The sequence below is a fragment of the Aythya fuligula genome, chromosome 1, assembly GCF_009819795.1.
Source record: "Aythya fuligula isolate bAytFul2 chromosome 1, bAytFul2.pri, whole genome shotgun sequence".
Lineage (NCBI taxonomy): Eukaryota > Metazoa > Chordata > Aves > Anseriformes > Anatidae > Aythya > Aythya fuligula.
In genome coordinates this window covers 197,577,289-197,639,366 of record NC_045559.1, presented here as the reverse complement: position 1 = coordinate 197,639,366, position 62,078 = coordinate 197,577,289, and the positions used below count along the sequence as shown (strand labels likewise).

Genomic DNA, 62,078 nt, shown 5'->3' with positions numbered 1-62,078 from the left:
TAATGTTCATGTATACAATATTACTTGATTACAAGGCACTCCTTAAAAAATTTATAAAGTCCCTCGGGGTCTGGAAGTGCACAGTATCAAGTGCCTCTAATACACAAGTCTGATTTTCAATGAGGAAGAACAAATTAGGTTAAGCATATTAAGCTAGAAGCACAGTTCAACTCTAAGCACTGATTTCCGTAATACTACTGCAGAATCAATATTTATGCTTAATTTAAAATAAACATTCCAGAGAACAAGGTTCTGGGACTAACCACATTTTATAGATGGCTATAAGGTACAGTTCTGCCTCCAGCTAGCTTTGAATGACTTAGTTGCAAATGCAGTTGTTATTAATATTTAACCAGAAACTAATTTTTCAAATAGCTGCTCTTAGTAGGTAACAAAAATTAAATATTCTATTCAAAAGGATGCTCCCTGCCACAAAGCAGCACTGGCTGAAAAACAAAACAAACAAAAAAACAACACACACGTGCAAAAACAAACAAAAAAACAAAACACGTGCTTTCTGGATAACCACAATCAGTCATCATAGAGCTGATCAATTAATTTGAAGAAAATCACATTCATGCATTTCATGTACAGGTATAGATGGCAAGTATCTGTTTCTACATCCCCTTTCCCTTTGAACTCGCAAGACTGATGACAAATGCATACTTGACGGTGCTCATGTGCAGCAGGTTCCTTCATTCCTGTTCACACTAACATGAAAATAAAACATTCAACAATTCAACAGAAGAATGTTGGTTTTATGAACATGGTTCGAACTTTGTGCCCCTTGGACAGTTTCCCTTGTATACCGACTGACCTGTGGAAAATGCCCACATTTTCATAACTGTGTTACAAATGCAAAGGGAAGACCTCTTCCATAAAGTCAAAAAGTCCAAGCATAACCAGCATGTAATAAGAATTTTATTGAATAAATTTAGAAAAAAATGGAACATGAAGACATGAGATTAATTTCTGCTTTTAAGTTTTATGAATGTGCAGAATCAAACAACCATGCAAAAAGACATCTCTCCCCCCCAACCGTAATTCAAGACTCTCATTTATAATGGCAAAATTATTAGCGCCGTAAAACAGTGTTCCAGACACGTAACTCATTACTTTAAATAGGATCTCTTTCCTGAATGAAGACAAAAAAATAGTAGCAAGAGGGAAAGACAACTGATTAACAGGTACAGTACTTAACCAGTAATCATGCCATTTGTAAAGAATGCAAGCAAAAAATGCATCATTACATAGAATAAGTAGATGTTTTTTCAAGGCAAAATTCCTAATATAACTAGTCCCTAAACTACTGAAATGGTGACTTGATAATGCAAGTGTTCCAGAAGATCGTCTTAGAGATGGAAGATTTTTTTTGTGAAGTTACATCAGTGCCATGTAAAATATAACAGAGTATCTGAACAGCCCAGTGCTAACAGCATGTGAACATTAAAAATGAACTCCAACTCCTCCAGGAAACGTTCTGTTTTAGACATACAACAGTAGGTAGGAAAATGGGCTTAAGCATGAGGAAAAAGATTAAGATTTCTGTTACAAATTCGTGCACCCACATAGTTTTTGTCTCATTAAAAATGTATTGTGAAGTTTTACACGCCCCTGGTACAGTCATATCTGAGACATATAATGTACTGTCTACATGTAATATGCAAACCCATTCTGAAACACAGTATAGCTTTTTAAAGTCTTATAATTATAAAAATATAGCTAGACCACAACTTAAACAACTTGTTAAACACAGGACAACTCTCAAAACCATGAAGGGCAAACTGAACTGCACATATCCCAGTACACAACCTTTTGCACTTCCCGATTTAATTTCACTATTATTAAATAGGTGACAGCCTACATGAGCAAGACTGTTTAGCTTAGTTCTCAAAACTTGCTTTTGAGAAGCATTATGATTATTCTCATACACCATAGTTATCTTCTTTCCCCCCTGCATTTACTAATAAAAGCCAGTCAAACCCAATTCTATTGAAAATAGATACCACTAGCCATATCAAGATGTCATTTTGTAAAACACCAGCATGTTTTGATTAAGACTGTTCTGAGCAACCACTATGATCTGCTCAAAGTACTCAAATTCAGCAATACAGCTTTTGCAGCTTGATGATGGATGCACACAAATAGTTATAAAAAGCTGCCAAGAATGCAGTTAAACAAGACTCATGACACAAGCCATCTGAAAGCTTAATTTTTTGAAAATCATCATAAGCCATAGAGAAGCAGGCTGCTTTTTGTAAAATCTACACATTTTTGCCTTATATAAACTGGGGTTTTGTTTGCTCATGTCCTTAAATATCTTAAATAGGTGCATTTTAAAAGTGTTTATATTGTCGTTGAGGTGGAAAAGTTATTATGCAATTCCTGAGGCATCTGTTGTTCCCTGCTGAGAGTATGAACAGGAATAGAAGGAATGAATAACAAACACTTAAAAAAAAAAAAAAAAAAAAAAGCAAAACTGAGGGCATTGTCTACAGGAGCTTTCTTCCACTCACTGCTACAATGTTGATCCTGCTTCTAGCAGAATCTAGTTTCAAGGAGTATAAAAAACAGTTACAAGGTCCCAAAGTCTACAACATTAAAGCAAAAGTCCATTCATCCAGATTTTGCTCAATTAAGTGCTTAGTATACTCAAGAGTCACAAGGATTGCTTTAAAAATAAATTTTGTTTTTGAAGAAATTCTGTTTCCCTTGCAGTTATTTAAATGTTAAAAACCAAACCAAACCAAACCAAAAAAACAGATGGCATGCCAATAGTTACAGGTATCTAGAATTTTTAATCCGCTGAAGTAATTGTTCTTAATATTACACTAATATAAGCTCCCGTTGTTGGCTCAGAATTCAGTGGGGAACACCTGAACAATTTTTAGAGGAGCAACTGCAGGCATACATTTTTGTAAGCTTGCACTTCACTGCATGCGGTGTTTTCAAATGTATTTATTTTTGTTTAAAAGGAATTATTAAAATTTGATGGAATTTTTCAAGCAGAACTTGGCACTTGAATTTTTAATAGGGGCCCAAAGGAGTAAGCAACCACACTTCCTCCAAATCAATAAGGAAAAAGGTAAAGAAGCTCTAAAACAGATTTCAACATCAGTGTTACTTTTTGGTGCTTGGGGCTGGTTTCTTCAGTAATGCATATGTTACTACTTCAAGAATTTCAAGTACTGCTGAAGACAGAACTCTGAACTCAACACAAATTATACCTGTTGGAAACACTATCTGAGAAATCCATATTGACTTCAGAATGCCTTTACTACTTTCACTGTTTCTCTTGGACTCATTTCAGGTCTGCCAAGGTAGATATTCCACCATATTCCACAGCCCACAAGACTACTTGTTTGCATATTTACATTTTGGCACAATAAATAATAATATATATTTTGGTTGACTTACACATTAAAGCATTTTTCTTTCAGCTACAATCTAAAATTAAGGAACGATTTCAAGCAGAAATAGAAACCAATATCACTGCATGAATTATTCCTTAGACAGAAGTCTAAGACAGAAGTCTTTAAAACTATCCTGTTTTCAGCTACAAATCATTATTGCTGCAGAACTGAAAACAAATTTAAGGTCCTGATTTCAAATTACAATTTTGCCTATGCTCTTCAAAAAGATATTTTAAAAATATTTTAGCTTAACAGTACGATTATGATTTGAGACGGGCATTTGAAAGCTTGTTTGTTTCTCCTAAGATTTCAGTTATTCCGTAAATTTTGTTCCTAGATTACTATCCTTGGGAAAAAGAGCTCTGCATATCTACATAGAAAGGATTTTCCCAAGATACCTACAGTGCATACTGTCTTCTCCTCCTAAAAATATCCACTCTGAGAAAATTCATAGTTTTGAATGTTGCAGAACAGGACCGAATACATATTGTAAAGACTGTCAAATATATACAGTAGCTGGGTAACTTTACAATATTCTGCAGTTTGTGTATTTTCTACAGCTGAGATGCTGTTATTCAGCCATATTCACTGTCCACTCATGTTTACATTTAAAAATTCAAGTATCAAAGTTAGGAGAATAGGAAAAATCCCCTCTTGCCATCTTTGTTCTTATTTTAATCTGATCTGCTTTTATACCTGAAAGACAGCAGGAATCGGGAAATACTGAAACACTTACTAAAATACCTTTTATTTTACAGCCAGCAGATATTGAAACAAACATTAGTTTCAGCAGACAAAAATGGAAGTCTACAAGTGTTCTTTCACGTTTGTTTTTATGTGCCTTTTTATTTTAGATGTGAAATTGCATGTTTACCACTTCAAAAACTCACATCTGTAATACTGTATGCTTCATAATGAAGAGTGCTGAATTGAACATACTACCAAGCAGATCCAGTCTAAACAGAAGACTTGAAAAATTAACACACACTGTGGACTGAAAGCTTATCTGTTTGGGTAGTCAGTGCATAGTAGGTAAGGTTGTAAACACAGGGCAATAGCTCTTATTTTAAATTCCCATTGAGACGCTCCAGCTAGAATAAATACACTCACGGAAGCAAGAGCAGAAGAACCAGCTATTACTCTTCTATTACTCTTCAAGTTGACACCCTCATTTACTGTGCATCTTTTTTTTTTTTTTTTTTTTTTTTTTAAAGTGGAACATAAGGTCTAGCATAAAAAAAAAGTTATCTATATAAACGTTAAATACTTGATTACAGTAGCAAGTCACCACTTCAGGATGGGATATATCTTGTCTCTTGGAATTATTATTGATCTGAATTCTCTTTCTTTTGTTCTGTGTTGGATACTGGTAATTCAAGACTTGCCCATAATAGAGGCTCTGCTTTTCTCATAGTAACTTCAATCTTTGTAGCTGTCATGTTCACATAACTCCTCTTTACATCAATTACCTGAAAGAGAAAACACGTCACACTTCACTTTACAAAAACTGAATTAAGTTCAGAAGAGTACCTTATCACTAGACTTCAGCAGATGTTTAGGTAGATGGAGTTCCCTCTTATCTGGAAAAGCCAGCCCTTTTCCGCTCCCAAGCTATGAACATGTATGTACAATATAAATATAGGTCTAATACATATATAAAACAGTAATTACATAACATTAAGAGTTTTTATCTAACACCACTATCTTATTTAGAATAGAATCTTAGGACAAATTAGGTTGGCGGGAATCTCAAGAGGTCATCTTGTCTAACCTTCCACTCAAATAAGAGTTGATGTCAGGCCCAGTCACTTGGGGCACTAGATTTCGATTTACATTTAATTACTGAATGACATGCAATTTATTTTTTTTTTTTCAATAAGTAACAAGGAAAAAAAACTGCTTTTATAGAGAAGCAGCTGAGGGTTTGTGGTATTGTTAGTTTTGTGGTGTGTTTTTTATTTAAAAATAGAAACAATGTTTTATACTTACTCCCCATAATTTCACATTGCGATGAAATTCCTTTTCTCCTTCAAATACAATATGAATATTTAACTTAAAAAGGAAAAACAACAGAAAATTTTATCAGGCTAGTAAGACATGAGACACCTCAAGTATGTTTAAGTAAAATATATCATATTAGGACTCAGATCCTACAACGAACAAAGTGATCAAACTGTCCCTCATACACAGAAGTGGAAAATACATTCTAATAGATTGTGTTAAAGTATCTTAGTCTGTGTACCATAGTGGCCATATAGACCTACTGCAAGTTTTTTCATTTTTTCCAAATGAATGATTAAGAAATCACAGAAGTATCATTTTAACACTTGTTTAATATGACTACCCATGAAAGTGCACACTATCAAGAACAATATTCAATTACTTTAAGCCAAATACAATGAAATTACAAATCTATAATTATTTACACATGTGATGATGGAATTCCATCACATTCAGGTTTTAACTGCAGAAGTCTAAAGATTTTTCTGTAATGCTATATTGCAGCCTGTAATGCCTTTTTTTTTTTTTTTAGGTAAGGATGTCCAAATAAGAAGGGAAAAAAAAGCTGTGTGTATTTGAACAAACGCAAAAGTCAAGAAAAAGCTGTTTCTCAGAAAAGATTCTTACGCTGTTCTACCTCTGCCTTAATAAATAAAGCAGAAACTGTATTTTTCTAACTTCAGGCTTCTGTACAAATTAGAAAGGAATCACATATTAAGGTAGGAACTCACCATTGTACTATTTGCTTCTACATAGCTCAGATCAGGAACAGAATTTTTAGCATATATAGAAATAGTCACTTCTCCTCCAGTCTGGTGCCAATCATGCCTGCATGGAACTACCTTCTTTCCCTATATAAATAAAAGGTTACAGGGAAAAATGTAACATTCAGGAGTATTAATCAGAATTAAATCCTAGGACTATTTTAACAGCCATTAAACATAGCTAGCATACCCTGTGTTCAGATGAGAGTGCAAACCTCTATTTATATTTATTATAAAACAACAACAAAAAGAAAACCAACTATATTCTTTATTTCAGATACTGGACCCTGACATACAATAGCAGTGAGGAAAACAGTGTTCATGAAAGAGACTATGGTAAGAAGCAGGAACACTCTGATGGAATGAAAGTAACATGTTCTCCTTTACAAAACCAGAGTTATCCAGCAGGCAGCGGGAAGGTGGGAAGGAATGAAAGAAAGCAGGGACTCCAATTGGCTAGAAGCCCATTATCTCAATATGTACACATTTAATAAATAGTTTCTTAATGTGAGTGAATTCTTTACAAGAATGCCTTTTTTTTTTTTTTTTTTTAAAAAAAGAAAGCACTCAAGCACTCAGTTCCATTATTAAATTCTGAGATTTTCTCTGAGAATCTTTTAAACCTTGAATGGAAATATTTTGTGCTTTTTAATTCTGCAGGTTTTTTTCCAACATCTCAATGCTATAAACTAAGAAGCTCTCTATTTGCTCTACTAGTAGTCAAACCAAGACGTCCAGTATGCTTCAAACCAGAAAACCAGACATGTAAACAGAACCCAAATTCTGTTGAGAGTCTGAAAGAGACCCTTCCATACACACCCCTCCCCCAAACCAGGTAACATCACGGACTTTATCTGCCCTGCTATAGCACAAACGTTAATGCTACTCACTGCATCCTTTTTAGTCCATACGTGTGTTCCTGTTGTGCAGCCTTCTTGAGCTAAAAATGTGTTGAAGTCAGACGTTTTCCTTTTACAGCAGCTCCAATACTTCATCCTTTAAAGTTTGCAAAGAAGGTAATTAACAAACAATATTTAGGACACTATTGTAAATACTTAAGATCTTTCCTTTATGCAATATTACCATTAATTTAGGAGACCCTTTTCAATCACTACCATTTTCGACTGTGAGAAATAGAGAATGAAAACAAGGTAACATCTACAAAGAAAGCAGTAACAGACTAATTAAAAAAAGTAAAAAATCAAGCTAACTGAATACTAACCCTTCATGGAATATAGGTACACCAGAATGGTATATACACACATCTTCAGTGCTGTGCGGTCCTTGGTACGTCTGGTAAAAAAAATAAATAAGAAAATAAAAGCACTTAGTTTACTATTATAGGAAGTGGACCAAAGGGTTAAAAAAAAAAAAAAAAAAAAAAAGTGTTCATAAAGATCACTTTATCTCAGAGACATCGACCTTTAAAAATGCTCTGAAAATTCAGAGAAATAAAGTACTTCAAAGGAAATACATTAAAGCTGCATGGTCCAGCACAAATCGAATTTCCATTCCTTTACTCAGTTTTCAGGAGAAGGAACTGAAAATATGGCCTCAAGTTGTGCCAGGAGTGGTTAGATTGGATACCAGAAACAATTTCTTCATGAAAAGGGTGGTCAAACATGGGAACGGGCTGTCCAGGCAAGTGGTGGAGTCCCTGTCCCCGGAACTATTTAAGAGATGTATGGATGTGGCACCAAGGGACATGGTTTGGTGATGGGACTTGGTAGGTCAGGCTGATGATTGGACTAGATTTTGAAGGTCTATTCCAACCTACGTGGTCCCATGATCTATGATTCTTAAACAGAAGCAAATCAAACAATATGCATCCCTGACAATGAGTATCATGTCAGTTCTTCCTAACACAAACAAGTGAATGCTCTAAATCCTTTTCCAACCAGAGTTTCACTAGAAACTTTCAGAAAGTTGCAGATGTCCAGTAAAATACCTATTTCAATTTGACTCTCCTGTTCTGTACAAAACAAGTGTCAAAAAAAAAAATGCAACAAAACACACCACAAGCAAACAAAACAACAGTGTCAGTTTAAAAGACCATGTAACATGAAGACTAACTTCAATGCTAGAAGTGTTATAACAATTTTCTTTGGCAAAGAAAATTGTTATATATTCTTCTGGCAGGAAGCATTAAGTGATGCTGATGAACATCTTTGCAGATGTTTCTGAAGTACATTCAGGTCATCAAGAGCAATTCAAATGCTATCAGTAAGCTACATCTCACCAATATATTATTTAACATTTTAAGTTGAAACACTTCAGTATTGCATGTTTGGTAAGCTTAATGATTAGAAGTTCGAGTACTGTACTCAGATCTGGGGCCTCCAGCACAAGAAAGTCATGGAAGTATTAGAGTCCAGAGGAGGACGACAAGGATGATCAAAGGGCTGGAGCACCTCTCCTATGAAGACAGGCTGAGGGAGTTGGGGTTGTTCAGCGTGGAGAAGAGAAGGCTCCAGGAAGACCTTACGGCAGCCTGCCAGGGCCTGAAGGGGGCTACAGGAAAGCTGGGGAGGGACTCTTTGTCAGGGGGTGCAGTGATAGGACAAGGGGGAATGGCTTTAAACTAAAAGAGGGTAGGTTTAGATTAGATATTTGGAAGAAATTCTTCACTCAGAGGGTGGTGAGGCACTGGCACAGGTTGCCCAGAGAAGCTGTGGATGCCCCATTCCCGGAGGTGTTCAAGACCAGGCTGGATGGGGCTTTGGGCAACCTGGGCTGGTGGGAGGTATCCCTACCTATAGCAGGGGAGTGGAATTAGATGATCTTTAAGGTCTCTTCCAACCCAAACCATTCTATGATTCTGAGTTCGTGATGGACCTCAAAAAAACAAAACATCTGATACCTATTACATCCACCATACAAAACAGCCCACATTTGTCAATAGTAAAGTATGTTACTGAATGTATATTTGTTAAGCCTGATGGAATTTATCCTATTTCCAATCAATTTGTACTGGGGGATGGGGAACAAACAAAACAAGACAAAACTGAACACGTAATAGTTTAGCAAGCAAGTGTAACAGTGAAACCAAACCACTTACTTTTGAACAGCCTGCATTTTTACATGCTGTCCCAATCTTGATTTCATCACTCTCCTCCTCTGCAAAAAGAATCATATTAAAGAAAAAAGCAACTGAAGTATACAACGTACAAAATATTTGGCTTTTATTGAGAACTGCAAAGAATCGAAAAGATTAGAAAAAACAAGTCATCTATCTTCTGCTTGTCACTGAAATCTGCAAGAAAGGTACAAAGAAACAGAAATTATGCAAATATTTCAATAACTGTAAGTGAAACAATTACAAAACTACAATCACTTTTTTTTTTTTTTTTAATCTTTTTGGTAAAACTGAGACTGTAAAAGGCTCCTGCTATTAATTGATCAAGGAGAAATAATAGCAAAATGACAGTTTTAGCAAAAGCACAAAAGGGTATAAAATAACCACAAATGGACATAGGTTGAAGTTAGAAAGTGTTTCTAAAAGAACCAAACTTGAAATGCACTCTGGGAGAAAAAAAAAAAAAAAAAAGATGGAAAGTAGACAAGGGAGAACCAGCTAGTGTTCAGCAGAATTTCACTGGTTTATGAAAGGCATCATATGGTATTATGTTTGCAAAGGAGTACAGTTCATTTCTCGGAAATTCTTTGAGCCATTTGTTTAGAAATGAATGTTCCCATCATGTTCATTATTGCAGGATATCTTACATAATAGGCAGTTCAAGTAACTGCCATGGGAACATACCGCTCCTAATACCCAAGCCCCCACACTGTTCACATTTAACTTTGATTATCGTTTTACAGAAAAGTGCTTTCCAGAATATTGTCTTTGTCAAATAATCACCTCAGAAACAACAAAAAATAGCATCTTTATTTATTTGTCAAGAAGTGTCATATACCTACTTAACCTGCCTATATCCTTACCTTTTTTCTCTTCGTTTTCTGATGACAGTTTCAGCTTATCTAGTGCTTGCTTCAAGGAAGCTGATACTTTCAGCTGCAAATTTGTCATTGGCTCATCTGGGCTAAAAAAATGTCCATGTATTCATGTCAACTTCATGAAAAAAAAATTTACAAAAAATGACAGAGTAGTAACTTTCAATCTTGCAATAAGACTCTTCCTTTCCAATCTCCCTTACAACAACAAACTAGACTGCTAAGTGCCCATTCGTATTCTGTATGAGAAACCAGTCTAGAAATTTAGAAGGTCTTAGTTTTCAACAGGAAATCTTAAGTACTCTACAACAATAAAATCAAACCAGAGAGATTAAGGAATCTACATGCACGCACCCTACTGTTTTTATGTGTGTTAGACACGGTAAACAGTACTGCTAGTGGCTTTCTAAACTATGAGGCTTTACACCACTGTTTATTTTCCCAAGAAGTTAAGTGTTGAGAGATCCAGTAATACCTTGTCCTAACCCCAACTCTTTTATCTCATTGTAAAGACAAAGATAACATCATCACTGCTACCAAACACAAGCTCTTTTAACGATAATTTGGGAATTTTTACACTGTACAGGCTGTGTAACACTAATCAAATAAGGTTTAACTCAGTCAACCAACCACAAATTTTGAAAAAAAAAAAATAAAATTATTATATACAATACCTCGGTCTTTTAATTGTTTCCAGTGGTTTTGGTGCCTTAATTATGTGTTCTTGAAATTTGGGTTTCAGTTCAGCTAGTTCCTTTCGCTCAGAGGTAGTTTTGACTTCTGGTTTAACAGGCTCAGGAGGTTTCTCACTATTATGGTGACCCTTTGTACAGCCCTATTATGGAAAGGATATGTTTGTTTATATACAGACACACACACAGATATACAATGTATTTTGTGTGCACAATTTCAAGCTATCAAAAGCCACATGTTTTTTTTATATTTTTAGACCATCTTCCACTTTAGCCCAACTCATAACATTGGCCACGAATGTAATCCTATAACTATGATGAAAAATATCTTCATTTGCAAGTACTTTAAATAAAAATGCATACTTTTCAAAATCAAGTGAAGGAACAAGAAACAACGCATTGACCCTTCATTATTAACAAGACTGCAAACAGACTTTTATGGAATTAATTATATTCATTACAACTTGAAAAATGAGACAACTTCAACATTACCACAGGAAAAGTAGCGTACTCAAGATTTAAGACAATTGTAACAAAATTAAGCAATTTTTAAACATGCAAGCTGTGATTTGATAAGTGTAAAAATTGTAATAATCATGAGTACATACCACAATGCTTAAGAAGTCAGAAAAGTCTGTTGTTCTTCTCTTACAACACGACCAACCCTATGAACATTTTTGAACAAAAAACAAAACAAGCGTGATTACCTTATTTTGCAGCAACAGACAATAAAAAGCAACAGACCAGTTTTATTGCTTTATAAGATGTGGCATTTCATTATCACCAATTATTTTATCCCCTTCTTTGGACAATACTGTAATCATCTGCATTTTTAAAAGACAGAGAAACCTGTTAGAGCTGCCTTAATCAGTAAATGCAGTAAACATGAGGCAACATCCATGACAAGCACCAACTCTGTATGAGGAAAAAAAAACAACAGATATCTAACTTTATCCTATAAAGTAACATCTTTATAGATGTTATAGGATGAACAAATATTATACTTGAGACTAACCTGTGGCATAATGTACAGCCCCCTTTATAAAATGATGAGGATACTTTCCTTCCTTGAGCACTAGGCAAGTCTTTAAACTGCTCATTTCCCTCCATAAACTGGAGGTCTGCACTGCATAGCCATCTATTCAAGTGCAGAAACTGAGAACTTTTTTATTTTACATCGGAAACCCAATTACAGAGAAAATTATCCTGATACTGTGAATAATATATCTCAAAACTCAAAAGAACCTTATTGAAACCAGTAGTTTGTACAACAAATATGCTTTTCTAGCATGTTGAGTGCTTAAGCAATGAGCCACTGGGTTTTAAGTAGGTAGTTTTAAAATATCCTCAAAATGCTCATTATTTCTACAGTCACAGAAGTAAGACGTCCACCCATGCCCACTTTCAATCATCTACAATTCACATCAGGAAGAAAATTACTCATAGAAAATTATGATAAATTTAATTAGACCAAGAGTTAGGAAGAAGAGGGGAAGCAGTACCTGTTTTAAGAACAGTGCTTCTGTAAGAGAAATTAAACACAAGCTTTTGAAGAAATTTTTTAACTTCTGTCCTTGTAATTAGGCAGAAGTCTTATATACTGTGTTGTTAGTACAGTTATATTTTTTTTTAGAAAACAAATTGCCATCGTCTATCACATTTGTCCCAACAGCTCCTGTTGTAATTTGCCAGTGGCACACTGTGGCCACTTCTACACTCATGCCCTGCAATATGACCACTGGCTCACAGAAAACGTGCTACCCAGCACACACAAGCACCCCAAACACCCACATTATGGGACAGGGTTGAGATGGATTGCTAGAAGCAGTTCCTAAACATCAGAAAAAAAAATAAAAAAATAAAGCCTGCCCCCTAGCTCAGTCAAACAGCAGTTCCTATCCCTAAGAAAGGACACTAAGGCTACATCTATGTCAGTACACTGAACAGTGCCAGACTCCATGGCTGGACCCCAGATTTCTGACCATATACTATTAAATTGTTAGAAGGATTTCCAGTACTGTTTTGGACAACCTAATCAGCTCTCTGTCAAATCATTCCCATAAGGCATTCTGGATGTATCCAGTAGATCCTGAAGCAGAACAGTTTAATATAACAAACATGGGCTATGCAGTTGGCCTGATCACTACAGACAGTCCCAGGTATATGTACTCCACTACTGAAGATGTAGCCCCAAGACAGCTCCATCAGGGGCAAAGGTAAGCAGTCCCATCTTAGCCCACACATAAATTTATCAGATTAACAGAACACAATTTCCACAGTAGGCAAATGTCACATTTATATTAGTGCTCTAGTCATGTAAATGCAGGCAGCTGGTCTAAATTCCAATCAAGTGAATTAACTGAAAGGAGTATGACTCCTCTCAACATATCCAGAGACCTATTCTAAGATCCTAATTAAACTGTAGAGACATCTAAAGTCATTTAACAGAAACATGAGTCAAACAGACTTGCATAACATTTAAATCGTGTGAATAGTTTTCAGTTCCTATTGCACCTTTAAGTAAGTGTGGTTTTCTAATTTCATGGGGCTGCTACAATGCTATAGACTGGACATTACTGTACAGAACTGACAGACTTGGGAAAAGAGAAAAAGGAAAACAAGCAACCATTTTACGTATACGGAAAGATAAGACTTAAAAAGATATTTGCGTACTTACTTTGAGAGCATCATGAAAGACTGGTACACCTGGATGATATGTGCATGAATCTAGAAGAAAATGACTATTATTAATATTTAGGCATACCAAGAATTCTTATTCATCTGATCACAAACCTAGCAAAAATTTCATGCTTGCAATTCAGGTATGTCATGAGCTGTTCCACCACTTACCCAAGTGCACATGATTATTAAGGAAAATGCAGACTTCACAGAACAAGCTTTCTGAGTACATACATTAAACCGAAACAATCGAGTTCTTCCCCCCCATATTATACAATGTAAATCACAAAACAGACACCTGAAAGTAACTTCTATTCTTTACTTCTATAAAAGTAACTGGAGGAAGTAAACTTTCTACAGATCATCCCTTGCTTTCAACAGTAGTCCTCATTAGTAATTCAGTGATGTGATAAAGGTGGCCCTGCGGCCACACGATGGACATAAAACACTCATTTACATGATCACATACATCTGCTTGCACCTGATCAAGGCCTTCTATCTAGAAACACTCAGAGTTCATTAAATTATCCATGATAATTACCTTGTTCTTTTATCACTGGTGGATTCCTAGATGTTTAAGGTCATGAAGTCAAAGGTCAATCTTCAACATACACAATTCAGCCATGTGAATACCACTAATTATTACTAGGTTCTGTACAAACACCACGCTGAAATACCTCTTCTGTTAACCGAACTGTTAATATTCACAGATGTTTATCAACATTACAGCTATTTATGCAGTAACTGCTCATTTTTTACTTAATGTATGTATTTTTGAAGTGTAATATAATTGCTTTGATTATGTAACATCCCTGACACATACTCATGGATAATGTTTTAATGATCTGATTAAGAACATAACAGGAAACACTAGCTATCTTCTAGTCTTTAAAGCATTTTTTGGTGGAAACAGAAAATGTAAAGTAACACAAACAGTAACAATTTTTATAATACTCCTCCATAAAACACCAGTAAGAAATATCACATTTCAAATAATGAGGCAAATAAGACAAGTAATAAATAACTTTACTGACAATCTGCCTACAGACATTAAATGGGCTAAAGACAAATCACTATTTTACTTTTAAAAAAAATGTAGATTTTGAACAACTTTTTCTTCCTTAGTTATATATTCAGAGTTATATATATATAAATTCAGTTATATATATGCACTAATGCAGTCAGACAGACTGTAGTGGGTTTACGTGGCAAGGTTTTGGTAGCAGGGAGCCATAGGGGTGGTTTCTGTGAGAAAGATCTAGAAACTGCCCAATGTTTGGGAAGGGCCCCATTGTTTTCCAGAGCTGAGCCAATAAGCGATGTTGTTTTGCGCCTCTGTGAGAGCATATTTAAGACAGGGAAAAAACGCTGCTCCACACAGCAGCCGGGAGTGAGAGAACAGCCTTGCAGGTGCCAAGGTCAGTGTAGAAGGAGGGGGAGAGGTGCTCCAGGCGCCGGAGCAGAAGTCCCCTGTGGCCTGTGGTGAGGACCATGGTGAAGCAGGATGTCCCCCTGCAGCCCATGGAGTACCACGGTGGAGCAGGGTTCCATGCTGCAGCCTGTGGAGGAGACCACAGTGGAGCAGGTGGCCCTGCACCGACGGAGGCTGCCGCCTGTGGAAGACCCCTGCTGGAGCAGATTCCAGGCCGGACCTGTAGCCCGTGGAGAGGAGACCACGCAGGAGCAGGTGACCTGGCAGGAGCTGCTGCCCGTAGGGGAGCCAGGTTGGAGCAGTTTTCTCCTGAGGGATGGACCCCGTGGTACGGACCCATATCTGGAGCAGTTCTGGAAGAGCTGCTGCCTGTGGGAAGCCCATGCCGGATCAGTTCATCAAGGACTGCATCCCGTGGGTGGGGCCCCACAGCACAGGGGACGAGAGTGATTGAGAAGGAGCGGCAGAGAAGAAGTGCTGTAGACTGACCATAACCCCCATTCCCCCGTTCCCCTGAGCCGCTCGGGGGGAGGAGGTGGAGGAGGGTGGATGGGGGGGAAGGTGCTTTTGGTTTGCTTTTTCCTTTGTTTTCTCACTTCTCTCGCTTGTTAGTAATAGGCAATAAATCTTACTATCTCCTTATGCCGAGTCTGTTTTGCCCGTTACAATAATTATTGCGTGATTTTCTCGTCCTTATCTCAACCCTTGAGCCCCTTTTCACATATTTTCTCCCCATTCCTCTTTGAGGAGGGGGAGCGAGAGAGCGGCTGTGGTGGAGCTCGGCTGCCCACTCGAGCGGAACCACGACACAGACACACTGCCTTAAGATGATAGCTCCCACCTCAAGCTGGAAGAGGAATATTTCAGAACATTCGTCCCTCAGCAGGACTTACATACATGTCCACAAACTTCTACCAATTCTTTCAGCTTCAGGATGAAAAGCTAATGCTGGTAACCCTCACAAGAATATAAGAAAATTTTGTACAAAGAGACAAACTGCTTTGTACCAAGGACTTCACTGCTTAGTTTTTTATTTTTAAGAAATAGCAACTATTCTTTTCCAGAAGTATCAAAGCATGCTATCGCAAGCACCATCATAGAAGAACTAAGCAGCAACGAATACTTCTGAATGAGCAGATTTTAATTACTATTTTTGACCCCCTGACAGTTACGTGGTTTCAAATGAGAGAGGTGTTGTTAATCAGTGCACCATTTCTCAAGACCACGACCTATCTTACAATCAAGTAATTCAGAGGCAGCTATCCAGCGCACAGGTCAGATACACAGGCATCCGTTTGTCCAACTGGCCCAGTCCGATCCTTTCTCCTTGCTTCCTTAAGCCCTCTCAGCAGGAGGTACATCATGGAGCAGCTGACAACCCACTCCTTGCTGCTACCTGAGAAGCGCCATGCGTGCTTCACAGGAGAAGATGCTGTGGCAGTGCCTCAAAAGGAGGCAGCAGGACTTACCCACTAAGCAGTCTGCCATTCTGCTTTCAGAGAACAGCAGAACGTCACTCACTTCCACTCACAGTGAGCCCAACAACTCTTGTCCCTGTAAACGTTACATTTGTAACAGTATCTCAGATTAGGTAGGGGAAAAGGGGCATTCAGTGCACAGCAACAGTTGCTTGAGCAGTTAGAAACGTGTTGTGTTTCAGATTTGTTTGAGCTCAGCTTGCAGGCTTTGGTTGATATTCTATGTTTTTACTGCATATATACATACATATATACATATATATATATATATATATATATACACACACACACACAGTATATATACTTTATGTATCACCCCTCCACTGCTGTTAATACCTTTCTTTAATAGGGACAAAAAAGTTTTTTCAAAGCAAGTAATTTTTCCTCTCATATTCAGATCATTTTGGAGGTGGCAGTACCACAAATTTTCACTTGTTTAAATGCTAACTTCTTACCTAAACCAATCCTAGTTTCACAGTGCACACACTGCTGGACTGCTATTACCTGACTTCTACATCCTTGTTGATTTGTTGAAGCACTTTATTAGACATTTTGTTACATGCCAAAGTAGAAAATTGTACAGGTCAGGCAAAGTCAGAGGTATTTAAGATGGAATCCTGTTGAATTCTTGAGGATGAAATGAGCTATGTCTACCTACGACCTACAGACCCGCTATCCTGTGGAAACACTCCAATGTTTTGCAAGGTATGCTTTACAGCCTGGCAGCAATGAAAGTTCATTAAATCTGATGCATTTTGTTTGGTTCCCTGGGAAAGTTGATGTCTTCAAGAGTTTGCTAAAGGTAGGAAACTATCATGGAATTCCACTGAATTTCTCATGGTGTTGGAATAAAATGCAGAAAACAGGACAAATGTGGCATAGAGCTTATACAGAGTTCATAAAGAAAGACTCAGGCTGAAAAACAGAATGCTGCAAGGAAGACAAAGGATCAGAGGGTGCACTTTATAGGAACAGAGTTTGAATTACAGGGACCAAAGTTAAAAAAAAAAAAGCTGAACGGGCACGTGAATTCCAAACATCCAGGCTACCATTTCTTCCAATTCCACCTCAGAAATTTGTAGTTTTCATCACCTCTGCAATTATCTTTCTCTTACAGGTACAACATCATGAAGTTTGATCAAGGTAAGAGGGTATGAACAATCATGAAAGAGTAAGTCTTGCTGTTCTGGCAAAGGACCAAATCAAACCACATTAACAAAGTTCTAAATTATGGCCTAAACCAAGAACTGTTGCAGTACGGTGAGGAAATTGTGACAAATACACAACACATACACTTTTAGTCTGTTCTGTTTGCGCACACCACCTTTTCAGCTCTAGTTTTAAGGACTAGAAAAAACTTTTATAGTTTTAAGCAGGACTGTTTTCAAAACTACATGAAAGTATTACCTCAAAGCTTTGTTTTAGCATCAAACTTTGACCTGGCCTTGAAATGGATTAGAAATGTTCATTGGTCGTTCATTTTTAAAGAAATAAAATAATTAACTTTAAAAGGGGCAGAAGGGCTTTAAGTTCTAACTTCCACATCAGATGCTGCACAAGTTTTTAACAGCGTGAATGTAACAAGCAGCTAATGTACCTAGAATGCATGTTAAATTTGTACCTTGGTAGGCACGCCACAAGTTATTTCATAACTGTGCATTCAGTCACAATTGTGTAGACATACCTTTAATGTTTTCCCTCAGGCTGTTTTTTCTGCCTCTCTTTAAGAGGCACTGAGTCCTTCATGTCAGCCAGTTGCCACTTGCTCATTTTTTGGAAACAATGAGTTTCTACAGAAAATATATGCATATATTATTTCAGCCATCTGATTCTACTGAGAAGATTAATGGCCTCTTACACCAGTCATAACTATGGCAATATCTACAACTGTAGGCTGAATTTAGACAAACACCCTAAAACAACCAGAGGCCAGCAGGACTTACTTTCTATTTTCATTGAAAGAAAAAGCTTTCTAATAACTATTGATACTATGCTTAAATATTAAATTGTGTCAATATAAAACTTATCAAAGGAATATATATTTGTGTTTAACACACATTAACCCCCATCGTATGTTGGGCTGAAACATTCTCCCAGCTCTGAAATATTTGAACTTGACAGCTAAGCACAGCTAAATAGGGATTTGGATGTTTAAGCAGTAATCATCCCATTGATCTTGGTGAAGTTTAGTGATGCTGAAAGTTGTAATCATTCTACTTCAGCAAAAAAAACGTCAAACTTGATTTTCTGAAGTGGCCTGTGAAGAACTGTGTTTATCTTTAGAACTACTTAGTCTAGAACACAGGAACTCCATTAAATGTTCCAGTCACTTACTGACACAACTTAATCTCGAGAAAATGTCTTTCTCAATCCAAGCACCACGTGGTTAGCACAGGGCCATGCCAATTACATTGGGCCTACTACAATTTGTATCATACATATACTTTCGAACAAGAGGAATTGTAAAGAATTGTTTTTTGAATAGCAAAAACAGGTCATGAAATCCTAATGAAAAATTTTAATCTAAGAAACCCTATCCACTTTGTGAGGGATTACTGAGTGGAAGCATTCCAAAACTGCCTGCTTTTGCTGTTACTAACATTAGCAAGTCTTACACACAATTCTGCCCTTCTCTTTGAAAAGACTTAGATCAGAAAATTAAAGACAGTTTAAGTGATTCTTAATCACAGAACATACACATGCTAGATCATGTTATATTTATGGTATTATGCGTCACTAAAAATTAAGCTAATGCAAAAAAGCCATTCTAGAAATTCAGCCCAGAGAGCTACTTTACAAACCAGTTGAGGACAAGCCTGTTGAGAGCTCAGATCACCCTTGTGCAGCCTCTGAGGAATGATGAGGGTGTTTCACCAGGTACAGGACACCCAGCATGCACAGGGGAAGCTCAGCAAGAGCTCAGAGCACATGGCAAAGCATGGATCATAAGACACATTTAATTACCTGCTATGAGTATGTGTACTGTAAGTTAATGAAATAATAGTTGATAATGTAACTGCTATGTATGCAACACCCACAGAAATATTCAGAAGCACTCTTAAGAAAAACTTCTGTTACTTAAGGCCTCTAGTGTCTACCTTTACAGTGTCACAGTAATAAAAACTGCTTTTTTTCTGCCTCTTTTCCTTTCTGTTACTGCAAACAGCATTCTGACGAGAGCAAACTTAAGCCTACAAAGAGATGCAGAATCTTTGAATGTTACCAGCTGCTCCTTTTGACAGGAGAGCAGTTTGTTACCTGTCACTAGCCAGGCGGGCTCCCCGTTGCCCTTCAGGTTTTGCTATCCAGCTGCCCCCAGCCCTCTTGGAACTCACCCCTAAATTTAGTGAGGCGAAGCACCACATACAAATATCAGTTCCCCGTGAGAGGAGCAGGCCAGGAGGAGCAGTTTGCGGTAGCAGACAGGCGGTGGGGGATGCAGAGGTAGCCTGGGTGCTGCCCTGTCACTGCTTGCTGCTGGCTGTGCCCGGGGCTCCGGGACAGCTCCACACCGGGACCGAGCACCGGGGATCCCTCAGATCTCCCCTGCAGACCCCCCCCCTCACCCTTCCCAATTGCATCAGGGCACGATGAGGGACCCCCCCCGCCATCTCTCACCCTCCGTGTTAGTCTCGGGGTCGAAACGCTGGCCGCAGCCCCGGTTGTAGCACAGCAAGGACATGGCGGCGGCGGCGCTGGGTGGCAGGGGACAAGAGCTGGAGCCTGGCGGAGCGGTGGCGGCTCGGGTGCCTCAGAGAAAAGAACCGGCCGGAGCCTTCCGGAATCTTCACGAAGCTTCGTCGGGGGAAGGAAGGAAGCGGGGAGAGAGGGGAAGAGGGCGGCAGCGAATACGCAGGCGCTAGAGGAGGGGGAAGAGGAGGAGGAGGAAGAAGAAGCCGAGGGGGAGGGAGAAAATGGCGGCACCGGCGACGCGCCGCGGGTTTGAGGAGTCGGCGAGTAGGCGGGCTGCGGCGGGTGCCCGGTCTTTGGCGGTTCTTGTAATTTTTTTTTTTTTTTTTTTTTTGAGATGTCCCCTCAACAGGGACTGGGTGACAGGGAAAGATGTAATTAGGAAGTTTGCTTGTTGCGTGACTGGAACACGTGAGCTTAATTTACAAACAATATTTACGCATATGTATTAAAACCACCGGGCTTGTGTAGAAATAAGTATGATTACACCTGAAGTTTAAAGTTCTTGGCTAAGAAAAAGATTATTTTTGTGTTTGAGTTCCTGGAAGTTCCCCGGAGTGCTCCGGTCAGCCGACTGAGTGACGTGTCCTCTGCTGCCCAGGCTCCTTTGATGTGTATAACAATAGACGCATACATAACAATTGGCTCATGTTAAACAATTATAACAAGCTACATTCCTGTGAGCAAATACAAACTGGTTTCTTCAAACCTTCTGTAAATATCTACTGCGCAGTTCTTAAAATAGAAGTGCATAGGTGTTCATAAGGCATATGACATCCTGAAATAGATACTTAGAATGAGCAGAATAAGTTTTTGCTAAAAATGCTTTTTTTAAGGGGGCTAAGTGATGCGAAAATGATCACCAGGGGTTGCTTCCAGTGTAGCTACCAACTACTGACTGGAAGATCATGTGAGCTGTTCTCCGCTCTGTTATCTATATATCTTAAGTAATGATCGACATATTCTGGGCCAAGAAACTCATATTTAATAGAACTGTTGAGTACCAAAGCCATCGAGTACTTCAGCTCTTACTAAAGAAAAATAAAGGTCCTACTGAGGCCTGTCGTAAGATAAGCTTTGATCAAAGCAGAAAAAATATTATTTTCCCCTTTAGCAGGAGCTTTATAAGATGTGGTAATAACAATTTGAAAACAAAGAGGTATAAGAATATCATTGTTTTTTGCCCTCTTACTCACATATAATGCATTTAAATTGTTTCTGTTTGTTGCATAGCTTATTTTATAAAGAGAAAATTGATGGTAACATATTACAAAATTAAAGTAGGAGTGTTTGCATTGTTGTCTTAGGGCCAAGAACTGCTGTTAAAAGATGAAATTCACCTTATATGCTGTCAACAAGAGTACCACATAAGCATAAATTTACAGGTGTAAAATAAGTTTTATGCTCTTCCTGTGGCTCTGGTTTCATTTTATCCGTAGTGAGCACCATGGTTCTGTTTGAGAAAGAAACAGCTTCCCCCCCTGCCCTTTTTTTTTTTTTTTTTTTTTTTTTTTTAAGATTTCTGCCCTGATTATATTCATGGAGCAATTCAAAAAATGCTTTGTTTTAATAACATTATGCATACTCAATTAAACAGCATTCTTACTACTGCCTTATTGATAGAGTTTGGTTCAAACATTGACAAATAAAACTTCTAGGGACAAAAATAAAGTTAGAAATCCATACAGTTCCTAAGAAGTATCTATCATGTGGTGCACACCCAATTACTACATCAGCGACGTAGAATTCCACCCTTAGATTTTTCAGAAGGGAATTCATTAAAAATGTATTTGTTTCATAGCTCAAAATTCTGTAGTGTGCTACATTAAAAACAAACAACTAATTTGAAAATTCATTTTCTTATTAATTTTCACACACGCATAATCTGTTCTCTGAAGGTTACTGAGCTGTATCTGTCTTGTCTGTACATGTTAAACAGAATGAGTGTTTTTTTGTTTGTTTATTTCCCAGAACAGCATACAAGCAAATAGTGTTTTGTGATTGAGTGGGTCTTTTGAAGTTGCATATATTCTTTCTGTACAAGGATTCACATCACGCAATATCATCCAACAGAATTGAGTACAACTTCAAAAAGACAGTTTCTGTGCTTAGAAGAAAGCATAAGAAATTTTTCAACCCACTTGTGAACATTTGTGGAGTAAATTATTCAAATAATATTTGGGTAGTTATCTTGTGTAGATAACAATAGGCTTTTAAATTTTGTTTATGAATGTTTATGAATACTTCTTGTGTGTAAATCTCTGTTTTTTGGAAATCTGTTAAAAAATCTGAAAAATCCAATGGTTGGTTCCTGATTTTGGGTTCTAAAACATTAAAAGTGCATATATGATTTTTTATGAGTTTTATCCTTTTTTTCATTTGCAAAGTCTTCCAGAGTATCAGACGAACTTTTATGATGTCTTTAAGAACTGCATCTTTTGTTTTTCTGAGATGCCTTACCAGAGAAGCAGTGAAAGATTTAAGTGTTCATATAACTTCTTTTTTTTTTTTTTTTTTCCTTCAGTTGTACACATGATTTATGTTTCTCACCTCAGAAATTCTACACTAAAAAAGTTGGAAGCAGTGTTCTGCAGTAAACAGATAGACACATGAGAAAGTACTGCCACTCTGGAGTTGTATGTATTCATTTGGATAGGCTTCTAAAGTGGATGGGCTTTAATCTGTCAGTGCCAGTCCACACTGACAGTAAGACCACAGACTTCTTTTGCTGATCATAGATGATAAAATGGGAGAATTGTTCTCATAGTGGGGGAATTCTAACATAATTCTAGAGAAGGGTCAGAGTTGATCATTGTCTGTATAATTCCATGGAAAATTGTGGTTTTTGAAACAGAGTTGCTGAGACTAACAGAAAGAACTATGAAAAATCAGTGTCTGGAAAGAAGCTACACAACTACAATCTAGAAATGAGATACATGTTCCTAAGAATAGTGATGATTAATCTTTGGAATGGGTTTCCAAGGATTATTATTTTTCCATTACTTGAAGTTTTAGAATGATGCTTGGCTTTGTGCGGCGTATATTGATTTTATGTATACAGTGTCTGTATGCATAAGATAGAATGTCTTTCAAGCATAGATTATATATCCGAAGCAGGATTTGCTCCAGGAAATTCCTGTCTTGTTATTCTGGGGGTCAAACTAGATGATCAGGCAATGAAATGAGTCTGTCTTGTGGGGAAGGAGTTCAATCTCCTCAGAGAAAACCCTTTTTAATTTGGGAGACTGAAGTGTCTCAGCAACACATGCATTGTGACAATATCTTCTTTTTCTACGTTCTTGTGAAATGAAAGTTAGACACATTGAACTAGTACAATGGGGAATGTGCATTGCCTCTTAGAGTGAAGAGCTGCTGCCCATCCTGTGATCTGTGTTACCTGTGCCCGTCCTGTGTCATCCTGTGATGAAAAATATTTTCTTATTACCCTCGGAGATGACCGCTGTCATGTGAGGTTTTCTCATCCTTTCCACGATGATATAGTATCATGCACTGTGTTGTTCTTAACATTTATGTCATCCCATCACACCCATGTTTAATGGAACCATACAAAAGTTTTCAAGCATTTGAAACAGAGTTTGACTGTAAAAGTGCATCAGTAAAGAAACAGAGTGTTTCATTTTACGTCTTAAAATGCAGAAACTTCTGATTTTTTGGCCAGTTTGTTGAAGAGCCTGGGGTCCTCTGTCTGCAAGCCAAGACACTGTTCGTGCAGAATTGCTAATCCGAGTATTTCCCAAAGCCCCAGAGTAAACAAGCTTTGAATAAACCTGACAGAAGAGTGGGAATGATTGTTAAGGCTCTTGCTCCATGTCAGGGCTGCTAGGTGGGTGAAACCCGAATGTTTGGGCTTGTTGTCAGTGGTAAAGTGTATTTTGGGCATCCTCAACTTCCTTGGACTCTGGGGACTCATTGAGAGTCAGGGCAGGGAGCTCTGTTTCATTTCCAGAAATACATTAGACTGTGAACAATTAAAAAATCCTTTCTTCAGGAAATTCAGCAGAGTTTTCAAATACAGATGTAAATCCCTGAAAAGTTAACAGTCAAAAGCCTGACGCTGTCCAGTTCAACTAAATGTACTCAGATATGACAGGCAGAACATTTGAAAATGTCACATCTCATGGAGAAACAGAACAACTGGCTTTTTCAGAGAGAACACTTCTCCCCCTTCTGTGATTGCTGTTGCTAATGTTTTTTAAATGCCAGTTTTTCCCAGGAGGTAAGAGAGATTAAAGAGCACCCACTTCTAATAATCCACCTGAATGCTTGCTGCTAAAACATGGCCTGAATTTGAGTAGATGCTTCATTAAGGCTTGCCACCTGCCTTTGATATCTGGCTTTGCTGGCATACAGTTTGATTTTAGGAATTCATTTAAGGTAGAATTTTCAAAGGTGTCATCTAAGTAACCTAGGTGCCTGCATTTCATTTTGAGAGAGGCATAATCACTTACAGCTGGATTCTCTAGGGGTCTTTGAAATCTAAAAAAAAACATTATAATTTTTTAATCAGTTTTCAGAGGTCTTTCAGGAGACTGGAATTTTCTTTACTGAGTTTAATAGAGTATGGTTTAAGTCCAAAGAATACAGTGATGCCTCCTCGTTTTCTCATTTATTTTTTTTCCTTTGCTTTTGACCTAGCTACAGAATGAGAACTCTTTGATGCAATCTGTACCTTTCTGTACAGCGTTCTGTAGAGAAGTACTTTGTAAAAAGTTGTAGTGGTGTATATGTTATAATGATCTTTTTCATCCTTCCTGCAGGAAGGATTTGTCCTTTTTCCTTCTTTTATACTAGAGGAAGCTAATACATACATAACTAATGTTTTTGTGGGTGGTGAGGAGTTCAGTCCACCAGTTTCATCAACAGTAAGGAATTATATTAGATGAAGAGACCTGGTTGAAATTATGGAAAATAACGACCTTTACTCCTGGGCTCTTTGGTCATGTTTTCACTTCCACTTTGTCAGTAAACCAGCTTTGAATAAAGTACTTGAAAAGAACAAAGTGCTGATTTTGTAGCACTTATGTAGCTCCAGAAGTTCTAAAAACAAATTGTTGTAACAGTAGTAAAGGTCGTAGCACACCTAAACAAGCCTGTGATCTGGATTGAATGCTTTTTTTTTTTTTTTTTTTCTTTCAAGTTCTGCAAGCAATTATATTAAAATAAAAGCCAACATACCTATCATCTTCGTGATACTGTGAAATTAGTGGGTCTAAATCACATTTGCAATGGGAGAAGTGTACAAAAGACTTTACAAGACCACAGTTTATAAATTATTGTTGTAGCAATGCAAACCCTGGGTCTCTGTTCATTGCTAACTTAATGAAATAAACCAGGTTGAACCACAACATTTTTTTTGAGAGGGACAAGACATGGAAAATAGCAATTTTATGTCAAGATGTTTAAATTATGATCAATTCTTCTATATTTAATCAAATCTTCTCTATTAAAATAGTTTTCAAGTACCTAAAACATTTTCAAATATTTAGGCTTCCTTGAAATGTTTTCTTCTTCTTCCCAGGAAGGCTGGCTAAAGGTGTAACATTTTTTGGTGTATTTCCTATTTCAGTGTTAGAGAAAATGGGGCACTGTTGTGAAGAATGCAGACTGAAGAAACAGTAAACACATTATGAACTCAGTGTGTACTGGTTAAATAAGTGATAAGTATTTCTGTTAGCCAGAAGGTGGTAGCAGAATTCTGTAACAGCTCGGAATTGTGTTCCAGCAGGCATTCTCAATACAAAGTGATTTTGAAATGCAGTTCAGAAAACATATTTTTTTCTAGTGTCAGGAACAAATAGCATTGACATTTTTTTCATTTGGCAGCGTCGTTGAATAGAAAAGTGTCTGCACTTACGCCTGAGATGTCACGCGTTGGGAATGCATGTGGGATCTGTTACTTGGTTTTTGTCTGTGTTTTTTTGCAATTGTAATTATGGTTTTTACAGACTTTTTAATGCCAAAGGGAGTCATTTATAGGCTGAAATGACAAGGGATATGTTTTGCTCATAGTATCACAAGACTGGAAGATGTCAGTACCATGAGAAGACCAGATAGCACGTTATTTCCATCCAGAGGAATCCTGTCACTCTTCCACAGACGCGAGCACAAATGTGGAGAGCATTCTCCATTGGCTTGGGCTGATTCAGCACCACGTTCATACTGTTAGCATGCTTAACAAGTGTTACACTTTGAAGATGTGGAGGGATAACTTTTATTAGTTTTATTATTTCGTGATGGGCTTGTGATACTGATATAACCCCCTGCTAGGTCAGTTCACTGTGCAAATAAATAGCTGTTCGTATTTCAGCAGAGACACTCTTCACCGCCGAGAGAAACAAGCAAGAAATTCAGTCTCAGGAGCACAGCCTCTCCTTCACTTCCTTCTGAAGCATTGTATCGGTGTTCTTATGCTCAGTACTCCTGTGCAGACTTTAAGAAATTGTTCTGTATCTTAGAAATGGTTTCTATGGTAACTCTGTGTGTTTTTTTAACTTAGTGGGCAGTTTGGAAATGGAGGAAGTGGAGTTTTAATGTCACATTAGGAAGACTCAAAGTGATGAAATAAGCTAGAAAAATAGTGTTTGTGTTCAGGCTATTTATCAGTAAACTGAAATATCAGCTCATGAGAGCATCAGTCTCACTGCCTGGCTAATAAGGGGGGCAGTCCAGAGCTGCCAGAACTTACAGAAGAAAGCAAAGAAAAAGAAAGAGCCCCAGAGCAAGCCCTACTGCTGTTAACATTTTGCAGCTAGCGGCCTTTTTAGAATTGGCAGCCTTTTACAGTGCCTGCAGCTTTCATAGTCTCCTCCTGCTGAAGTTTCTGACAGAGAAAAACACTCACCAAAGATTACAACAACAGAGTATTTCAACGTGCTGCTCTCCCCATTTTCTGTTCTTCATGTTATAAATACAAAATTGTGGCGGTATGTGTAAGGCAGTATGTGTAGAAGTGGTATTGGAGCCTCAGCAATTACAGAGATGAAGAAAGTGGATGAGCTGATTCAGAATGCAGCAAATGATTGCAGGAGATAAAAATAATGGGTAGGTATAGATAGAGATATTGATACAGGTCTACAAAGCATTGTTAAAAAGAACCTGTATGTGTATAGAGTGTGGCAAGCATGCAAAGATACGTAGATAATCATGAAGTTCAGGCATCTGTTCTGCACATGCAAAGAAAGCATATTCACGGGTAAGGGGTGTTTTAGGCAAAAACTTAGGTGTTCCAAAGTTGTCAGAGGTAAAATTGAGTGTAGAATACATGGGAACACCTGGGCATATGAAAAACCTCAGGGTAGTTTTTTCCAACAGCCCTGTATTTTTCTGTTGAGGCAGAAGCTTGTATAGGCATAACCCAAAACAAATTAAAACACAAATATTTGAATAATAATAAAAAATAGTATAGTCTTGTTTCGAGATCATTGTCATAACACTTTCCTGTTCTCTGTAACTGTTTCACTTCAAAAGTTGGAGAAAAAATGTTAATTTTGGGGAAGCAAAACTATGATACAAAACCAAAGAGAAGTGTTAAAGGATGATGTAAAGGAAAAAACACTGTTAAGTAGAGTGCTCTGTTTTTTTTTTTTTTTTTTTTTTTTTTTTTTTTTTTTTTTTTTGTTTTTGTTTTTTTCTCCATACTGATACATGCAATACATTAACCTCCTGTTTCTTTAAAATACAGAATAAAAGAGACCACCTTATTCAAAAATGCTTTGCAAATTTCTTCAGCATAATACAGCAGTGCACTTTCTTTGAAATATACATGGTACAAAAGCAGAATTGCTAGATAGGTACAAGCAAGGGTTTTAGAAATAATATATAATTCCTTTTTCTCCAAACCTTTGCAAAGTTCTAATGAAACCCAAGGATGTTCCCATTTGCTTTAAATTGATACTTGGCATCTTCTTTGAGATTACTAAATGTTATTTTATCTTCATACAGTGCTGAATGGCTATTTGCTGGAAAACTGAGGTTCTTTTAAGATGCCTTGTGTTGCACACCAAATTAATTGGGGTATCTGAACTCTATTAGTCATCTGAAACATCTTGGTCTCTATTTCCTGCTCTTATTGACTTATTAATGTGGTTGGAGCAAGAGAGTAAGGGGGCAGAGAAGAAAATGTCAGTGCAGTTATTTGCAGCTAATGCTTCCATCTGGAGTGCAGGGAGCACTGCTGTTCTTGCAAAGAGGCTAGAATGTACCAACCTTCTGTAGAGTGGGAAAGAAGAGTGTAGAAATGAAGTGAAAATCCTATTGTAGTAAAATGTGGAAAAGACAGTAGTAGAAAAAAAATATAAAAGGTAAAATTCACTGTGCCTAACTTTAGCTATGAAAAGGTTAGGCATCTAGCGTAAACCAGCCATTAAACTATCCTTATAGTCTGTGGAGGGAGTGGCACTTTTGTTCTGATTTCTCCAATCTGGTTTTGATACTTGCTCAGGAAGACAAAGCCTATGCCAAACCCTTTGAAATTCTGCTCCCTTGTTGACAGTGAGAGACCAAGCGAGGCTTGGGGAGGCCCAACTGCTACTTGTCCTCCACACTGCTCCTATTTCCCTTTATGCTGTAGCACTGATGGAAGGGAAATCTGTAGCCTGCGTCTATTTAACTGTAAATAAATGGATGTGTCAGTCAGTGAGAAATTTTAAAAAGGAGGAGGAAAGCTGTGCAATTGATCATATGTAACAAGTATGAGAAACTGAGCTCTGAAACTGCTGACACTGATCGTATTGTCAAGCATGAGTAATTAGAAGGAGGACTGGCAAAAGGAGGACAGGGTACTTGTAATTCAGGCTGTCTGGCTGGACTCACAGTTCTCCAAAGCATGATGCGAATAGTCATGTGATTAGCTGCTTATGCCTAAATCCATAATAAAAGTAATGAGTTATTGCATAAAGTGTATGAGCAGGCAGTCAATTACTAAAAGTAGAAGAAAGTATGAAAAGTATTGCTTGTGGACAACACCAAGTTGGGTGGGAATGTTGATCTACTTGAGGGTAGGAAGGCTCTGTGGAGGGATCTGGATAGGTGGACCGATGGGACAAGTCCAGCTGTGTGACAACCAACAAGGGTTAGTGCTGGGTGCTGCAGCTGGGGCACCACAACCCTGTGCAGTGGTATGGGCTGTGGGACGAGAGGCTGGAAAGCTGCCTGGCAGAAAAGGACCTGTGGGTGCTGGTCAACAGCTGGCTGAACAGGAGCAAGCGGTGTGCCCAGGTGGCCAAGAAGGCCAATAGTATTCTGGCCTGCATCAGAAATTGTGTGGCCAGCAGGACCAGGGAGGTGATCATCCCCTTGTACACAGCACTGGTGAGGTGGCACCTCAAGACCTGTGTTCGATTTTGGGCCCCTCACCACAAGAAGGATGTGGAGTTGATCAAGCACATGCAGGGAAATTCAACAAAGCTTGTGAAGGGACTGGAAACGAGTTATGAGGAGCGGCTGAGGGAACTGGGGCTTTTTAGTCTGGAGAGGAGGAGGCTCAGGGGAGACCTCATCACTCTCTACAGCTACCTGAAAGGAGGCTGCAGCGAGGAGGGTGTCGGTCACTTTCCTCAGGTGCCAAGTGATAGGATGTGACTAAAAGGTCTCAAGTTGTACCACGGGAGGTTTAGACTGGCTGTTAGGGAGAATTCCTTCACAAGAGAGGGTGATCAAACATTGACATAGGCTGCCCAGGGAGGTGCTTTACGAAGAACTTCTTTACAGAAAGGGTTGTGAGGTGATGGAACGGGCTGCCCAGGGAAGTGGTGGAGTCACCATCCCTGGAGGTCTTTAAAAGATGTTTAGATGTAGAGCTTAGTGATATGGTTTAGTGGAGGACTTGTTAGTGTTAGGTCAGAGGTTGGACTTGATGATTTTGAGGTCTCTTCCAACCTAGAAATTCAGTGATTCTGTGATTCTGTGCTCGAGTCCATGTCCCTGGAGATATTTAATAGGTGTGTGGCCATGGCTCTAAGGGGTATGGCTTAGTGCTGGAATTCTTTAGGTCAGGTTGATGGTTGGGCTTGACCTGAATTATTCTATGACACTATGATCAATATTTTTTTTGTGTGTGTAAGAGAAGCCAGAGGTTCTTGTCTTCAGATTCGTGTGGTTGGAGAACAGACCCTGGTAGGCCTAAGTGCATCTCACACTGTCCTTAGACCACAGAGACTGCGGAGCAGCTCTTCTGGGTGAATGTCCAGATGTAAAAAAAAAAAAAAAAAAAGTGATATGATGGCCACGACTGCTTTACTGCTTTAGGATTATTTTGGCACCATAGGTTGAGCTCTAAATGAGAACAGTGCCCTGAAGGATTTATAGTGGCACCTATGCACATATGAACTGCACACTAGGTAGTCTGAGCACAGCAGTGCCTGCATGACCTGGATTCCTGGTCTAGAATAGCTGACACATTCAATGTAAAAGATGATGACATTATATGGGATTAGATTGACAATATATTTTCTTAATTTGGGGGTTGTCTGTTTTTTTCCCAGATTGTTGCTCAGATCTCTGCAGTTGATGGCAGTTTCCTTTCTGTGTCATTTGCCTTTATTACGGTGTGCCACAATCACTGCTAAACATCCCTATATAATACTATTGCAGTGATCAAAATATTTATCTACACACTACAGCCTGTTTCTGAGATTAAGGTGATGAGGTGTGTATTTTCCTTACAATCTCCTAGTAATTTCAATTACTATTCCACATTGGAAAAACAATCTCATCAGTAGGAGCTGTGAGATTTCCCTGCTTTCACAGTTATGTGAATGCCACCCTTCCTGAAGTAATAATCACTCGTTAACCTTACATTTGCTGCTCTTTCGTATTTCACAGCCAGAACTGACACTGCTGACAGCTTGATAAACTGTTTGCCACTTATGATGGCTTTGACTTTTCCAGGAACACTCTTTTCTCTCTAGACTCACTTTGAAGAACCACTCTTATTTTAATCCAGAGCTTCTGTGCAAGTTAGGCAATTTTTGCTGCTGGAAAATTGCTATGCTTAAAAAAATATGAAATTTGGGTTCAAGAAAATGTGGTTTACTATAAATGAATGGTTGGTGTGGAAGAATAGTTCTGTGGCACTGTCCATATGACCGCCCCTTGATATGGGTCCTGGTTGCACATGTGAGTCTTGGCAGTAAGACGATACACTTGAGGACACGCTTGGTAGGTCGCATCATAGCGTTTTATTTCATGGTTTGCTGTGATAATTTGCTATTGGCTTTTAGATAACTTTTTAAGAAATTTGCCGACAGGTGGTGCTGCTGCACTAAATTCAGTGTATTCTGACTTGATTTGGGAAAGGAATGCTGACACTTGTATTTTAACATCCCAGCAATTTCTCAGGCTCTAAAGAAAAATATTATGAAATATTGCTTGGGTATAATCTTTTCCATGTATTCCTGGGAAGATAATTACAATAATGAATCAGTATTTTTTATTATAACAGTGTTATTGTGTATAGCATCTCTCAAAACAATTAGATTGTTCCCACATGGGAAAGATCTTGAACTGACTCTTCTTGCCATGGTCTCTTGGAATATACAATGTACATTTTCCTAATACTTTCGGTAGTAAGTAAGATTTCCATGCATGATGCATGGGAACAGAGATTGAAAATAATAATAATAATTAAAACAAAAAACAAACAAACAAACCAAAACAAAACAAAACAAAAAAACACAAAAACCCACACACCACTTGTCTGAATCTGATAGGAATTCTTTGTCAAGGTAAGAAATTAATCCAGGTAACCTCTATCATACCTAATTTACTTGCTGTTGGTCAGGTACTCCTTAGGAAATAATTTGGGAAAGGATGCCTATCCTGTCTAGAGGTGACAGAAACATCTGTGTAACAGCAGATTGAGCAGGGATGTGGTTATATTACCTATGTCCTCTTTTCCAGAAGCAATGAGGCGTAACTATTTTATTATGTCTGTTGTTGTTTGTCAGGGCTACTGCTTGTTTGTCCGAGGCTACCAATAAACACAATGTGATTCATGCAAAACTGCTCAAGGGATGGCTCGACTCCAAAAGCACAGTTTAGCCTTTATTTGGCAGTTATTTGCTTAATGCAGAAAAAATATCTATGAAAGCTATGAAAAATGAATCTGTGCTGTAACACACTGCTTGTAAAATCCACTTGATTTATCCTGCAGAAGATATTGCAGTGTAAAGGAATAATAAAGACAATGCCTGCCTTGATTTTCTTTTGTTGTTTGGTTCTGCTGTCATATTTGGTTCTGCTTCCATATTATTGCAACAGATTCTGGCCGAGATGGAGTCAGCATAACTAAGAAAATGTCTTTATAATCAAAGTTGTCTTCTGAGCTGAGACGCTGAGCTTTGAAAAGGACAATTTTTTTTTTCTCATCTAATTGTAACATGCATGGAATTTTCTTTCCCTTGTATGATTACTCTGATTTAATCTTGAACTGTATGGGAGAGATGCAGTGGAATGGAATAATAGAGCATTGGAAGAGGCATGGTTACCTCTCCTAAAGTCAGAATGTACTGGGTTGCTGTCATAGGCTGATTATTGACTCCATTCTTTTCCTGTGGTTTATCTAAAGGAATGAGCAGGAATGAAGCCTCTGTCTCTGAGGATCTTTCTACGTCTTTGTAGAGGCTTGGAGAGAGGCGAGTGTATAGTTTTAATGTGATACACAGGGACGGCCACTTCCAATGAAAAACAGAAAGGGAGGTTCTACAAGGTAAGAAAGTTTGCAAATCATGGATCTAAATGGTTCTCCCTTCAGAAATGGGAAGTGCAAGGGTGAGCAATACAAATGTAAAAATGCAGAAACAAAGCATCTTCATGCTGGGAAGGAAGCCAGATTTTTCTGACCTAGCTAGAAGCCAGTAAAGAGACAATTGTCTGGAATAGAATGGCAGTTCTGACAGTTGGATGCATCTCCATTAGCATTTTAATTTGGATTGAGAGTGCACTTTTGAAATTAATCTCCCAACCATCCCCATGCTTTGGTTTGCATCACAGAATAGTGTTAGAGCACCCAAATCAGAACCATCTCAGATGAAACCAGACTGGAAGAGGTACACTGGTAGCACACCTAACACATTTTAGTTGGTAGTGAGCATGCGCAAGATGGGGCTAGACTAGAAACAGCCTGAAGGAGGCCTTCTGAAATGCTGGTGATGTGGGCATTATGCCCTCAGTGCCAGGCCTTTTGGTCTGCTGATCCACTTGTGGGGGTCTGCAGTAAGATTATGGGCCAGAGCCTTCACGTGGAGATGCACGACAGTGTTCATGCTTTTAAAACAGTCGTCTCTGAAACAGGTGGGCTCTCCTGAGTGGTTCTATCATAGGTCAGACCAGGGTGGGCTCTGGTTAATGCTTCCATTGCCAGTGAGAGAACAACACTGTGTATAACTGAGCTTCAGCCAGCCAAGGTGATGGAGGTGGGTGGCAAGGTGGACCCTGCCTCTGAGAGAGGGGACACCTGAAAGGCCAGGGCCCCTCTGGCTATACTCAAGGGACCAGCAGGTGAGAAAAGGTCTCAATAAACTTGAGAAATGTGGCATTCTCCCTGCTGGAGTCCCAGTCATGCATAATTGTTTTCCTAAAACGTTCATATTGTCTTGTCCAAATATCTTCTTGCTTTAAACTTTCAGGCCCTGGTAAACAGAAGTTAGCTTAGCTCTCCTACACAGTGTGAATAATTCTCTTCATTCCTTGATATTGCTTCCTTCAGGGTATTTAAACTGTTTTTATCATCTCCCTTCAGGCTCCTTTTATCTGACAGTATATATTAGGCTCCTGTTTTCTCTATTTTTATGTCACAGTCTCCAATCTTGCTTTCATTTATTTGCCTATCTCTGTCTTTAAAAATGTGGGCTAAGCTAGCAAACTGATATGGCATTTTGCTGAGGTAATATAACATTTCATATAAGTTTAGGTGGATAATTACTCCATCATATAAAGCCCCTCAAGATTCAGCTTGGACGCCTGCTGTTCCAGTTTCTTTTACATACCCAACTTTGTTAAATTATAAAGCTACCGTTGGTTTTGTTTGTTTTGTTTTGTTTTTCATTTCAGTGAAACCTACAGAAAATGTTTGTTTTAAAAAGTTGAAATCGTCTAATTGGTTTTTGTTTGTTTGTTTGTTTGTTTTTGTTTTCTTTTTAACTTGGTAGGTTTGTTCTCCTTTTTTTTTTTTTTTTTTTTTTTTAATTTTTTATTTTTTTAAGAGAAGGCTCTGGAAATCTGCAGTCCTGCAACAGGACTGGTACAGATGCTTTTGCACTTGGGCGTAATCTTGTTAGCATCACCAGGACTTTTTACAGGCATTAAGGTACACCAATATAAATCTAGTTTAAGGATTAAGACATAGCTTTGACAGCATGCCAGCCAACATAAAAGCCATAGTTAAAGTGAGAGGATGTAAGGCAGTGGGCATAAGTGGAAATGAGTTCACATGTTGCCCAGAGTTGTTATACAGCCTCTGTGTTTGCAGGTTTCCTGCAAACATAAAGCCCTGCACAGCTTGGTGCGACCTCTGAACTGATCCAGCTTTGGGCAGAAGGTTGGACTAGAGACCTCCTGAGGTCTCTTCCAACCCGATTTATTCGATGATAAAGAGAAAGGCTATAGATCTACATGATGATGTATGGGAAACTATTAATAGCCCACAGGGGTAAGTCAGCATGTACTGAGCCTCCTTCAATAATCATTATTATGTTAGGTTTGTACAACTTCATGAAAGAAAATTGAATAGATTTTCATTTGGTGTGGTTCAACTAGCTGCTCCTGTAGTGTACACTATGGAATTTTGAAGTCTGTGTGTTCAAGATGGCAAGACCAAATTTACAAACATCTGTACATGTTTATGATTGAAAATAGAGCCTGATGTTGGAACCATATCACATTTTATAGGTAGTTTGCTGAGGCAAATAACCTCTGATATGACCATTTTGAATCAATCAGGGTTTATCAGTGTGAAAGAGACGGGGACATAAAATGTAATAGAGCGAAGACTCCCCGGCAAACAATCTTCTTACCATCTAGCTTTAAAATTATATGGCATTTTTTAATCCTATAGCAAATTATATAGCATCTTTCTGTATTATTGAGATTGCCTACTCATGGAGAATACGCCTATGTTCTGAACTACCAAAACTACTAGCTTTTTTGTATAGATTTTTTTTTCTGAAGATCTTCCATCGAAGTACAATTTTAGCCTAAGGCTGATTGGCATATGAAGTCTGAAAAGATCATAACACTAGACAAAATAGAAATGACTTGTGAGATAATTCTAAATGTGCTTTAAATTGAGGTAGTGGGGTCAGGTATATTTCTCCAGGTAAAATGAGGTGAAGCATGTTGAAGTATTCAGAATGAAGCTACTGAGAAAAAAACTGTTAAAATAACAGAAATAAGCCAGAGACTTATCAGAAAAAAAGAACTTTAGATGTAAACATGCCTAGAGGAGAACTCCATGCCATAGAGGAGAACTGACTGAAGAAACTACCTCTTGACTTGTGCTTTGATCTACAGATCACTCAGCTCCTTTCCTCAATGCAATCTGATGTGTTGATTCCTCTAGCCACAGAGTAGCTGTCCATTTCCCTGCCTTCCTGCCTTCCTCCCTTCCTTTCTTCCTGCTTTCCTGCCTTCCTTTTCTCTCTTTTTCTCCTTCTTTCACACTCCCTAATTCCCTTCCCTTCCCTTCCCTTCCCTTCCCTTCCCTTCCCTTCCCTTCCCTTCCCTTCCCTTCCCTTCCCTTCCCTTCCCTTCCCTTCCCTTCCCTTCCCTTCCCTTCCCTTCCCTTCCCTTCCCTTCCCTTCCCTTCCCTTCCCTTCCCTTCCCTTCCCTTCCCTTCCCTTCCCTTCCCTTCCCTTCCCTTCCCTTCCCTTCCCTTCCCTTCCCTTCCCTTCCCTTCCCTTCCCTTCCCTTCCCTCCCAAACACCCAGTATGTTACTACAATAGTTCAGATGGAACAGAAATGGTCCATAAAGTCAATAAAATAGGTCAAGAAAAAAGCTATCATGTATCATATGGGAACACAATGCTCAGTATATTATTTTTTTTTTTCCTTTTAAGTTAGAATTATATGTAAATAAAAGCAGGAGTAATCGAACAATGAAAGCCCAGAATACTGCATAAATAATACTTCTGTAGTTTTGTACAATGTTTTTAAGAGTGTTTCAGATGGCTCGTACAGCTGCCTCATCATGGGTTGTATAGGAAACCATAGCCAGTTCCATCCAGACATTTAAAGTATTCATTTGGCATTTTCTGTTAAGGAAACATTCCTGACAATCCAACACACTGGTGAAAGGAACCTCAGAAGATTGAAGACAGACAGCATTGTTAAGTTAACCTGAAAAGGTCTGGTATGTATAGTTGCTTATGTTTCATAGATGAGTCAACTGAGAACATCAAGTCTAATGCTCTTTAAAATTATTAGAAAAGAATTATTAATTGTCTTATGGCTAGAGAGTATGGTATATTCAGCAGCAGGGCCTTTTGTTTTCTTTTTATGTATGGTGCTAAAATAATTGAGCAATGAAAAATCCTATTTAGGACTGTAATAACAATTAATCAAAATTAGGCATGTTATAAAACATGGCTTGGATGTTCATCCGATGCAAATCAGTTCTTGTTTGAAATCAATAGAGCTGTGGCAATTTATGCCAGCAAAGGGCTTGGCTCTTTTTCTTTTGAATGAATAATATACCCCAACTATTCATTTTTCTTTCTTATAATAAGTGCCAGATTTCAACCTGTTCATTCACAAAGCTGTGGAATACAACCGGTTTTAAACATCCCTGTCTCACATAATTCAGTGCCTAGAAGGATAGGGTTTGTCATTGTCCATTTTTCTCTGTTCTCTTAAGTGTCACTCAGGTTAAAAAATGTAATTGTGAGTTTAATCATGCTGCTAGTCTGACTTTAAAAGTTAAGTAGGACTGGACTCTTTATTTCCCTATGCCTCCAAAAATCTCATGTAATGCTCGTGAAGTCATGAATGTAGTATGAGGTAACTCCTGCCTTTGGATATTCAGTTACATGAAAGAAACAGTAGGTCTAAACTGAGGAGGAGGTCTTTCTTGGAAGAGAAGAATATTGTAGGAAACAGTACTGTAGCAATAACAAAGCAGATCTTCATAGGGAAAAGGGGATTATATATTAAAACAAAACTGATCTCATTCATTCCTTCATACATTTCCATAAACATGTACATGCACCAAGATGTGTGTGTCCAAGTAATCTGTCTACCATCAGAGCACCAAGATGCCAGTATGCAGACAGGCAAACCACGGTTCTCTGTGGTGACACAGAGGACAAGAAAAACAGGCCACTTCCTATTCACATCTTCTGGGTTCTTCTTAGGTTGCTGGTTTTGGATACAGCCTATTTGGTCCTGTACAAATTGATAGGGATTAGTCTCTGTGTCCTGTCCCACCTGTCATCAGATTTTATTCACTATCATATGTTTCCAAGGCCGAGTATCCTGAGAAAAAAACATACAGATGTTCTGGCATCTTGATGACCTCCTGATCTAAGTGACACCAGCATGTGTCACTCTTTTAGCCCTTCTCTTGCCATTTGCTCCTTCTGGGGCTCCCACATCCATACATCTTTATCCCTACCAACCTAAACATCCCTACTGCAGTTCTCTACAACACAAGACAGATGCCGTTCCCCTAATATTTAATGTAGACATTTATGATGAACTGTGATGCTGAAAGTTATGTTAATAGGGGCATTACAGAACTGGTATTCAATTCTTGTCATAAATTGTCATATTAAATATCAGTATATCATTACTGCTATATTACTTCCCACTAGACAGAATATTGCAATAGCAAGACTATTATGGGCTTGAATCAAAGGTACATTAAGCTTGTTTCTTCATCTTCAGTTGACTGTACCTCTTAATGTGGGCAATTGCTGCTAAGAAGTATTAGTATAATCTGCATCTCTTCTTGTTCTTGGGACAGAATTAATCTCATCTAATCTTGGACATCTGCAGTGCTGTCATTTACTTTTGAGCTACCCACCTGAAGTTTACGTTATTGGTGAAGAGAAATGGGGACTTCTAGGATGCAGTTTGTTTGACCTATTTTAGAAGTCTACTTCATAATAATAATAATAATAAAAGCAACCAAAAATGTTTATTTTCCCCACTGGTTATAAAAGAAGTCAAAGAAGTCTAGAGAAAGTAGTTCAATTTTATAAATTTACATTTAACCAGTAAACATCAACCTAGATGTCTGCTTTTACAATAATGTTCCCACAACCATCATTGTGACTAGGTATGGACAAAATATAATTGTCAGCTGCCCCAGAAGAGTCTCATCAGTGTCTGCAATATAAAGAATTTGAATTAAGGTGTCTTTTCTACATGTGTAGGATGGAAGGATTGGCTTCCTTCTGAGTGCAATTAAGTGCATTTCCATTTAGTGCAGAGGAACAAAATCCATTTACTCCATTTACACAAGGAGAGGATTTTATCCAGAATCTTTTTTTTTTTTTTTTTTTTTTTCCAGCACATGATAAAAGTCAATCAAAAATTGTCTGCACATAACAACATTTTGTATTCAATTTTCATCTTAACGGTAACTAAATCAATAACCTGCTTAGCTCCTCTAGCACGTGGAGATCAGGACCCATCACGGTTATCAATGGCAATTGCATTGTAGCTGTTGTATTTTTAGTATTTCTGTTTTCAGTGGTGACAGTTTTGAACAACTGCTGTTCTTGCTAGTTTTGAGGCTCATTTTTTACCTTTTCTTTTCCAGAGGACTCATTCCTATCTTTCTTATATACTCTGTGTCATCACTGCTGGTAAGCTGTAATGGCTGTGCAACTCCTTTTAAGTGTTATGGCCCAGAATTGCAAGTGTGACTACCAATTTTCAGTGCTTACTCTGGAATACTTGAATGAGGCTTTATATTCAGTGTTTTCTGACCATCAGGTACTGTAACTCAGAGCATGTATTGTGGTGTACATGCATGGAGACCTTTAGTATGGAATTCAGATTCAGCCACCTACTTGTAGGTGTCTCCCGAGACAGTGTAGGTGTCCAGAGATGAGCTACATATCTTAACTCCCTCTTCAGTTTATGAGGTGTTAGAGCTCAACTCAGGTGCCTCAACATATGCATCTGCTGGGATTCAGCTATCTAGATGTAGGTGTCTAACGCTTAGGGTATTCCACCTGGTATCCAGCCAACACTGCAAAACGGCACAGATCTTACCAATGACATGTCTGACAGCTCCATAAAGGTGTTAGAATATCTTAGTGGGTCTAAAATGGTGCTATATGCCTAAGTTTTGGTAACCAAGTCTTGCTCCAGGTGATTTTGAAATTCTTGGAAAAAAATACTGGGCAGGTTTATTTTTGAGACTCATTTCACTAAGGTAAAGGAGGAGATAAATTGTCATGAATGGGATTCTCTTTGAATGCCTCAAAGCTCATTTCTCTACTGAAAGTCACCTTTCCCACCCCCTCAAGATGTGAAACCCCAAGCTCTTTTCAATATGTGTAATTATTGTTAAATCTGATCCAGATGTTAAGAAATACAATCTGTTATTAAAAGCTCAGTGGAAACATTTCAGCAAAATGCAGTGAAGATGGTCACAAATATATATTGTTCGATGCTGCACTGCAATTGCTGAAGTATTCGATTTTTGACTGTAACACACATGTTAACAAACCAAGTTTGATTTTTTTTTTTATTTTTTTATTTCTTCTGCTATTTTTTAATGTTAATTTCTTCGTACAAAAGACCCTAGCAAGTCATTCACTTGTGAAATTCAAAGAGCTTGCCTACAGGAAAAACTGAGTTCTTTGAAAAAGCGTGTAGGATCAGGAACACTGGTTAATATTTACTGGTTTACAACGACAGATGATAAATAATAATCAGTTGCACAGCAACACATAAGTCAGACTATTGCACAAAACTAAAGTTAGTCCTGGAGACTTTCCTCTGCTCATTATGATATGAGATTCTCCTGAATATGATAAAGAAAAGAGGAGATGGGAAATAAAGGATCCTTCAAAATACGAGTTGACAACAAAAGATGGGTTTGTACGATGTGGCATTTGAAATGGAGAGACAGTCGTGTGAGAAGAGTTAAACCTATCCATAGGACAAAACTCCTGGAAGCATGCTCAGTAACAGAGATATGCTCCAGAGAGAGCTCCTACCCAAGTAAACGAAATTGGACAACAGCACAAGTATTCAAGGACAAGCCTGGTGGTAATGTGAACAGTGTGTTTGAGAGGCAGGCCTAACAAAGAATATTCAATTTGTGGAAGCTATTATCACTGCATAGAATAGATTTCATAACTGCTTATAGAGCCTTTTGTAAAAGGATAAGAATATGCCATGGCTCTGCCCATTGTACTTTCCATCATCCCAAGTCCTTATTGTGAAAAGATGCTGTATATAGATTAATAACAATAATAACAATAATAACATTAATAACAATAACAACAATAATAATAATGTGGTTGACTTCCTTTATAAGAAGATCTCTTTGGTATTTTTTTCGTTACTCTCTCTTCAGAGAAGAACTTGCAACATCTATTGAGAAGGAGCTCCGACGAAAATTGGGAAACAAAAAGTGGGAAGGGGGAAGTCCTTGAACTACTTTTCTCAGTGATGCTTCCCACCACGTTGGCTCTATTCTTTTAATTAGTACTACCATGGGTGCTTAGATCCTTGTTCAGCATTAAGACAAAAACTACGGTTTTAGCTGTAATGTAGAATATTGATTGCAGGTTCTGTTGTGTTACACCAGTATTCTTGTGTCATTAGTTCTACACATATATTGCTTATAAATATCTTCCTCCTACTGTATTCAACAATGAAGCTTTGCACACCTATGGCCAGGTGCTTTCCTTACGTGTACAATGCATTAGTGCCAATGGTTAATTAGCAACTGGCTGCAAGATCAAGTCCTGAAATTTGAAACTTTCCCAAATCCATAGTCAATAAAATCAACATTGTCAATCCCCTAGTTTCTTCCATCCACACCCAGGACACTGAATAGCACATTTGGGATACTGCAATACTTAATGAAATCTGTATTTTTTACATGATGACTGCTGCCCCATAAGGAGTAAGGCATTAGGTGGTTTCAATTATTTCAGCATTTTCCGGCAGAATGTGTAACTTTGTAAGGACAAACCTTTCTTCGCTTCAAGATTTCCCTTTCAGATGCTGTATCACAGGCTCCCTTCCAACCTAAATTTGAACTAGATTACAGTGCATAGTGATAGAGAACAGAGAAAGGATCCACAGAGTGGTCCTATATCAGGGCCTGTCTGGATATGTGCCTTCACAGTATTCTTATGTTTTTGTGGTCCAGTGTGTGCAAATAAAATATCTAGATGTTGTTATGCTGCATATTTCATGTCTGAAATGCTGGGAAAGTATGCAGATATGGGGAGGGAATTTGTTCTGCAAATGTCCAACAAGAGCTATGTCCATCATCTAAACTCTATTCCAAATCATCCCATGCATTACTTAAATAACTGAAAGTACTCTGTTGACTGTCTACATAGAGTAACAAACTTTACCAACATCTTTAAACAGAGAGTTCAAAAGTATGGACAGGAATTCAAAATATGGCAGTGGAGCTGTTATTCGAAGATGTTTCACCCACCTCTAAATCTAGTGGAATGGCTGGGGGGAAATGAGGTACCTTACCTGACCTAACTCAAGCAGCTATAAACTTGAAGACCCAATCTGTATGAACCACCACAGGCTCCTTTTATAGTGAGGGTGCAATTCATGTCACACTGGCACAGAAACTTTAAAACTAGCTCCCAGGAATCCAAAGTTTCAGAAGTCACCTGCTTACAGCCTTCTGCACTGCAGACTTCCAGAACCCTGTCCTTACACTCATTAAGAGTTTTTTAACGATTTCTTTCAAGTACCCAAAGTTAATTAATATTCAATAATATTAACGAGCACACTGTCACTGTTGACAGATGTAGTAGTGATTTAAAGTCTTACTGCCAAGACCTCTGAATGCTCAGGAAGGTGGAGACTCCAAAGATAAGGTGCTTCCGTATATGAACCGACACTGAGTGATTTACACAAAGTCATTAGATGATAGGAGAAGGAGGCAGTCTAAGTCTAATGTTCTTGTAGGCATTGCTCTATAATGGTGTTTGGGTGTTTTATAGGAGTCCACAAAATCGATACTCAGCTAAAACATTGCTGATTCAGTAACACTGGCATGTATGCAATTCTCATTCTTTGGATCCAGTCATTTAGTAGCTGCTGTAACTTGGTGTCAATCACACAAGCCAGTCCCAAGGTTTACCTGACCTTTCACAGGGATTTTCATAATAATTATTACAATTTCTTATAGTTGATGCTTATTGCCAAATATCATCAAAGTGTATTGGGGCTGTGTTTTGACTGTTTTCTAGTTGCCTAAGCAGTCTTGCAAGACAACTCTTGCATGGGGAGCCTTGCCCCAAAGGTACTGGGAGTATTTTTGTGTTGACTGTATATGGAGCCAAGACCTAGAGCTTGTTGATAAAGTGAGTTAGCCACCTGCTAGGTTGCCACTACTTCTGCAAAGTTGCAAAGCTTTCTGAGTTTTGGCCTCATAGTAGTTATAAGGACTACTGTTCAGCACCTCAATCAGGTCGTCTGAACAGGGCTCTCAAAAATCAATTGACAATAAAAAAAATCCCTCAGTGGACTTCATGAGCTAGCTCTTTTCTTCTAATTATTGAGCTCTCTTACTTTGGAAAACTGGTTTCATGGTTTAGTTAGGAACTATTACTCTTTTTACTCTCAGTATGCTTTAGATCAACTTTTCATTTCACAGTACCAACGTGAGCAAATGCTCTTGTGCAACCAAGCCTTCCTTCCCATACAGTAACAGCATCACCAGCTGCCTTTTTTGGGATCAAGTAACAAGGACATGTTTACACAACAAATGAACATGAGAGCTATATATTATTTCTCAGTAAACAGAGATGTAGCAACCCCTCAGCACTCTAAATTGGTTTCTTAATAGTAAATAGACCAATCTCTCACTTTGTCAGTCAACAGTGGAATCTGATATTCCCTGCACTCCAGCTCTGATAATATTGTTTATTATATACCCCCAGAGGCTGTTTCCATGCTGATCTAACAGGCGTTAACATCAACCAATCCACTTGGTAAATAGCTCTGAGATGCTTTATTGCCCAGCTCCCTGCTATTCTGCTTTACTTCCGTGTAATACCAGCCACTTTTAACCTTCTAGTGACAGAGGAAATAAGTTATGGAAAGTCTCTTTCCTGGAAACAGAGAAGTGCTGAAGAGCTATTTTCATTTCATTTCATTTAGAGAACAGTTTGGTGCCCAAAAGCAGTGGGGGTGTTGAAAGCTAAAGGCGAGTGCTTGAATAGGTCTAAAGTGTCCCAGCTGCAAATGAACTACAGTGACTTACTTCAGACAATTTGACAGCCCAGAGCTCAGGGCTGTAATATTGCATCCTTCTTCTGTGGGATCAGTTCCGTGCCAGAGGTATCCTGGGCACTAGGGGAGCACAGCCCTCCAGCTCCTACATGTTTGCAGTACTGGGTAGAAAAATGTCCCACATCTTGGGAAGGAGGGGATATTACGCCACAGTGTCATGGCTATAGAGGAGGAGGTCAGAAACCTCCTCTAAAGGCAGATGGAGAGCTATGGATATAAGAAGGGTAGAAAGCACCAGCTTCAGTAAAGGACTTGCTGACTACAGTGCATTCCCTTTGTGAGTGAGGAAAGTAAGGCATCTGAAAGGTATTATAAAATGAATGTTTGGAGCAAGAAAGAGAGGAAACTGTAGCCTCACTGGCCTAAAACTCCAATTTCCCTGAGGCACAGACACAAAGAGCCCTTACCATTAATGTTCTGCTCCGGATCCAGGTGTGACGGGAGAATAACACTGCCAGCTTTCCCACTGCTGGTGAATGTTGTTTCTGCAGTTCTGTTGTGAAACAATTGCCTTTAGGCAAGAGTACCTGGGTTAGAATAAACTTGCATTGAAAATTGCCACAGAAACTGCTCACGTGGTGGATGGAGATGGTAACATCCAGCTGGAGTGTGGCAAAAGGCAGTAGAGGCATCAGCATCTGATGGGGAAGCTTGTCTGCTCTTTTATCTGTTCTTCTCTTGTCTGTTCTTTACTTTGAGGACCAATGAAACTGGAAGATTAGCTGGGAAATGCTCACTCCATGGTGGAAAGGCTGATGAAGGGGACAGCTGGCTACAATATCCATGTTGACGCTCCTCACCTCTTCTCCCACGTTCACTTAGTACTTCCTTCCCTGCACCTCTTGTCTGTAGGCTTAACTCAGACTCTCTCAGACTTAACTTTTCTTCTTCCTGTGTATCAAGAAATGTCTCTATGCCTTCAAATCCATGAATTATTCTACTTTCTACACTCCTTCCTTTTCCCAATCTTTCTGCAAATAAACCAGTCTCTTGTGTCATCCCAACATACCTAAATTTCTTCTACTAAACCAAGAGCTAGACCTTTGTTTTTTAGTTGTTTCTAATCTGTTTTGCAAAGCCAGGATGCAGTTTGAAAGGCCTCTATAAATAACAGCTGAAAACAAACACAATCTCTCATGCTTTTAACTACATTCAAAATTAACTTGGCTGGAGAATCCAAGCAATATGCTTGGATGGAAAAAAAGGAGAAAAAGAAGGAAATCTGTTTTTGTCTAAAAGTGTCCTTAAATTAGGCTGTAAGTATATCTTAGCACCTAATGTGCTTAAGAAGTGCTACATATGGGGACTTAGTACCTCGATTATTGGAAAATAGGTACTCGAGCTCAATGTGACCAGGAAATTTTCACTCGTGGTATTTCTTGGTCACACCAATAGATGGCAATCCATCTTCACTTCCCTTCACTTCTTCAAAAGTGAACTAAAAGGTGAGGAGGAAATGGAGAAAACAATTTTTCTCAAATGCTTTCTCCCTTTTATGTGTCAGAGTTTCAAAGCTAAATGTTCAAATGCCCTGGAAATGAGAAATTATCTGAAAACTAGTACACTGCATGCTACCACAGCACAAACTACCCCATGCTGTCCTGTCAGATTTAATCTGCCTGACTCATTTTTGGAAGGGATGATATGGGATTTAGTTACCATGTGAGCTAGTAAACTGAGATTAGCAGTGTTCATGACACTATTGCGTATTTTAATCTATGATTCAGTTTATTGCCTGAGTCACACATTGTGAAATCTTCAATAGATATCAAAAAGGCCAAATAAATATATATAAGAAAAGCAGTCTTAAGTCATATAAAAGGTCCCCAATCTTTCCATCTGATTCTGCACTGTGTTACAGTACTGTAATTCAGGAATAACAGCAAAGAAAATATCTCAGTGTCAGATTAACAGATGTGGTGGCAGAATTAAACCCTGGCTGTTTAGCTTGTTTGCTCTGCTGCAATTGTAGGAGCATTTATGGGGTTCGGAGCTGTTTTTCTTTCTGTTTGATAGCCTCAGCTTTGTTTGGAGCATCTGATTGCTGAATTAATTTAACCTTTCTACTCCCCTTATTTACTCATATACTACCACTGCATGCACTGAGCCAATGGGCATATGTAATTTGCTTAGGAAATACTTCCTACAAGAACTAAATTCCTAACTGATTAGTTAAAAAGTGAAAAATAAAACCAAATGGATGCCTTTGCTTTGAATGTGCAGTTTTCTCCATGCCAAAGTAACTTGGGGCCAACAAGTTCATTTCATTTGGAAAATAATATTTATTTCCAGGGTGTTCCAGGGTGCTCTCCTTGCTCCCCAGCACAAAGAAGATGCCTTTACATGGAAAGCCATGCAAAGGGACAGCAGTCTCTCTGTCCAGGTAGCTGTCGCTGGATGAGCTGTATGGATGCCAGGAGGCAGGATCCTGGCTGGAAACTTGGAGTTGTGTCACTGGGAGACACCCAGCCCTGCCACAGCTGACCACAAAGGCTTGGGGCTGCAGCAGTGCTTATACCAAAGGCTGCTTTGTTTTCCACCTACAGCATTTCACCTGGCTCTGGCTTGCTGAACGTTGGTGGGATCTCCTCAGTCTGCCAGCCCCAAACTCTTTAGAAACAAATTGTGCTCTTGGACACTGCAACCACTTGTTTCAGTTGAATTCCCAGCATCCTGTAATTTATTCTGTCCTCCAACAACAACCTAAATACTCCAAGTCAGGAAACAGTTTTTAATCTACAGCCATTGTTAACCAGAGAATGCAGGTAGTGCTGAAAATAAATTGTGTCTACTCATGTGAAAACAGAGCTTTCTTATGCATCCCTCCTCTTTACCAAAAAGAATACTTAGGAAAAGCTATCTGCTCGAAGTTGCATGTATTTGTTTTTGTGGGGTGCTCATAGCTGATGCTGGAGAGGGTATTGCAGTTGCTAGAGGCAGACAGAGCTACTGGAGCACAAAGCTAAAAGAAAATGAAGTTCATTCAGCATTTACTCATTCTTAAGGTTTCCAAGAGTAAACACTGTGCTTTCTGGGAATAAGATGGCCTCTGGCCTTCAGGGACAGAAAGCAGTGTAAAGCACTTTGCACCTTTCATGGGATTTCTGCTCCGAACGGACCCTGCCGTCTCACGTAGACATTTCCAGTATTGCCCACATGTCAGAAGTTAGGTGTTTTTTCCTGTAATGAGACGTGCCATTTACCACTAAAAGGAATACAATTTTACCTCTTTGCATTTTATGAAGTTTTTCCCTTTAAAGAAAAATAAATTAAAAGAAAATTAAAAAATAAAAGACAAAAAAAGAAAAAAAAAAAAAGAAAAAAAAAAAGAAAAAAAAAAAAAAAGAAAACATGCCATGGATTATGTGAAGTGTGGACAGAACACACAAAACCCAGTTTTCAGCTTCACAGCCGAATCGCCATAATCCGAAGCCAATACCAGCCGAACTGCTGCAGGGCTGCTGGCTAAGCCTCGATGCCATTCCCTCTCATCTTTGACCCGAAGGGATTGATTACCTACTTCTGGAGTATTAATGTGTTTGCTGAGCAGCTTGCAGCAAAACTGTGAGCGTGAACTTTCCTCTTGCCTAAAAGAATGGAGGAGAACACTGAGCCTGCTCTCATGGCTCCGGTTTAATTGCTGATATAGGGGATTTTGCCAGCTCTGCAATGAATGGTGGCACAATTTGAGAGTGAACTTCTTCCATGAAGAAAGCAAGGGGTGGAATATAAAGAGGGAATGGGAAAAGGGGCAAACTTGCTAGTGTTATTTTCCTGTTTTCAGAGACACATTTGCTAATACAGTTAATAAATATTGACAAGGCACAAGTCTCCCTGCCTCCCCAGGCAGTTCCCCAGCAGATCCATAGCACTCTGATCTGAGTGAAAGGGAGTCAACATCATTAATGGCAGCATTCTCCAGATACACACTAATTAATCAACCATGTTACAACGAGTTAATGAGTATAAAATTAATAGGGTATTTTTGCTACCTCTCATAGACGTTTGTGAATAATCTGTGTGTTTATTCCTGAAGCTATAGAACAAAGTTCAAAGACCGCTAAGTCAAGACTTTGTTTTGTTTTGTTTTATCATTTATTTATTTGTTGTTTTTGGTTTTATTCAATTTCAGTGAACTTTGAAGCAGTATCTTGTAGTACAAGCACAGCAGAGAAATGTGGTCTGGGTACAAGACTCAGCTCTAAAGTCAGGCTGCAAATCTGCTGCATGACCTTTACCAGTTACTTTTGCCTCAGTTTCCCCCAAAGCTCCTTCCATTTCTCTTCAGGGTACAGGGTTGGCCATTGAGGGTGCTGTAGCACAATGCAACAGGCTCAGACTTGTAATCACAGGTTGGAAAATCCTTGGGCAGCAATCAAAGCACAATGTACATTGCTGCCACGCACGTGCTCTGCTTGGTCTCTCCACAGACCGTGACTTCTCTGCTCTTTCGGTTCTGGGTCCTTTCTGAGCACAGATTGCCAGTCCCACCAAACAGGGGCAAAAGGACTAAACACAAGCAGTTTACAAAACAAATCCAGAAAATCTCAGTTCATGCAACATTAAGTTTACTGTATGAATGCTCTTTTAGTGTTGCTAGCTCAGCCTCACTGCTGTTTATTTCATATCATGCTCGCACATTTAATGTATGAGCTTGAAAAGGAAAAACTAGCTTAAGGAATGTAACTTCACCTGTCATCTGGGGAAAGTTACCTTGTTAATTTTCTATTGTTCAGCATTCTGAGCTCTTGAGGAAAAGCATCAGGAGATTTATCCCTGCCAAAGGATATGGCCTTTGGTGAACTGAAAAACACAGCATGCAGTTTCTCTCTTAAGCTTATAATGTTGTATTGCTTATTATATTTATGCAAATGTCCTCCAGCATAGAGAAAGAAACCAGGAAGGTTCACAGGCAAACTCACGGGGATTGTATCAGTTCATTCGCCAAAGAAATACATACTGCCACACAAGCACAGCTTTTCTCATAGTGGAGGAATAGGAACAATCATTTTGTCATCTTGGCAGAAATTCTTGTCAAATGAAAGCTACATCGTCCACTGGCAGGGGCAATGGAGACATGATTGGTCCCACAAGTAGAAATTGGAGTTATTCTGAGTCATCACTCCTACCAAAATGTGTCTGTTCAGCCAGGGATCTGTATACAGGCAGAGGAGTGATAGACAGTCATACTACTATTCTCGGTCTAAATTGAGACCGCCAACTTTAAAATGTCACAGCTCTTATTTATGTAGCATATCCCCAGGCAGAGCTGAGTTTCTGTGCATTCCCTAAATGTAGGTTTCCATAATATTACGTATAATGATGTCTTCAACATGTTAACTTGGCTCTGATTCTTCTGCATTTATAGTATTGCTGGGTCTGGGGAAAAAGTCCCTTTAAGGAAGAAAGGTCTATAAAGAAGAAGCAAGATACCGATCCCTTAAGAACCAGAAAGGAGATATAGGTTCCACTGCAACCCCTAGGAAGAGATTGCACAAATCAACCTTTGCTGCTGGGGAGGAGGGAGCATTGCAGGGGAGCTGGTAAAATGCTTTTGAGAAAAGCAGAATACTTCTGTGATGCCAAGGGCAAGCCCCTTTTCTTTCATGCTGTCCCTCAATGCTTTTCCCAACTTCTTTTCCTGATATCTCTTGTGTCAGCAGTAAAATAAAATTTATGGAAGGTTTGGATATACTGGCTGTCTCTTCATTTTCCCCAGTGTTTCCATGGCTCAGTATACTACATTCTTCCTCCTCAGCCTTTAAATCCACTTCTGCTCCCTTTCAGGAAAAACTCTGGTGCTTTCAGAATATCTCTGGTGAATTTCACCAATCTGCTTTGGTTGTTTTTCTCAAAAAGGCTGCCTCTTGTATTTGTAGCTCTCTTCCTGAGCTCCTGTGAGTAAACTTAAGATGGCAGTTTGTGTCCAGGAAATTTTCCAAAAGAGTCTTATTTATACGCACCTCTTCTGCCTAAGGAGCAGGGCTCTAAAGAAATATCTCAGTAATGGAGATGGGATGCACAATTTATTGTTGTTTCATATTTTTATTCTATTAAGAATATCTGATACTTCCTGTAATAAGACTGTGCCTGTAAGTGTAGCACTGTCTGCTTGGGGACAGGGTGTGCAGGGTACCAGAAATGAAATCAAACTTTGTCCTTCCTGTACTCTTTCTAATGTCCTTTTCCCTTAGCAGTTCTCAGGGCAGCAGCTTCCAGCAGACCTGGACTGTGGTATGGAGAGTGGACACGAAGGGAGCAGAATTACTGGGTCTTGACAAAGAAACAATGAAGAATGAATGCAAACAGGACCCGGAGGATATGGGTTGGAATGAGAGGGCAAGGAGCAGATCTCTGGTGCACTGGAGTTGAGGTGGGGATGCATTGGACAAGGACCTGTTGGGAGGGACCTGACAAGGACAAGTTGGGAGGGACCTGGGATCAACCAGGCAAGGAGACTGGAGCACGAGATGGAGCAGGGAAATGGGAACTGGACATGGCTGGTCACTTACAGCAAGGATTGGGGTGGGGAGCCTGAATGGAAACCGGTGTGGCAAGGGTGAGAAAAAGGCATGGGGCAAACCATATGGAGTGGGAGGAGGGCATGAAGAGAGTGGGTCAGGCTGCAGCAGATGAAGGGAAGGGCAGGCAGTTCTATGCTCGCTGCTCACCTTCCCACACAGGGCAGGAGCACAGGCCGGGCTTCCAACCCATATTACCTTCTTCTCCTCACCAGTGAAGTCTTCCAGAAGTGTCTTCTCCCCTGTTCATACTTCACATCAAAGTTGACAACTAGGTATTGCTATCAATTACTCCATTAGTCTGAATGGTTGAAAGCTGTCTGGTATACCTAAGGGATACAACCTGTCTGGATCTAACAAATTGACACCACGTAATAGAAAAGTTTCTGGCTTTTCTAAGTGTGCAGGTTTTCCTGCACGCTGTAGTACATAATACTTCCTCCAGATGCCATTCCTTCATTTGCACATTTCAAACTAATCTCTTGGCCATTTTCACAAGCTGAATGTAGTCTGTTTATTTAGTTGAATAAATGGCCGATCTAAAATCTCATTACCCCAAAAATTACCTTTGACACCACAGATGAACAAAGTCTCTTTGCTGTGTAAATTACAAAATGACACCAAGTCCTTTCCAGTTCTGAGAGGGCACAGTTTTGAAAGACATTCAAAATGCAGAACATCAGTTAAAGTCATTAATATTTCCGTGGTGGGTACAGTTCAGATTGGACTGCCTGGATATCATCAGCCATAAGACTTTTCTATATATCCTCATGATAAAGCTCTCCCTACATATCATATTCACAACATTAATCATTCCACTTGATAATTCTTTCAGCTCTCACTGTGTGGCCTTTCCTTGGCAAACTGCAAAATGAACACCAAGAACAAGGACTGATCTTCAGAGGGATGGGAAGTAAGAAGGTGATTCCATTTTTCGCAGCACTCCCATCAGAATGCCTTTAATTATCGATCACCTTATTAACCAGCATTAAGCAATTTAATGCAAAACATGATTTACAGTGCCAGAAATTTAGATTCGGGCCCTGATTCCCTCCTCCCCTTCTCCTGTATTCTCTCTGATGTTGTAAAAAGTCTCTCTGTTGAGTGACTGAGCACAAAGCTCAACATTTCAAAGGAGCCGAAGTCCCATTCTAGTCAGTGGTGTTCAGGTGGCTCTGACACTTTGCTGTTTTGAAAATTCAGCCAGAATCTTTCTGAAGTGACAGGCATTGGCATCTCTAGTGTTTGGTTTCCCATTCCCACAGGTCCTTTTACAAGTATTATCTGAACGTGGTGCTGCTTGGAAGGGGGAGCTTTTTTAATGGGCTGTGTTTGTTCAGAGAACCTGTATAAGCTGGTAACATGAAAGTGTGTGTGCATAGAAGAAAAAGCGCTTCACATGAAGTTTTCCATTCATGTAGCTGTGTTCTGACATTCTTTCATAATAAATGGAGCTACATAGTTTTTCCCACTCAGCAGAGAAATAATTGGATTTCAAATAGACGTGCCAGAGTCTTGTTTACTCAGATGTACTTCCTTTATGTTACAGCATCTCTTCTAAATCTGTAGGGCTGTTCTGGCTATCCAGGTCACTGGAAGCATCATTAATGTATACATGTAAGGCATGTCCAGAGTGAAAACTATGACTGGTAAAGAGAACACATTGTGATTAACTGTAGCATGGATCTCAATCTGAGCTGATTTTTTTTTTTTTTTAATATTTAAATTACTTTTAACCACTCCAGTAAAGATGAGCAGAAAGCAGGAGAAGTGGAAAGAAGCAAAATAATGATGTAATTAATATTCACACAATAAAGAATTCTCTTTTCCCATCTGTCAGGGATCATTTTATGTTCCATACCTATCTGTTCATAAATCAGCAGCAGACTGACAATTTGTAAAAAAAAAAAAAAAAAAAAAAAAAAAAAAAAAAGTAGTCATTCATTAAGAGAGCTGCATCTCTTTTCATGTTTTAGCTTGTTGCCAATTATCTTGATTTGACAAACATGGTTACTGTCCATAACTCTTTCCTGACTTCTTTGTGCAAACAGAATTTTGGCCTATATCTGCTTTGGCCAGAAAGCATTTGTGTGAGATTGTCCTTTTAAGTATTGTAGATCTTGACTGTTAAGTGCACCCCTAATTTCTGCTGAAAGCAGCGGAATTTACAATGGTGGGCTTTAAAGATGGTTCTGCTGCTAGGCCTGGACAACTTGCCTAATCTCTACAAACTGTATGGCTCTTGTTAGAGTAATTTCTTTGATCACTTCACAAATCTTTTTGATTAAACAAATGTGTTCTGAGCCCAGAAGTCCTTTATTGCAAACATTTATACTGTTGTCCCTCTGACCTGAACAGTTAGCATCTGGGGCCCGGCCAGGTTGTTTCCATTAGGAGGAGAAACTGATGACAGGAATCAGACAGGCTTTTTCGGTGCTGTCTTGCTTATTTACAATGTATATCCACAAAGTTATGCTTCCTCAGATTTGTCAGAAACCACTAGAGGCAGTTTATGAACACGGTTTAAAATCCGGTACCTAAAGGACCTTTAACTTTGGCCTTCTTTCAGGGCCACCTACACAAAAATGTTTCTTCTGTTCACTGTTGGCTTTTGTCTCAATACAAAGCTCAGTCACCAAGGGTGTTTGCAAACCCTGTCCTGCTACTTGTGGGGCTGGATATGGCCCACACAAACCAGCCATGCTGAGCTTCCTTCTCACTTGTCCTGGGCATCAGCTGGTGCTGCCATCAGGCAGTTTCTTCCATAAAGGAATGTAATTTCCTTCCCTGCAGGTGAAAGAACAATATTTAATGAATTCCATGATAAACAGCAGCTGCTGATACCTTTTAAGGACATAATATAAATCTACTATCACTCCCACAAAGTTATTGCATGCATAAAAATGGTGCCAAATGAAAATAAAATCTGTAAACAAAGTCTGATTTGGGGTTTGATAGAATTTGCAAGTAAAACTTATTGGAATTATTTTTAGGTTAAAAGTGTTGTTTCTACAATGTCAAAATATTTTTGGTTTTTAAGTTCTGTTTTAGAAAACAAACTATCTTGCCTTTTCAGAGGTCCAGTAGAATTATTTGGTTTGGATAGGTTCAGCCCAGGTAAATAGAATTATCTTGTTTTGGGTTGGTTCAGCTCAGGTAAAAGTGTTTTATTCTGTTTAAAAGCATCTCAAGATTTAATTTGCTTTTTAGGAAACTGTCACACTGCATTCCTGCTGTATGTGTTGGTGCATGAGACAGCAGTATGAGTGGTTATCATCTCTGATGATCTATCTAGTGGTCTCCAAAGGATGGTTTCTTTCTTTCATAAGATGAAATAGATTTCCTTGTGAGTATGCTCTATGTTTCAAGGTAAAAATCATCCAACTCTGGTGCATCATAAAAGATGATAAAGCTATCCAATTTGTGAAAGGGAACGTGGGCATCATTCTCCTGAGATATAATGCCTGTGTGGTGAGGTATTATAATGGATAGCATCCTACGGGTATATTAAAGTAATTCCAAACAAAGCATGTGAGATCATATCAGTAATCAATGGTGAAGCTGTTCAACAGAATTTCAGTCAAAATATTTTATTCCAAATGACAATGACAAAAGAAAATTTTCATATTGCTGGAAATCTGTATAAAATTTTTCTTAGTTCAAAATTTTTGTCAGCATGCAGCACAAATAACAAAACAAATGCTGACATATTTGTTTTCCTTTAAGATGAATTCCAAATTTTGTTCACCTCTAGCATAATCCATTATTTGCAGATATAGGTCCCTTGACTGTCTATACTGTAGCTTATTTTTATTTAACATGCTGACATAAATTGCCAGTACAATGTGAGTTTCAGATGCATGTATGAATTGTTACCCTTTTTTTCTTAGCCTGCATGTTCTCAAATTGTTAGTCATCTTTCATGAAGAGTTTACATGGACACTAGTTTATCTTTAAGGTTTCTGGATATTAACAATTTTATAACTTACATTATCATACATTCCATCTCTCTTTCATGTGTCCCGCTGCCGCTCTTGTGGGTTTAAACTTCTTTCAGTTCTGAACTTTTAAGGTGTTTTCTGTGGAACTATAGACCTCCGTATATTGTATCCTAGCCTACTAACAAAAGCCCCACATTTCTTAGTTACCTTCTGCAAATCCCTGAGAAATTTTCCATAGACTGCCAGGCCCCAAACCCAAAGATCTGCTGTGATACCCACATCTGTTGGACTGTTCTTTTCTCTCTCCCTACTGCATACGAACACCCTTACTTACAGTATATATTCTTGGCAAATGCAAAGTTTTTCTGTGGCCAAGGGATTCTAAAAGAAAAGCCTTTACCATGATTTTCTTTTCAGCTTTTATCGACTTTGGGTCTTGTGAGATTTCCTGCTAAAGACTACTGAGGTCTTGTGCTTGTTAAAAAAAAAAAAAAAAAAAAAAAAAAAAAAAAAGAGCATTAATCAAAAGAAAAAGCAAACTTGGAACTGTCAGACATTAAACTTTCTAAGGGAGTCGGAGCATCAGGAGACTAGACATTGCTCATAACTTGTAGGCTCATTTAACGATTTTCCTTCACGCTATTGTCTTCAGTCTAAACACTCCTCCAGTACCATAATTGTTGTTTGCATAGCTACAAAGGTCTTTTGTACTTTTCATTAATATTAACAAGGATTTTAAAGCTCTTAAATGCTATTTCATACCGTGAGTACTCTGTCTAAACACTTGTTTGAATCAAGGCCATGCTGAAACAATATTCACTTCTCATCTGTGTCCATGTCAGGTATCTCGGCAGTAGAACTTCAAAGTGCTTTTGAGACCTCTGATGGTCCACAGGACACTATATATTATACAAACAACCAGAAATCAGACAAGTGTGACTGAAGATATACAGCTGGAAATGGTACATTTGTGTATTTGTTGTAAAAGCTATATGAGCTATGACAGTGCCCTTGTGTCTCCTTTGCCTTGATTTTTACTGTGTGAACAGCAAAAGATCTAAAAGACCCCAAATAACCTGCCTTTTGTGCACCTGTTTTATGGAAAATCCTTTGAAATCATGCAGTATATGATGTGCAGGCTGTTTTTGTGGTATTGTAAGGGCTTCTGTTATCCTCTTTGGGTATCCCCACACAAAAGGGTACTACGATAATAGCTGACAAGGAAAGTGCTCAAAACTAGCTCCATATACTGCCTTCATCTATTTTAGTACAGCAGAGGGTATACCCCTAGCTGCCATTCCAGGCTCTGCCTGAACCTGCTATCCCTCATTCGATCTATTGATGGCTTCTGTAACATCTCAGTGCCCTTTATTTCTCAGTATGAGACAGTTATTAACTCTGAAATGGCTTCCTGAGCAACAGCAAGAAGCTTCAAAGCAATGGGTGCAGTTCATTGTAGTCATCAGGAGCAGCCAACTTGGCCTAAAGATGGCTTTGGAAAAGTGAGTTCTCCAGGTGCACAGAGTATCTCAGAAGACATTGCACGAGCTCTGCTGATTATTCACCTTGTCCAAGCTTGGAAGGGCAATTTGAGGCATGGTGGTACGTAGAGATTTTTAATAAGCAGGACAAATCATGATTCAGGCATCTATGATCTGTGGTGGCTGTGACTCCTTGCCACAGCTCTTTGAATCAAGGATGCCACAGGCCCCAGACCCAAAGATCTGTTGTAATTCTCCTGTCTGTTGGACTGTTCTCTCTCTCCCTACTGCAGTCATCAGACCCCATGGACAGTGGCAGCGAGGCCTTTGGCAAATTCTGTTCGAGACTCTGAACATAATTTCACAGAACAAGCACAGATTCTGTCTTTGCATTGGCTCAGGACTCTTCAATTTTGCAAAATGGAAATATGAAAAATTGAATGGGAAGAAATCCAGTTTTGAAGCTCTCAGAAGGGAATTGCAAAAGAACTGATCTGCTTTTAAAAGCCTTAAATCCCCTGAAGCTTCTGATTAATTTATTGAAAAAGTGCTTTTATTTCATAAAAGATGTAACCAAACCCAAATCTGTTGCTTTGGTAAAGAATATATTCAGGATGAAAAGCCCAGGGCTCTGCCCTGCCAGCACAGAGAGAGCATTTCAGCTGTCATCTGAGAAGGCACCTGTCACTCCTATCAGAGCAGGGGCAGCGTGATTTCTGGCCTAATTTCTCAAACATCAGTGATATTGAATGTGTATCTGGGTGCTCAGATGCTATGCAAAGCAGGACCCCAAACTACAAATGCTGCTTCTTTTTCTGTGTCTCTGCCCCTATGAAAGCCTGAAGGAATATGAAGTCATCTCTAAGTCTATTTCTTTTCCCCAGGCTTTTCTTTCCACAGTGATGGGCTGATCCTCACGTATTTGCATGATGGTCTGACCCAATTTGAACAAAGTTATATGCTGATAGGTAAAAATCAGAATATTCTTTCATGGCTTTTAGATTATATTTCAAAGGGAAAGGAGACCCAGCGCAGCATGCTGTGCTCACTATGCATGACAACACTTCTGAGTTGCTAAATTGTGGTAAAGCAGACACATGGGGAAAGAGGAGTCTACCCTGTGGCACAAAGACTTTCTACAGGCATTCAGCTTAATACCACTGAGCACACCATTGTGGGACGCAACTAAGGCTTGAGTATGAAAATCAAGTTTTCTCTTTAGTTAAGATTGTAGTTTAGCTGGGTATCAGGGCTGTGCAAATCTGGTGCACCTAAGTCGTTAATTCCTTGCATGGTCCAGGAGCTCCTGGCTTGTAACTCACAGGAGGGAAACAGTGGGTTGGTTTGGGACAATGGACAATTTGAGACAACAACTTCAGACTTGATGATTGACTGAAGCTTCACAGTTGCGTATTTGGCTATCACAGGAGATCTCCAGAACAATTCTAGATATTCCTTGGCTAAAGGAATGCTATGTCTAGTCCACTTGGTGTGCTTAAAAGTTAACATTCAGAGTGGAGTGTCCCAAAGATAGCCCGATACATTCCAGTTTTAGAAGTAACCAAATTTTACATAGATATCACATTAGTAAACACTCACTAGATGCTCTTCCTGCAGAAACTGTCACAAAGAACAGTCTTTAGTATGCAGTCAAGAAAAATTATGGATGTGCTGGGATGGTCACATAAGACTATGGCTAGATTGTTTATGAGAACTGTTCAGAACAGAGCTTTGGGATGTCTCTCTTTACCCATATGAAGATGCTGCTGCACATACCAGGTACGGTAGCAATGGAGACTCCTGTCACCACCAGACAGAGACCAGCTGTTTCGCTGGGAGATTTTATTTCCCATGCAAGCATTGCCCCGTGCCAAGATCCCCCCTAAATTATTTTTTGGTTTTAACAAAAAGGCTGTTCTGTGTGTCTGTGCAATACCATACTCCTTGAAATGTGGTAAAGGGAGGGATCCCAGCATTATTCTGGAGGCAGAGAGGTGGCTTCTTTGAAGATAGGTACAGTACAGTCAAACCTCTGACCACTGCAGAAGCATACATGATTTCCCTCTTGTAAGCTGGTTCCTTGGGCTATTGGGCACCTTTTCCAGATAGTCACATCCCATGTTGGTTATGTGTATTTCAGACTGATTCAAACCTGAGAACCTAAAACTGCACCAGGTAAATTCTTAAGACAAAGGGCCAGGTCCTTTTGGTTTCCCTGACAGGAAATCAGTTTGCTTCAGTGCCAAGCTTAGGGTTTGGGGCTGCAGTGATGTGCATGGAGGTGAGAGACCACTGGACACATTGCCCTTCCCTGTCACATCACCCTGATGCCATGGCTGCGGCAGGTAGTGCTACTGGAAGGGACTCAGGCTCATCTTTTCATGGTCCTCAGTAAACTCACCCTGGATATCTAAATAAGACAGTTAGAGGAAAATGTTTTTTACTTTCCATGTAAAAGAGACATGAAATATTCTTGGGAAGCTTTAGGCATCTCATAAGTATAACTGAATACTAAGAACCTGAATACATTGATGATTTGGGAGTTTTGATTTTTCACTCCTACATAAAAATCAAGATTTTTCTTATTAGGGAAAGCAAATGCTTACCTTAAAAATGTTTATTCAATCCAGCCCCTAGTTTCCTGTTGCAAAAGAATACATTTTGATGGGGATTTTTTTGCTGCCCCTCTAAGTATGGATTTGGAGGCTTAGTGTTAGGTAAGCAAATTAGAAAAAAAAAAAAAAAAAAAAGGCAAGGTTTTATTGTCTGTATTCTCATCCTCTCACATTCCAGTTCCATTTAATCAAAGGTCTTAATCAAAGGCTCCTTCCATTTTACCCTGGTGATGAAAGGAAGAGCCATATCAAGAAATCACATATGGTTAGTAGTGTTGCTGTGAGTACAGTGCTCAAGTAGCCCCCGCCAGCTGTTTACAACATAGTTCTGCTCTAAAACCTCCACTCTTTCCAGTGACCTCGCCCAAACCTGCTGCTTGTGCTGCTGAATCTTGCTGTCCTGTCCTGTCCTTAGTGGTTACTTAGAATTATGTTTTGGGACTCACTATCTATTTTCTCCATCAGGCCTGTAAAGATTAAAGTAAAAGTTAATTGATAAGAACCATTTTATCCTATCCTAATTTTGATTTAACTGCAAAGTGAATAGGGCTCAGCAAATGCTTTTTCCCTGGACAGTGCTTAATATAGATTCAAAAGCAACATTCTTAAATTATTAGGCTCTTTTATGTTTCATGTGGATGATTTTGTATTATGTTTTTGCCACTGCTCTTGCAGCTGCATTAATTGCAGGGGGTACATAACATCTAATGCTGAACCAATACTCATGATGGAGCTGCAGTTCACCAGCTCCAGTGCAAAGGCTGAAAGCTTTCTTTTTTATTGCTCTTATTTTAAAGCAAAAGTAGAGGTACTGTGTACAATGTATATAAAAAGGAGAAGATAAGCACTCCTTAAAGATGGCAGAAAACTCTAGCAAATGCAGTAGTAAATAAAATTTAGTTTGTGATTGTCTCAAGCTAAGACTTGCCAAAAGTACATTAATACTTTTGAGGCAACCTCTTCTGTGTAGGTTACAGCTTCTGCAGATGAAAAATGTCATGAAGGGTTACCAATGCCAGACGGAATATTTACAAACTGATTTGAGCAGTGAAGCAAAAGGGATGTATGAGGGCCAGTCTCTCAGGCTCTGACAGAAAAAAAAAAAAAATATCCTGTAAACAAATGCACACATTTAAGTTAGAGTATATTTCTGCAATTACTATTGGGTGAAGAGTAGAAAAACTCAAAATTACTCACAAATAAAGCATGTGCTTTGCCAAATTAAAGTTGGAAATATGTAAGTTATCTACTAGATTTTTTCATGTTATGATACTTGGGTTCACTATCCCACAGGTTCTTTTAGGCTGCTGCATATCTGCTGCATACATAGGGTAAAAAGGCTGGCTAAAGAAGGTCCTTGTTTTACAGTTACATTTGTCCTGCACTTCATACATTGCAATCAGTCCTATTTATGAAAAATGGACTTGGGAAGCTGTGGTACCATCCGGCATGAACACAGATACTTGGAAACAGCAGTAACGCAAGGAAGAGAGGCACAAATAGCCTTCTCATTCCATTCTTTCTCTGATAAGTACAACCTCTGCCTTTCTTAACTGTAAATCATACTGTGGGTGGTCATTTTGCACCTACTTATGGCATGTCTTTAAGGTGCCAAGCACTAAGAAAATGGTACTTCTTCTGGCTGTGCTTTTGAGCTGAAGTGGTGGTGGCTACTGTGCTTCATGCTGAAGTCAGGACTACCAGCATATGCGAGTGTGATCCGAGCACACCCACCAGATCAGCTCTCTCAGGTTGCTTTACATGAAAAGACACCAAGTTTTTCAATCCCAAATGGCCCTAAGCAAGAGATGTGCTTGAACCTGAACTGGGATGCAGGAGTCCAAGACGTGCATCATCACAGCTTTAGGCGCTTGACTGTAGACAGGCAAGGCAGGGCTGGGGGTTGCTCTGTTGAAATAATGTGTCAACAGTCTGCCTGTTTCTTCAGCTCTTGCCCCAGGTGTCCCGAAATGAGTTCTCAATGTGTTTGTAAGAGGGTGGGATTTGGTCCAGTGTCTGTCTTCCTCTGACAATACTTCTGGCCAAGCTGTGGTTACTCTAAAGCTGCAGTGACAACAACTTCTTGCTGTTGATGCAAAGGTAATGTTTGGTATGCTCAGGATGTCACAGCTGTGCACATCCATTATGTTTCATACTTCAGCATATCAGAAAGAACCACTTCTTCATGTAAGTTCACTTAAACAAATTAGAGATTAGAAATGAAAAGGATTAAGTGATGCTTTTAATAGTCATTAATTCATATGAATGGCATTAATAAATAACATGGTGACAATAAATATGGCAACAGTAAAATGATTTTTGTTGTAGTTTGTGCAAAGAGTAAGTACTCATTTGATCTCAGTGCTACTGCTGTGACATATGCAAATATCTATTGCCTTATTTATAATGTTTAATATATAGCGCAGAGATCATATGTACTTTACTAAGGTCAAGGAATTGGTGAGGAAGGAGAAAGTTGTACATAGGACCAGAAATCCTGATACAAGAAGGAAAGAAGGAAAGAAGGAAAGAAGGAAAGAAAGAAGGAAAGAAGGAAAGAAAGAAAGAAAGAAAGAAAGAAAGAAAGAAAGAAAGAAAGAAAGAAAGAAAGAAAGAAAGAAAAATAAAGAAGGAAAGAAAGAAGGAAGGAAGGAAAGAAAGAAAGAAAGAAAGAAAGAAAGAAAGAAAGAAAGAAAGAAAGAAAGAAAGAAAGAAAGAAAGAAAGAAAGAAAGAAGGAAGGAAGGAAAGAAAGAAAGAAAGAAAGAAGGAAAGAAAGAAAGACAATTCCTGCTTCTAGCAGCAACACAGATCTAATCCTTTTGCAGTGCATTTGCCTTGGCTAATTGTAAATTACCAAAACAGTGAGGACTTCCACATCTTTTAAAACCTTTGCTGATTTCTAATGAGACTGAATGAACACCTCCTTTACAGAGTCTGTGTTAAGACTCATCTGGGTTGTTGGAGAGCAGGTGAGAAAGAAATCATGTAGCTGTATGTGGAGAGAGGAGCTGCCTTTGGATGCGCACATGTCTGGCTGCAGCTCACAGAGCGTAAGCCAATTTTTGCGCCCACAGAGCAGTTCATTTCTTGGCAGCTGAATCAGAATAAAGCTCCAAGGCTAGAGCGGCCCACAGCCTGCTGTGACTCAGTGACCACAGAACCTAATTTGTGCTGGATAAAGCCCTAAAGAGATTAACTGACTCATAACATATGCTACTTTACCTTCTACAAATGAACCTCAGATACAGTGCCATGTTTCAGATCCCTCTCTAAATTTTGCTAATGCTCCACCACTTAGTCACAGATATGGGAGAACCTAAAGAAGAAAAAAACACACACCCTCTAGTTTGTTATTCATGCATTCTTTGCAAGCACTTCAAAAGACAATCTATATGCACTTTCTGCCAGGAATGTGACATTTCATATTAAGGAATCCATACAAAAAAAGCATACATTCATTTTAGGGAACCTCTGAGAAACAACAATGCAGGTGTGTTACCTGCAGCACAGCCATGTAGGAGGGGCAGGTGCATCTCCTGTTGAGTTTAACAAGGAACAGGCCATATATAAGACTATAAACATCACTGGATCTCCTCATCTTCCTCTGGAACCATAAAGAGCTCGTTGTAGGTGATCAGCAGCTTAAGACTGGGACTGTCAGGAGCAGGAGTGGCAGTCAACGGGGTTAGGGTGTTGCTAAAAAAGCCTGATGATTGTCTGAGCTGTGAAGCAGATATCCACTGAGGTTCAGTGATTCCTAACTCTACGCTGTGGGCCTGACCAGGAAGAGTTATGGTTCCCCATTAGCCCATATACTACAATATCACATGAGGGAGAAGGTGTTGGTATTTGCTCAGATCTCGTTCCAACATGGAATTTGAATGTAGGTCCAGGGAAATGCAGTATATGTAGTATACAAGACAGTAAGGCTCAGTTAATTTCCATG

General features: G+C 38.9%; 1 protein-coding gene across 1 annotated transcript; it reads right to left on the bottom strand.

The window, feature by feature from the left end:
- Positions 1–2,711: 2,711 nt before the first annotated feature.
- CHORDC1 (cysteine and histidine rich domain containing 1) lies at positions 2,712–20,211 on the bottom strand. Its single transcript, XM_032188633.1, has 11 exons — positions 20,029–20,211; positions 13,499–13,548; positions 11,430–11,486; positions 10,804–10,964; positions 10,118–10,218; positions 9,237–9,295; positions 7,401–7,471; positions 7,069–7,174; positions 6,146–6,265; positions 5,403–5,465; positions 2,712–4,882 (listed from the first exon to the last, which is right to left on the bottom strand). Exons 1-11 carry the CDS (start codon positions 20,090–20,092, stop codon positions 4,739–4,741), a joined length of 996 nt encoding a protein of 331 aa, XP_032044524.1. The 5' UTR covers positions 20,093–20,211; the 3' UTR covers positions 2,712–4,738.
- Between the last annotated feature and the right edge of the window lie 41,867 nt (positions 20,212–62,078).

Bases quoted from the DNA above. Each gene is read 5' to 3' on its own strand.
- CHORDC1 (XM_032188633.1), bottom strand. From the start codon at position 20,092: ATGTCCTTGCTGTGCTACAACCGGGGCTGCGGCCAGCGTTTCGACCCC. The intron at 7,175-7,400 runs GTTAGTATTCAG...CAAACTTTAAAG, and splicing joins GTACCTATATTCCATGAAGG to GATGAAGTATTGGAGCTGCT. The intron at 6,266-7,068 runs GTGAGTAGCATT...TTATTTATATAG, and splicing joins TATGGACTAAAAAGGATGCA to GGAAAGAAGGTAGTTCCATG.